This window comes from Equus caballus, chromosome 3, assembly GCF_041296265.1.
Source record: "Equus caballus isolate H_3958 breed thoroughbred chromosome 3, TB-T2T, whole genome shotgun sequence".
NCBI classification, from domain to species: Eukaryota; Metazoa; Chordata; class Mammalia; order Perissodactyla; family Equidae; genus Equus; species Equus caballus.
Genome location: NC_091686.1, coordinates 45,419,133 through 45,491,221, shown reverse-complemented (window position 1 = coordinate 45,491,221; position 72,089 = coordinate 45,419,133). Strand labels below are relative to the sequence as shown.

General features: G+C 38.3%; 2 protein-coding genes across 22 annotated transcripts in view; one reads left to right on the top strand and one right to left on the bottom strand.

The window, feature by feature from the left end:
- Window positions 1-17,282, bottom strand: part of TRMT10A (tRNA methyltransferase 10A) — a 19,544-nt gene extending 2,262 nt beyond the window's left edge. Inside the window, exons 1-8 of one of the 21 annotated variants that reach the window (XM_023637662.2) lie at window positions 16,096-16,904; window positions 13,394-13,474; window positions 7,789-7,993; window positions 6,735-6,897; window positions 5,936-6,007; window positions 4,808-4,882; window positions 2,767-2,916; window positions 933-1,038 (exon numbers count right to left, since the gene is read on the bottom strand). In XM_023637662.2, the coding sequence (XP_023493430.1) occupies window positions 933-1,038; window positions 2,767-2,916; window positions 4,808-4,882; window positions 5,936-6,007; window positions 6,735-6,897; window positions 7,789-7,993; window positions 13,394-13,472 (850 nt within the window). In that variant the 5' untranslated portion in view covers window positions 13,473-13,474; window positions 16,096-16,904. Of the gene's footprint in view, window positions 1-932; window positions 1,039-2,766; window positions 2,917-4,807; window positions 4,883-5,935; window positions 6,008-6,734; window positions 6,898-7,706; window positions 7,994-13,393; window positions 13,475-14,821; window positions 14,929-15,678; window positions 16,931-17,118 lie in introns of those variants that run through there. The other 20 variants (XM_070263380.1, XM_070263377.1, XM_070263379.1 and 17 more) reach the window with 20 other exon arrangements.
- Window positions 17,283-26,051: 8,769 nt separating this feature from the next.
- On the top strand, window positions 26,052-71,888 carry MTTP (microsomal triglyceride transfer protein). The gene is made up of 18 exons (XM_001498490.5): window positions 26,052-26,252; window positions 31,801-31,988; window positions 33,275-33,418; window positions 39,098-39,205; window positions 40,404-40,520; window positions 40,820-40,959; window positions 42,711-42,861; window positions 44,986-45,143; window positions 48,052-48,220; window positions 49,288-49,395; window positions 54,552-54,764; window positions 56,267-56,478; window positions 58,559-58,656; window positions 58,751-58,872; window positions 60,558-60,785; window positions 66,498-66,622; window positions 68,613-68,783; window positions 70,545-71,888. The coding sequence occupies exons 1-18, from the start codon at window positions 26,192-26,194 to the stop codon at window positions 70,714-70,716; spliced, it is 2,685 nt and encodes an 894-aa protein (XP_001498540.1). The 5' UTR covers window positions 26,052-26,191; the 3' UTR covers window positions 70,717-71,888.
- Window positions 71,889-72,089: the final 201 nt, after the last annotated feature.

Here is a 72,089-nt window from a genome sequence, read left to right as displayed (position 1 = left end):
CTTTATCCTTTATGTGCTAATAACAACCAGAAAAAAAAAGTTGACATTAATCTAAATTTCTTCTGTCTTTCCTATAGAGCCACTCACTCCGAGGAGCGTCTGGCCTGCCTTTTTTCTATATTAGAGGTAAAGAATATTAATGCTGTCTCCAAGGTACTCTCACTTTAATACACTGCTCAAGGGTTAATCAGGATTACTTTACGGAAAAGTAATTTCCACTGTCTATCCAAAGTCTTAGAAGTAGTTCATTCTCTGAATCAACAAGTTCATTTCTATAACTCCCTAGATGCTGCTATAGAGAATGTGCTTAGCACATAAAAAGAGTCCACTAAATAGTTGTGTACTAACAAAAATCTGTACTAAAACTGTTTTAAAAAGCAAAACTCCAGGCAAAGACTTAGGTCCAAGGATGTCTATTAAAATGTTATTTACAGTAGTAAAAAGAAAAAAAAAATCAACAGAAGAACAGTTAAATTATTTTATATATATATATATATATATATATATATTCAGATGGTGGAATATTACATAGTCATTAACAATGATTCAATGACATGGAAAAATATAATTATAAATGGGGGAAAAAACACCCCAGATTTTTAACATCTTATGCAATACAGTAAAAATCCAATTATGTAATAAACAGTATCTATGCATAGGAAAAAACTGGTAGGAAACACATCAAAAAGTTAATACCAAGTATCTCTGGATAGTGAAATTATAGCTTATTTTCCTTTATACTTTACTACATTTTCAAAATTTTCTAAAACATGCCTGTGTTATTTCTATATTCAAACAAATTACACATGATTATACTTTAAAATTTTGTCTCCAGCAAGGTACATATTTTGTACTTGTCCAAATGTAAATGTAATATTCTTCTTCAAAATGTTCACTCAGGTATATTTTCAGTTTATCCCCTCAGAGCTTACCATGATTAACTGCCAAAACTTTTCTACTATTCATCTTCACGAAATTTCCAAGGGGAAGCTGCGCATGATCAATTCCATGCTCTGATGCTTGTTTATATGTGAGTCCCTAAAACAAAGACACTATAACTTGGACTAGAACATTAAATTATTTTAACTTAAAGTCTATGACAGAATAAATAATTTCTAGAAAATACTTTAGTTCAGAGAATGTAATCTGAAGAAGTGTGTGTGTGTGTGTCTGTGCGTGTTTAACTGCTAATTTGGAAACACTCTCCTGACAGTAGCAGTTTGTTTAGGGCAGTAAGTAGAATGTTTAGGGCATTTGCTTAACCAGTTTACAAGGAGGAAACCAGAGACATGTCCCCTCCCCTGTCACAAAGCCCCCAGTGGCGGACCCACAGGAGAAGCCTGGCTCATGCCTCCTGGCTCAAATATCTTTTCACCACTCCACTCTGCCTTTTCTCTCACTTTAAAATACTCAAACTGAATTCCTAGAGCAGCACCATTACTCTTCCCACACATGTAAAAGATATAAAGACAAAACTATGTTTCATTACATAAGACTAGAGGCACAAAGGACAAATTAAATGAAAATCTGAATTTAGAAATTTTAAAAATTGCCTATAAAATTTTATTTTTCTCTTTCTGTCAATTAAAAGAATGTTGAATATGAATTTTCTCCCTTCTCAAAATTAAAATCCTTAAAGCCTGGGTCTAACCAGAACTGAAACAGCCAAAAGACAAGAGCAGAGGAGAAAGAAGAGCGAAATTTCTCAACTAGTAGTTTGCCTATTTTAGGGACAAATACTTACTAACAGATTGAGGTAAGTGCTTTTGAAAACAAAATTGTTTTAGTTCAGAGAAACAGTCAACATGAGAGGAAAAACTTTGGTTCCACATAAGTAAAAGAGAATTTTTCCACTGAGAAAAAAGTAAAAAGGCCACAGATCATTCTGCTAAAATTCCCTATGATGCTAGAGAGCTGCCCTGTCCAACTGCAGCCACAGTGACCACTCCAATTTAACAGTTTACACAAAGTCAGCTTCTCAATCACTCTGTGCACATGTCACGTGCTCAGCAGCCATGTAGCTACCGTGCTGGACAGGAGGACAAACGTTTCCAGCATTGCGGGAAGCTCTTCTGCACAGTGTGCTCTACAAGAACAATGAATTCCTTCCTGTTACTCTCCTAACAATACTTCCTCAGACACTTAGGAAGCATGGTTTTCTTTAGTTCGGTTAATTTGGCCTGCCACAAAGTAGCTGGCAAAGTACAAAATGATGTTTTCTTTTAGAAAGTGTATTTATGTAATTTTTCATTAGAATGAGGGTGAGTAGGTGGGAATAGACAAAAGTATGAATATGAAAGAACAGAAAACACATCCCATGAAAATCACATATTTAAAACTTATAAATTTACCAGTTTTGGTATAAGTTGATATAAATTTTACCAATGCCTAGACAGTGATTAGCAACATCATCTTCTATCAATATAGTGTATCACTTAAGTATGTGGGCTCTGGAACAATCCGCCTGGTTTCAAATATCTGCTTTACCACCTATTACTATTGGTTCTAGACTTATTTCTCTGTGCCTCCGGTTCCTCATCTGTAAAAGGTAGATGATAACAGCACTGACTGCACTGGGCTGTAGTGAGGATTAAGCAAACTAACGTACGTGAAATGCTGTGCCTAGCTAGAAAGGTGACTGAAATTTGCTAGGCACTCAATAAAGATCAGCATTACTGTTACTATCAAGAAGTATTTTTACTATCAGGAAAATTGATGTATCAATTTTAAGTATGAGCAAAAGCAAAAATGAAACCTTAACAGTACCTTGTGATGGTTGTGATCCACTAACCCTCCGATCACATAGGCCTTGGATTCATCTAATTCCTTCAGGACATTAGGTGAATCTGACGTAAGATAAATCAGGTCTTCTTTCTTTATGAATTCACTATAGTGATCTGGTTTGATGTAGATATCCTTTAAGACACAGGGCAAAGATGTTATTAATTAATAAGATTTTGTGAAGACTGGCTAAAAATGATTATGTTCTGTTCCGTAGACAAACCCACCCAAAAACACACAATAGGAAGTTTGAAAGAATATCGTTACGATGTATCATTTAGAGCCTACTACCTCAACTCCTTATCACCCTCACATGTCAATGATTTAAGTAGCCCCCTAATGTTACTTCCCTGTCTCTAGCCTCAGATCCCTCCAATTTACCTCCACATGCTGATGGAGGACTCATTTTCTAAAACACTATTTTCAGTGTTTTATCATTATCTGTAGGATAAAATTCAAACTCCTTAATTTAGTAACTCTTTCCTGAATATGGCACTGACCTACCTTTCTAACTTTATCTCTGTTCCAAAAAAACAAATGCATTTTTGTCACATATTTGCTCACACTGTTCTCCAGCCAAAGAATGCCTTCTTCAATTACTTCTTCTACATCCACATGAATCAGCAAAAGAAACTGGCTGATAGATTTAATAAATTCCATGCATCTGTTTTTACAAAGATACACATTTGAAATCACCTTCACCAAAATTGTCAGGTTAGAAGTCCAAGACTGAACAACAGCTGGCAGGCAGAATTTTGAAAACTACATTGACAGAATAAAAGAGGATGTGACACCAGGCCCAGATGGCATTTACCCAATAATTTTTAAGGAAATCAAAAGTGAAGCAGGAAACCTCTCACCTAAAATGTACAACCTACTGATTAATAAACCGCCACTTTTCTGGAAAATGGTATATTAAAAATTTGACCCCTATGCTTAAATAAAGGCCCTAAGAAGGACCTGAGTAAATACAGACCAGTGAACTCATGTCTTTCTGGAAAGCTGGTGGTATAAATAATAAATTTACAAGGCACAAAATAACTGAAGGTATGCCTATTTCAACTTATTACATTATGCCTCAGGAAAACAGGCATGAACATAAAACTTGGTAAATATCTGTACTTTAAAACTTAAAAAAGTCTTTGACAATGTTTCACCCTATAAGCTATTAATAAAATAAATGTAGTCATTACAGGACTAGTGAGTGTGAGAGGGAAAGTTAGTCACAGAGAGAACTGGCTTTGAGAAAGAAAAGCATAGGAATAACCCAATACAGACCAGGGTTCCTCAGCAATGGTACCAAAGCCGAGCTATTAGTCATCTTTGCAAATGACTGAGAGTGCTTTAGCCCAACATAAAAAAAAATGTGAGCCACATATGTAATTTTAAATCTTCTAGTAAAAGTAAAAAGAAATAGGTGAGATTAATTATAATAATACATTGCAGTCAACACAACATAGACAAAATGTTATCATTTCAACATATAATAGTTTTTAAAATTCCACGGAGATATTTTACATTCTCTCTTTTTTTGGTTACTAAATCTTTGAAATCCAATGTATAGTTCACATTTACAGCACATCTCAATTCAGACTAGTCACACTTCAAGAGTTCAACAGCCACGTGTGGAATGTGGATGCCATATGGGACAGTGGAGATTTAGAAGAAACAGAATGCATTCACATTTCCAAATTTTAGAGTGACTTCACTCTTATAAATAATGGATAGACAGTTCACTAGGCAGAGATTGTATAAAGATCTTTAAAAGTCTTCCTTTTTCAAAATATGTTTTAGGTTGGTGGTAAAATGGCAAGGGAGGTTTAACGAGAGTGAGGACAAACTAATAGAAATCTCAGTCTCTCTAGCTTCTCCCAGTCTTGTAACCTTAGACTTAGGTACAGTGATACACTGGGTTTGGGTTGCTGACTCCTATATTTATTGGCAGTACATAGAATATAGGTAAAAAATGTAGACTTTTAAGCATAAATATATTGGAATTATGTTAGAGTTACTCTATTCTAATTACCTTCCAGTTGACCCATCCTTTGTCATTTTCATCCATGTTCTTTTTCAACTGGCCTCCATGGCTTGTCAAGTAAAACTGTAAAGAGATTGGTAGGCATAGAAAGAAAGAGCAAATGACTATGAAAGTCCAATATTTTATTTCCCTCATTCACCCATCTGATCATCAAGGAAACACAAAATATTTTCATTCTAGAAAAAAATAAATTTGTGACATGCTTTAAACACACAAGAACAAACTTGTGGAAAAATGACATTTTGTTTCTCTCATAACCCACCAACTCCCATATTCCATCTACATTTTCACCCCATTTTTCAAGCAGCTATCATTTGCCTCGCCCTTAACGACCACTCTTCTACAAAGTCCCTGCTTCCATGTCGAGTTCCCATTCCCTTTCTTTTGCCACCGCTGTTACTTTTCACCAGTCCAAAGTCTTTGTAATTTGCCTTTGATTCTAAACCCTGATACCTATTTCAAGTCTAATCAAGGGTGAGAGAAATATAAAATTATTATCACTTGACAAAAAGAATATAGCTAACCAAAAAATATCAAGAGTTTCTGGTTCTTAACATCAGTGAGCCAGTGTTAATTTGTAGGTCATCTAGAACTCAAGTAAATTCAGAGAGAAAAAAGACCCTCCTCTTAAGAGTAGCCAACTAGTCTCACAAATCACTTCCTCACTCTAGCTAAGGAAGTATCCTTCAAAATTATCAGTGACTCAAAATCCTTTAAGTAGAAAAAATCTATCCAACAGGTACCACAGCACACAAGAGGCAGGGGAGTTCCCCCACTCCCCAGAAGGGAAGGAATTGAGAGCTGAGAAACTGGTATGAAAATATGTGTATATCCCTTAATGCAGACATTTAACTACACAGAAATGAGCAGCAGGTCCATGTGCACAAGACTGACGGTGACTCCGCAGAGCGTGCCTGAGAATGACATACATGAAAAAACGTTTAAAACATTTTCCTTTATTTTTGCAGAAAAATGAAATATTTTTCAAATAGGCATTTTGTTCTCTAAGGAAGATTATCTGTAAGACTCTTGTAAAGGCAATTAGGATCATCTATGCCTTTTTCTGAGGCAGACATAAAAGGAAACTGGAGTCTGTTTTAAATTCCTCAAACAAACCTGCACAGGATGCAGTGCTCGTCGATTTTCTGCATAACATCGTTGAATCTGCTTATGAAGTTTCTTAATGTCCTATAAAAGAGTGCAGTTTTTAAAGGAGCATTTTCAAAATCATCTATGACCATTCCATAATCTCAGTGGAACAGAATAAGCAGAAGCCATGACTAGATAGATGCATTTTTTCTTTTGAAATACAAGTCTTTTCTGATAATTTCCATTCAATTTCCTCACATATTAACAAAATAATTACCATAAGTAAAGTCAATACTCTGTAAGTGAACCAATATTTCATATTTTGCATCCACTTAAAATACTAGTTCATCAAACATGTACTTTTCTTAAGAGACAACAACAACAGAAAAAACTCTCTTAGAGCCATACTATTACTATTTTCATAACTAACCCATGGTTTGGAAAGTAATTAAACCATGTTCTCTTCACTAGCATTGCTCAAACAATCAGGTTTCTCAAACTATTAAATATAAATAATTCTATTAAGCAAATCATATTTCTTATTTTCTTCTTTTTGATTAGGACAAATAAAAACACACAGATCCTTATGACTAATATGCCGTTATTGACTTTTATAATATAATCATGGTGTCTGTCTCTCTCCCTCTGTCTATACATATACACATGAGCAATTTATTAGTTTAATTTAGGGGGCACAGATTTTTAAAAACTTGATTTAAGATACATTTTAGCACACAAATTTATATCAAAGTGGTATCACATATTAAAGCAAGAATGATTCACCCTACTTTACCTACAGGATTTTTCTTACAGTGATTCATGATACCTTTAACACCATCAAGCTGTCAAAACTGCAGTCAATGACAAGGCGGAGTGTACTATGAACAACATCTCTTCGAATACGTTTTCTGTCATTTCCATCTGAGTTTGAGTCCTGTTGACAATGTCGCTCTAACTGCTTTCTCTTGCGTTTTTCCTTTCGCTTTTGTCTAAAATTAGTAATTAAAATAACTTTTTGTTATTTGTATATCCAGATATTTACAAGCCTCTTCTAAATAGACAAAGAAACAATTACTTTTTTAAATCAGCAGACTTGAACTAACGTATGAAATTGCCACTTCTGTGGATCAAAAATGATCAAATATCAGCAATTTTATATAGTCAATCTAAAAACTTTTGATAAGAAGGAAATGAGTTTGAAAAACAATATAATGCTTTCCTTACAAACTTAAACTACACTACTAATAATTTCATGTATTATCGGCATCACACTATACCAAGAAAACTTTATAAATACTGAATTTGAGAGTTATGATGAATTTTTCTTTTATTCTTCCCCTACATGATCTTCAAGCAACATTTATGTGCTATCGGAAAAAAATAAAGTAAAATTACTTGTAAAAAGCACTCATAGACTTCTTCTTTGATCTACATTAACTATAGTTTATTTCCTCCCAGTAAATTCTGACATTAGACAATATTAGCTTCAGCCTTACTGCTCTCACCAAAACCTGCAACAGTTCTAGCAAAATCAACATTAGGCCCAAATTTGATCTTTCTGAGGTAGTTATTTTTGTTCCACATCTAGCACATGGATACTAACTATATCCCTTATCTAAGTCAGTTGTTTCAGAAACTGTGCGGCTTACTCACAATAGGTTCTGGGTGAGAAAAAGTGTATAGTGTAAATTCATTAACATTGCTAAAAGAAAATAATCGAAACACACACAGTTTTAACAGCCAACTGACAATGTCAGCTAACAATATGTGTAGCCCCAATTTCAATTAACACAATTACTTTGAATGTGAGAAAGGGCTACGCGAGGTCCAACATTCCATACGTCTGAATGGAGCCAGAACATAGGCACTTTGAAACATACTTGCGGAGTTCTCGTTGTTCTTCCCACTGTTTCTGCTTTATTAGCTTCTTCATTTGTCGTTTAGATATTGGTTCCAACCCTTCACCTGATCTTGGCTTCTGGCTCTCCTCTTGATCCTCACTTAAGTCTTGCGTTCTTTCAACATTAGAAGTCTCAACAAATGCTGGCAACGTTTCAGATGACATTATTTGATGCTTCTGAAAAACTGAAAAGCAACTTTTGACATGAACGTGATTCACAAACACACAAAAAGTAAAAAAACAAATAACCAAGAGATGAGGTTAAAATTAAACCATATCAGTAATGAATAAAAATGCAAACCAAGACAATTAAATGTCATTTACTGGCAAAGAGCATTTGATGAAATGGGGTGTTTTCATATACTACAGGTGGTCATGGCATAATTTTTCCAGAAGGCTACACAGATCTATGTTTTAAGAGCTTTAAAATGTTAACACCCTTTGACCCAGTAATTTATTTCCTTAAAATAAATTCCTGTAAATGAATCAAAAGTACAAAATTAATGCAAAAGAGAAACATTACTTTCATTATCTAGGTATACACTTACAATTGGTTTTTGACCAAAAATATGCTACAGATTTGTACATTTTGAACAGCGTAAAAAACAAATTTTGTTGCCCCCCCACTATTTTTCACTGTAAATATATAATTGTAAATATTCCACTTTAGTAAAGTCTGAAAACCAAAATATGGAAGTTGATTCTGTAATCAGTTGTGGAATACTTAGGGCCATCTCAAACATTTTGATTTAACTAGCCACATTTTTATATACTGCCTAGAACTGAACTTGCCTTCAGAATAGAGAAAGAGCTAGAAATACTGAGAGTTCTTTTCTTGTTAATAGATTACTAACACCAGAGCTTAAAAATGTATTTTGCTATTTATCCCTATCAAAGACTAAGCATGAAGCTTGCAAATACTTCATTGGCCTTAAAGAAAATTCTATGATTCTTCCTTCTTACAGAGATAGCTAACAACTCAGTGCAGAGAAGCTACTATCTAAAACAAAAAGAAAAAAAACCCACAATTCAGATAATGGAAGGATGAAATCTTAACAGCACATAACAGAAGCAGTAGTTTTATTATATGGTTCTTGCTTTCTTTAAAAGTGCAATGTCGTTTAAAAAACAAGACCCAACAATATGCTGCCTCCAGGAAACACACCTCACCCCAAAGACAAACACAGACTCAGAGCGAAGGGGTGGAAGATGATACTCCAAGCTAAGAGCGAACAAAAGAAAGCAGGTGTTAGCATACTTATATCAGACAAAGTAGACTTCAAGACAAAACAGGTAAAGAGAGACAAATAGGGGCAATATATAATGATAAAAGGGACACTCCACCAAGAAGACATAACACTTATAAATATATATGCACCAAACACAAGAGCACCAAAGTACATAAAGAAAATATTAACAAAACTAAAAGGAGATGTCACCAACAATACAATAATAGTAGGGGACCTCAACACCCTACTAACACCAATGAATAGATCATCCAGAGAGAAAGTCAACAAAGAAACTGTAGAACTAAGTGAAAAACTAGACCAGCTGGACTTAATAGATACATATAGAACACTCTATCCAAAAACAGCAGATTACACATTCTTCTCAAGTGCACATGGAACATTCTCAAGGATAGATCATATGTGGGGAAACAAAGGAAGCCTCAACAATTCTAAGAGGACTGAAATGCTATCAAGCATCTTTTCCAACCATAATGCTATGAAACTAAAAATCAATTACAAGAAAAAACCTGGGGAAGGGGCAAAGATGTGGAGATTAAACAACATGCTACTGAATGACCAATGGATCACTGAAGAAATCAAAGGAGAAATCAAACACTAGCTGGTGACAAATGAAAATGAAAACACACCATAGCAACTCATTTGGGATGCAGCAAAAGCAGTCCTAAGAGGGAAATTCATTGCAATATAGGTTCACCTGAACAAACAAGAAAAATCTCAAATAAGCAATCTCAAACTACACTTAACAGAATTAGAAAAAGAAGAACAAACAAAGCCCAAAGTCAGTAGAAGGAGGGACATAATAAAAATTAGAGCAGAAATAAATTAAATTGAAACAAAAAAGACAGTAGAAAGGATCAATGAAACAAAGAGCTGGTTCTTTCAGAAAATAAACAAAATTGATAAACCTTTAGCCAGGCTCAGAAAAAAAGAGAGAAGACTCAAATAAATAAAATTAGAAATGAAAGAGGAGAAACTACAATGGATACCACAGAAATACAAAAGATTATATGAGACTGCAATGAAAAATTATATGCCAACAAATTGGACAACCTAGAAGAAATGGATAAATTCTTAGATTCTTACAACCTCCCAAAACTGAATCAAGAAGAAATAGAGAATCTCAATAGACCAATCACAAGTAAAGAGATTGAAACAGTAATCAAAAACTTCCCCAAAAATAAAAGTCCAGGACTAGCTGGCTTCTCTGGAGAATTCCACCAAACATTCAAAGAAGATTTAATACCTATCCTCAAACTATTCCAGAAAATTTAGGAAAATGGAGCACTTTCTAACACATTCTACAAGGCCAACATCACCCTGATACCAAAGCCAGACAAGGACAACACAAAGAAGGAAAATTACAGGCCAAAATCGCTGATGAACACAGATGCAAAAACCCTCAACAAAATATTGGCAAATCGAATACAGCAATACATTAAAAGATCATCATGATCAAGTGGGATTTATACCAAGGACACAGAGATGGTTCAACATCTGCAAGGCAATCAATGTGATATACCACATTAACAAAATGAGGACCAGAAACCACATAATCATCTTAATAGACACAGAGAAAGCATTCAACAAGATCCAACATCCATTTATGATAAAAATGTTCAATAAAATGGTTAGAGAAGGAAAGTACCTCAACATAATAAAGGCTATATATGACAAACCCACAGCCAACATCATACTCAATGGGGAAAAACTGAAAGCCATCCCTCTGAGAACAGGAACAAGATGAGGGTGCCCACTCTCACCACTCTTATTCAATATGGTTCTGGAGGTTTTGGCCAGACCAATTAGGCAAGAAAAAGAAATAAAAGGAATCCAAATAGGCAATGAAGAAGTGAAGCTCTCGCTATTTGCAGACGACATGATTTTATATATAGAAAACCCTAAAAAAATCCACTGGAAAGCTATTAGAAATAATCAACAATTACAGAAAAGTTGCAGGGCACAAAATCAACTTACATAAATCAGTTGCATTTCTATACTCTAATAATGAACCAACAGAAAGAGAACTCAAGAACACAATCCCATACACAATCACAACAAAAAGAATAAAATATCTTAGAATACATTTAACCAAGGAAGTGAAACACCTATACACTGAAAACTACAAGACTTTCCTGAAACAAACTGATGACAACATAATGAGATGGAAAGACATTCCATGTACATGAGTTGGAAGAATAAACATAGTTAAAATGTCCATACTACCTAAAGCAATCTACAGATTCAATGCAATCCCAACCAGAATCCCAATGACATTCTTGACAGAAAGAGAACAAAGAATCCTAAAATTCATATGGGGCAACAAAAGACCCCAAATACCTACAGCAATCCTGAGAAAAAAGAAGAAAGCTGGAGGCATCACATTCCCTGACTTCAAAATACTCTACAAAGCTATAGTAATCAAAACAGCATGTACTGGTACAAAAATAGGCACAAAGATCAATGGAACAGAATTGAAAGCCCAGAAATAAAACCACACATCTATGGACAGCTAATCTTCGACAAAGAAGCTAAGAACATACAATAGAGACAGGAAAGTCTCTTCAATAAACGGTGCTGGGAAAACTGGACAGCCACATGTAAAAGTATGAAGGTAGACCATTCTCCTACACCATTCACAAAAATAAACTCAAAATAGATCAAAGACTTAAAGGTAAGACCTGAAGCCACAAAACTTCTGGAAGAAAATATAGGCAGTACACTCTTTGACATCAGTCTTAAAAGGATCTTTTCAGACACCAGGCCTTCTCAGACAAGGGAAACAAGAGAAAGAATAAACAAGTGGGACTTCATCAGATTAAAGAGGTTCTACAAGGCAAAGGAAAACAGGATTGAAATGAAAAGACAACCACTAACTGGGAAAAAATATTTGCAAGTCATATATCTGACAAAGGGTTAATCTCCATAATATATAAAGAACTCACACAACTCAACAACAAAAAATCAAACAACCCAATCAAAGAGTGGGCAGGAGATTTGAACAGACATTTCTCCAAAGAAGATATACAGATGGCCAATAGGCACATGAAAAGATGCTCATCATCACTGAGCATTAGAGAAATGCAAATCAAAACTATACTAAGATATCACCTTACACCCATTAGAATGGCTATAATCAGGCAAGACAAAAAATAACAAGTATTGGAGAGGTTGTGGAGAAAAAGGAACCCTCATACAGTGCTGGTGGGAATGCAAACTGGTACAGCCACCATAGAAAACAGTATGGAGATTTCTGAAAAAATTAAAAATATAAATACCATACAACCCAGCCATCCCACTACTGGGTATCTATCCAAAGAAACTGAAATCAGTAATTCAGAGAGACTTATGCACCCCTATGTTCATTGCAGCATTATTCACAATAGCCAAGACATGGAAGCAACCTAAGTGCCCATCGACTCATGACTGGATAAAGAAGGAATGGTATATATACACAATGGAATACTACTCAGCCATAAAAAAATGACAAAATAGTCCCATTCATAACAACATGGATGGACCTTGAGGGTATTATGTTAAGTGAAATAAGCCAGATAGAGAAAGACAAACGCTGTATGATTCCACTCATATGTGGAAGATAAACAAACAAATGGACAAATGGAAGAGCTTAGTGGTTACCAAGGAAAAGGGGGTGGGTGGGTGGGCACAAAGGGTGAAGGAGTGCACCTATCAGATGAATGACAAATAACAACATACAACTGAAATTTCACAATGTTGTAAACTATCATAACCTCAATAAAAAAAAAGAAGAAAAAAGTGCAACGTTGTAAAAGAACATATGGAGATAACTTAGTAAGCAAACTTAGCAAGTTTACCAAATTTTGACTGAAACACAAGAAGTTTTAATATGTGTGCTTTCTAGGCTACAGCAAAAGCCCTGGCATTTTACCAGGTCACAAAACTACTAAGAGAGAGAAAGAATCATCCAGTAATCCAAGTAAGAGTTCACAAGTTTTCCTTATACTATTAACCAAATAGCATCCTTAGTTTGAGGGAACACCTAGAAATAACTCAAATTTGATTCTACACTGGAAGCTCCACATGAGCAGGGATGATGTCCACTTTTGCCTAACATTAGATTGTCAGTACTAACACAAGGACTGGCACTTAACAGATGCTTATTATATAGTGGTGGAATAAATAAATGAGTGAATATGATATTACAAAAGACTTTAAAATGCAATGAAAATAGTAAAGTCGTGAGTCACTTAATGACAGGAGTATATTCTGAGAAATACGTCATCAGGCGACTCGGTCATTGTGCGAACATCACAGAGTGTACTTACACAAACTTAGTTGATACAGCCTACTACACACCTGGGCTAAATGGCACTAATCCTATAGGACCACCGTCACATATGCAATCCATCATTGGCCAAAACGTTATGTGGCGCATGTCTGTAATAGCAAACATTTATTAATTTTTACTGTGCTTAATAAAAAACTTAATATCTAATTTAATCCTTAAAATAACCCTATGAGGTAGACGATATTATGCCTACTTTACAGAGAAGGCAGGCACAGTGAGGTTAAATAACTTGCCCTAAATTACAAAGCTACTAAATATTTCCTAAGAAGCAAGGCACCTAGACCAAACCTAGCACTAAGTAGGTCCTCAAAATACTTGTTGAACGAATAGACAAAGCGATGGAGCTAAGATTCAAACCCAGATCTAACTCTACTATCTCCAAAAATCCAAAACCGTATTTAGAAAATAAGAGTTTCCAAAGAATGTAAAAGAGCTGCGTTGCTTCAACCCTGCTGTTGGAGGCCTCTGAGAAGACTTGTGTCACTGTAAGATACAGGGAAAAACAGCTGCAGTCCTATTCCTACGCCACAGAATAAGGAAGTTGGAAGAGACTTCCTGGAGATGGTTGCCAAGAGTTCATGTTTTGAAGCACCTTGCCTCCCAGTCTTGAAATACATGACAACAGGAGATAAAATATAAAAAGGGGAAACAAAAAAAGGTATAGCCTCTCTCAAAACCAAAACCAAGAACTAGAATAGGTACTGACCCTGCTGGTCTGCTGTGCAAAGGCAGCTGGGAGACCTCCTAGTTGTAAAGTAAGGAGAATAACAACAACACAAGACAGAGGATGGGGGAGACAGGAGACAGTTTAAGACGAACCCTTAAACTAGTATTTACAGTGGGGCTCTCCCTTCCATGAAAAAAAACTGAAAACAGGTAAAATGAGACTAAGGCTTATACAGAGTACTTGGGGGAAACCTGAAGGAAGCAGACACAGCCTCGTAGCGACAACCTGGGCCAAGCCGTGAGGGGACATACGAACTTTAACACTACATGGTAAGAATTCTGAAGCACCCATATACGCTTTGCTGTGGCCTGAAGCACTGAACAGGACTATGGGTGGGACCAACCACAAAATCAGTACTAGACAGACAGGTGGTTTGGAGAAGGGAAGTGATAATTCCACTCAACATGAGCCTGCAAAGTGAAATTACAAAAAGACAGAAACGATGGGGAAAAAGCCAAAATCAACACTTGAGATAAATCCACTCGACACAAATTGAAAATAATAGGGCAATGTGAAAATGACTTTAAAATAAGTTTGACTGGAATCTTTCAGACATCATAAGGAGTAAGGACCATAAAAACAAAACAGGAAATTGGGACACAAACATAGACACAAAAAAGTAGAATTAGAATACTTGAAAAAGAACCAATTTGGAAACCAGGAAATGAAGATATAAAGATTTCAGAATATGAGACAAACTCCAGATTACCTGGTGTCCAAGAAGTAACTGATGAATTAGAAGACATCCTCACAATCTGACTCAGAATTCAGACAGAGAAGAGAACGAAAAAATAATACGTTGGAGCAGTTAAAAGCCTGAATAATAGGATGAGAGAAATACAGGCAAAAAGGCCTCAATTGGAGACAAATGTATAACATTGAGGGCATTTACTAATTTTTTTTTTTAAAGCTAGAAGATAAGGTAAGCACTCAACTTAGCAAATGGGAGGCAGGAGAAACTCAACTACCCCTGAAAAGATTAGAAGGAAGAAAATTTTAAAATACATATTGCGATCCCCAGGATCACTTTCATTTTACTTCTTTCGCATAGACAGTACATTAAATAGAAGTCAGCCATGAGTGTATCTAAAACAACATAGGGTGAAAAAAACATATGCTGAACCTGTCTATTAGGCTAAATGTGCAAACTTAAAAGCACAATTAAAATTCACAGGAAACAAATTGCTCTCGTCACAAAACAATGATTAAGATTCTAAGAAAGAACATTTCCGATCATCACTGGCATCGTGTTTTGCCAGTTCCCTATTAAGTTTAAAACTGCAAGTGTTTATTCGCTCTATAATGTGAAAACTTTAAAAAGCAATGTATAGCCATGTTTTACAGCTCATGTACACCAGGGGGAGCGTTTGCCTTTCCTATCCAAGCAGCCTAAGTTAAATTTAACCTGGCCTATCATTGCATACTAATATTTTTAAACAGCCTATCAAATACTAGGAAAGATCATGAGTTGGTCAACATCATCATTATTATTTTTAAAGCCATTCCCAATTAAGAAAACGCACTGTAGTAAGTGAATTTTTTTTAAGTTTTGAATAAGCTACATACAATGAGGCATGGAATATAACAAAAATGATGCTGGCTTGAGCTCCTATAAATTATTGCTCACAACACTCTATGTACAAAGATATGTACCAACTCCCCCTGCTGTACCACCCAATAGCGTTTCACTATGTGCTAGCTTGTTCGGATCGCCTGTTCAGCAAAATACGGCGCTTCACTAGGTACACTTGCTTCTTATTTTAGTTTTGGCCGGTTTATAAGCTCCACGGCAGAGGGTTTTGCACTCCTTTCTCACACACAGTGATGCTCAGTGTACGTTTTCATTCATTCGACCACGTCCAACCAACATTTAAGAACGGTATTTTGTAGCAGTTACAGAAATATTTGCGTGAAATTTTACTTTAGCATAGGGAAAAAATTTGGTTCATTGAGTCACAGACATCGATTATCAGGTGGTCTTACAAGAACGGGAAAACGATGACTAAGGCCATCTGCTGTGGGACTAATGCGTAAAAACTGATGCCAATCCTCCTTGTATTTCCACCTCTTCGCACAGCTTCCGGCAGGGAGGACACATCATCCATCAGTGAGCGTCCAAAAGAAATGTTAAAGAACAAAATAACTTTTATGGATTTTATTCACTGGGCTGAAATAGAGTCTTCATTTGTGACAGCCTCCCTTCCAGAAAGATCCAAACCAACGCCGGAACAACTGCAGAACGCAATTACAGAGCGACAGCGACGGAGCAGGAGCAGCCCGGGGAAGGGGCGGGCCGAGGCCGCGCGGCGTCAGTTCTTCGGCGGGCAGGCCCGGGGCGGGGCTGGGGAGAGCGGCAGGATTTAAACAAACAAAAACCGGAAGAGCCGCTGTCGCTACCCTCCCTGCAGCTCTAGAAAACGTGCCGAATTGTAACGCTGAAAGTATTTCGCTGAAAGCAGGAACACTGGGTCTCGCGGGCGCTGGACCGGCCTTGGCGCTCCACGTCCCAAGGCGCTCGCTGCGTACCCCCAGGGGGACACGGGGAAGGCGCCTTGCCCACGCTCTCCAGCCACCCAGGGACAGGACGAGAGCTCGTTTTCCGGCCCTTCAGAGCGCAGACTTCCCTCTCCCCTCATTCTTTAGAAACTCACTCTTCACATACTAGGGCCCGGCCGACCCCACACACACGTCGACGACAGGAGGGCCACTGGGGAGTGGCAGAACCTCGCCCCACCCTCCCTCTAGGCCACCCCCAGCGAATGCACTCGAGAGGCGGGATTAAGCAGCAGCCAGCGAATCAGGAAGCCGCTTGGCGCACGACGGGGACGCGCGGTAGCTGACGTCACTTCCTTCGGAAACTGGGTTGAGGCTGCCCCTTCCACAGCCCAACTCCCCTCTTCCCCCGGAAGCCCTTGTTAGTCGAGAGCGGCTCTGGCACGCACTGTTTTTGCGGCCGGAAAATACCAAAGGGTAGGAGAGCGCCAGCCTCAGTGCCAGGAGACTTACCTAGCTAAGGAGTGGTTGGGGAACCTGAGAGCTCAAGCAGAAAGCCTTTCTGGAGTGGTCTTGGTCCCGCACCCGAGTCCTTTCGGAAACTTCAACTCCCAGAGGCAGAGACGGTAGCCACACGTAGGCGGCTACGCCGGCTACGCCTTACGTCATCTAACTGCGCCAACGCCGGACCTGCAGTGGGAGAAAGGGGAGGGAGGTTTTGTGGGGCGGAGTCTGGAGTGGGAGGTAGTTACAGTGATGCCTGTTTTTCCGCTTCAAGGCCAGTGCGTACCTACGGGCGTGTATTCATTCATATATTCCTGCGGGCATGGGGGAGGGGGGATCTTAAGACATTCCTACTCTTCAAAATTAAAAATGCGACACTGACAAAGGGCTCTTAATCTGTGTTGGAAATGAAAGGAAATGATTTATACAGAAGGTTGTCAGTATCACATGATTCTACACAACTCAAATGGAAAATCAAATTTAAAAAGCGAGTCAAATTCCTAATAAGGTGCATTTCAATCTAGAATGCGTAAGCCTTTTTTCCTGCTTACAGCTGTAAGTCTTACTCCCATTCATTCCTTGAGCTATTTTTCTCTATCCTGTTTTGCAAAACATCAGGTGACATTTCATTGTTTATAATACTTGACCTTATATAATCTTTTTGCTATATATAGACCAAGTCAACTGAGGGAGAACTGAAACATAATCTCATAGACTGTCGTTTTCTATTTAGTTTTTGATTTGATCCTACTTCTAATAGTATCACAGAATTGGAACATAAGAATGAGATTTGAATCAATGAGTAGAAGACTACCATTTCAGCGTGGAAAGAATTTGGAAATATATTATTCTTGATATTTGAAAACATTTAAACGTTTAAATGTTTCAATGAGTAGGAATTTAAATTCAGAATTTGAGTTTTCTAAAAGTATTGAAATTTCTCTAGTCACAAAATTAAAGTCACTCTTGCTTTAAACCCTCAAATTTTACTTGAAAAATCATGTCAGCTGGAACACTGTCGTGGCTTACTCTGTTTCTTCCTCATCTCAAATCTAAAAGATCTCTTAACTGGGCATTGGCAACGAAGTCTGGATCCATTTCTGATCTGTTAGTAGGGCATCTTTTTTCAGCTGCCTCCATATCAGGGCAAAGGGTAGCTGAGGGAGGATTAGTAATTGGATATGTAGCCCTTCACATGTAGGTCATTAAACTCAGGCTGGCATAGTGATGTGCCAAATCTTTGAACAGCTGTTCACTTGCCCCTTAGGGATCTGTTTAGTGAATAATTATATATTTTTTCAGAGTTAATGCCTGGCATCCTTAGATTCGCATATTGGAAACAAAAATTTTAAGTTACTTTAAAAGCCCTCATCTTTGAATAGTGGAGTTTGTAAGTTTTATTTTGACATAGCCATTTAACTTTATAGTCATATGGTACAAAATTTAAAATGATTCCAGTGTCAATCCAAAGCAAGCACCAAAAAAGTACCGTCAAAAAAGGGCACTTTAACAGAAGATTGAAGCATATAGAAAGTATAGGAAGATAAAATCATGATATGGAATAATCTTACTTTCATTGATTTGTAAAATTCATGGGTTTATTTGACACATTTATTGACTTCCATGTTTTTTGTCTTAGTACTGTTGATACAAAGATAACTAAATCATGATCTGTACCCATAAGGAATCCCTAGTCTAGAGGGAAAGCCAACAGTAAATAAATGCCATACACTATATAATGTACTTGAGATGCCTTTACTTGGAAAGGAGCAAACTAAATGCTCCTGGAGGCAGGGGATGTAGTTTCAGAAACTGATTAATTTAGTTCTGTCTTGGAAAGTAAGTAGGAGTTTTCCAAATGTCAAGAAGGGAAAGGTATTTAAAATATTGGGAACAGTGAAAGCAAAGATATGTCATAGTTTGGCACATGACTGAAAAGCTGTGGGTAGGATGAGGAAGAAGGAGGAAAGAATAACCCTAAGGGTTTTTCTAGTTTGGACAACTGTGGGACTGTAATTCTGTTAACTGGGTCTTTTAGAGAATAGTGGAAGAAAATTAGGTTTTGAAAAAAATGGTTTGATTTTGAATATGTGGGTTCTGGGGAGAGTCTACAGGACATCTAAGTAGAAACAGATTTAGAAATCATTAGCATGTATTTGGTAGTTTAAGCCAACATAAGAGATTGAAATCAAAGAGATGCTAGTCCATGGGTTACAAACTTGTAATGTCTATGAGGACTAGAAGGTAACAAATGAGAGAAGCTATCTGGGAGAAAAGTGTCACAGACTGAGCAAATTCTATGTTTAATCAGGGTACAAATTCCAAGTAGGAATGTGGGCCTAATGACAGAGATGTCAATTTTTTAAGAGCAGATGGAAATCTGGATTTTTATGTAAAATCTGGTTTTTTAAGTGTTAGCAACTATTTTGTTTGTTTTTAAATACTGAGCAGGCAAAACAAAACGTGTCTGTGGACCACATTCAGACAATTGGCAGCCAGTTTGTTAAATTGGACTGTAGATTGTAGAGTGAAAGGTGGCTACAGATAGAACCAGAATTTCAGGACACAAAAACATGGTAATAAATACAATTATGAGCTCCTCCAAATGTTTTGCCTGAAAATATCAGGCAGTCATTATAAATTCCAGTATTTTAAGCCTACTTCTGATATTTTGTTAATTCTGAGAGTATTCTTAGCAAGTTGAGAATGAGGAAGTATGCAAATAGAGTAGCACTTGTGAGTATCTTAATTTCAGGCTAAGAAAGATAAAAAGAAACTAATTTTTTTAAATGACTTGAAAGGTATCTAAAAGGCAGAATCAACATATCATCCATAAACATTTCTCTTGCATTTTGTTTGACTTTAAAAATATAGTAAAAGTTTAAAGTGTTCTTTTAAAAGTACTTTATTCCCCTCCCAGTAATATATGAATATTGAAGACTCTAGGAAGATGATTATGGAGGGAGGATAGTCTGAATCTCCTCATAAAAACAGGCGGAGTGTCTAGAATAACAAAACAACGATAATAACAACAAACCCAGATCATGGCTACAGCATAACTCAGTGAAAAAGAATCCTTATAACATTCATAATATGAGCAAGCAGGAACAAACCACCAACTTAGTTTCATCATCTGTGTAAGAGGAAATAGTGGGAAGACAACAGAGCATCTGAAGGCCATGAAAATGGGAAGACCCCCAAACTGCCAACAGGTGTCCACTGAAAAACAGGGGAAACCAATATAAGATCAGCAGCAAAACTGGCAGAACTGTTATTCAGGATGAGTACAAAGGGAAGAGCAGGAAGCTCTGAAAGTGCTGGAGGGATGTGAAGTCTCCGAAGTCTCGAAACTTAGTAAGCTTGAGCTTCCTTCTTGGACAAAGCCCAACACCAAGGAGAAGCTTCTGGGAGTAGAATCCACATTGAACATGACAGGGACAATAGAGGCAAAGGAAAAAGCGGGTCCAGATAAAAGTGGGAGAGAAGAAGAGGAGACACAGCTCAGAAATGGCAAGGATACATGTGTGTCGTTTTATGAACAGATCAGGAAAGGAAGCTCTAGAACCATGAGGCTAGGAAAGCTATTTAACCCACTCCTCCCTCTTAAATCTACAGAATAACTTATGTAGCCTACAAATATACCACATAAAATGATCGCGGTTGAGTCCTATTTAACATTATTATAATAAAAAAGAGAATATGAAGCAGGAAAAAAGCAAATGAAAACTATAACCCAATATTTCAAAACAAGTTAAAAGAATTTTTTTAAATGATGGAAGGTAAAACAACAGAAAGCAGAAAAACTCAGGAGTGACAGAACGCAGAAAAGAATATGAAATATAAAAAGTACACATATATATTCAACATCATGTTGGAAGTCCTAGCTAGTGCAATGAGGCAATAAAAGGAAATAAAAGGAAGTAAAACATTTCAGATGACATCATTGTCCATGTAAAAAATCCCCCAAAATCAGCAAAAAGAATCTTCATGAAACTAATAAGTGATGATAGCAAGGTCACAGGATGAAAAATTAACATACAAAAGTCAATTGATTTCCTATCTACCAGCAATGAACAACTGAAACTTGAAATTAAAAAAGTAATAGCACTGAAAAAGGAGAAATACTTAGGTATAAATCTAACAAAATATGTATAGGATCTATATGAGGGAAACTACAAAACTCTGATGAAAGAAATAAAGATCTAAATAAATGTAGAGATCTTCTGTGTTCGTGAATTGAAAGACTCAATAATGTAGAAATGAGCACACTTTGTGTCCAGATCTTGGTTTCTAATACCATTCTTCAATAAAAGGAACCAGAGCTCCTTGGGGAAATGACTGATTCTAGAATTGGGGTCAAAAAGTACAAGATGATCCTGGAGCATCTTGTAGTGCCCGAAATTAAGGAAATACTTACACACACACACACACACACAAGGATGGGGTATGTCAAAGGAACACAGGAGCCAACTGAAAGAGCTCCCAATGGCTAAATCTGGAACAACTGTAGAAACAAATTAAATAAAGGAGTATTGGATTATACCACAAAATATAAAATAAATATTCATAAGTCCATACTGATATAAATGATAAATAAATGGAGGAGAAGAGATAACTCTCCCATATAGAGGAATTCCAAATAATTTATGGAGGTACTCTAACCTTAAGGAGGAGGAACATAACTCCTTACTCCTTAAGTATGAGCTGCACATAATATTTCCTTCCAAAGAGTGCAGTATGGAAAGGAAGGTGAAAAAAGAGTAACTTTTACAATGTAGAAACCTGACAATACTACTCAGCCAGGTGGTCAAGGTCAACATCGACGGTGATAAATCATGTTGATAGCATGTCCCTTTGATGTAATAAAAATGGCACCTCTGTGGTCTTCCTCCCCCAACCCTATAAGCCTGGTCAAATCATGAGAAAAACATCCAACAAATTCCAATAGAGGAGTATCCTACGAAACTCCTAACCTGATGCTACAAAACACTTCAAAGCTGTCAAGATCACCAAAAATAAGGAAAATCAGAGAAATTGTCCTCACCAAGAGATTGTTTATGATGTGACAACTAAAAGTAGTGTATCCTGGGTGGGATCTTGGGACACAAAAAAAACGTTAGATAAAAACTGAGGAAATCTGTGAGCCAGCCCCATGGCCAAGTGGTTAAAGTTCCGCACACTCCCCGTTCGTGGCCTGGGTTTGCAGGTTTGCATCCTGGGTGCAGACCTACTCCACTCATCAGCCATGTTGTAGAGGCATCTCACATACAAAAGATAGAGAAAGATTGGCACAGATGTTAGCTCAGGGTGAATCTTCCTCACCAAAAAGCCAAACAAACAAACCAAAAAAACTAATGAAATCTAAATAAAGTATGAATTTTAGTTAATAATAATATATCAATATTGGTTTATTAATATTAACAAATCTACCACACTGATGTAAGATACTAATAATAGGGGCAACTGGGTACAGGCTATATAGGAAATTTCTGGGCAATCTTAATAAGTGAAATTATTTTGATCAAAATTTAAATTTTGTTTTCTTTGCATTAGTCTACTGAAAGAAAGCCATCGATTCTCTCCTTTAAATGCTAGAAATTCAGTTTTGTGTGATGAAAGGTAATGTAAGGTTAGACTGCTCTTGGGGTGACTGTCGTTGACCCATGAAGACTTTTTGGTTGTTGTCAAATATGAGTGCTTGGGGGCGATGAGAGCTAGGGGTAAAGTTTGGTTAATAACTCCATTTCGGAAAAATGACTATTTTTCTTGGAGGGTCTTAGATTCCAGATGTTTCAAACCTGATTTTCAAGTTTACTTTTGTTAAGGAAAGGCATTTAGTGGGTTATTATTTTCTCAAAGGGAAATCTTAATGCCCTTTGAAATAGTATATGTACTTTCTTATAATTTTGCCTTGGTAAGAGATCATCGCATCATAAGAATAATCTTAACCTAAGAAAAATCTTTTTTGCGAGATTCCTTGGAAATGCTAACTTTCTCACTGAATTGAGAATATTAGTAGATTTTATTATGACCACTTAGGGATAACTTGAAGTGCCTCTCTAAAAAATTTTTTTCATTAATGTCATTCTCCTAAGAACAGAGTAAAGTGTTCTGATGTTATAAAGTCTTTTTTTTTCTCTATAGCTGTCATACATCCTGACTTATCATATCTCTATCTGATAGGGTAATACATTTCCTTCCAACCTTTAGTGGGGTGAAGTTCATCTGTCTTCCAAGCTAGGAAAATGAGTTAACTCCCGACAACTTCTAATACTCAACAGAAGCACAACTGTATTTTGTACATTTCATAGTCTCTTATTTATCACTAAAATAGTAGTATAGCAAATATTCCATGGTGTCATGTACTATCAATGGAATTTCATTGCAATAGGATTGTTTTAAAATCTACTATTTGATTTTGACTTGGCTAGCACAGGTCAGTTTTTTCCCCTGTATGTTTAGCCTGGAACATCTAACCATAACAAGCAAGTGCTCTGTTAGCCTCCATAAAAAATTATGATGGACTTATTAAAGGACAGTCCCAATAATTCTATGTCACCCATAAGAAATATTTTCCACTTCCTATCTCTAATAATTTTTAAGTAAAGAAGAATATTGGGTCTAGGTTTCAAAGTTTGTTTTCCTATTTTGCTTAAATCATTTTACTAAATTAATCTGAACTTCATTTTTCTAATATGTAAAATCTTTATTTTTAGGATATACTATAAAAAATGTAAAGTGCTTAGCATAGTGTATTGTACATAGTAATCATTCCACAGATGGTAGCTCTTGTTATTTTCATACTGTGCTGTGCACCTGTCCTGCTTCACATGCCGTGCAAAAAAGCCGATGAGTTTTGGGAGGTATCTCCCACGTATGTTGTACAGTATGATATTTGTTCTGCTTCATCAACAGAGCAATAAAGGAGAATGCCTGTTCTTTAGTACACAGAATTCACTGAATATGGAAAGAGTTTGGCATTTTTATTTCATCTCTGGTAAAACAATCTTAATATGTCTTTCAAATGACATAAGAAAAAGCAAAAAAAGTTTTTGTAAAAAGAAAAAGTTATAAGCAAAATATAAAAGGGTGATATTATTTATTGCCAACAGAAGCAGCCTTATTTGAACATCCTATGTTGAAATGACTGCTTAATACAGTGACTCGTAGGAGCTTTCTAGTGGAGAGCCAATGCTGAAATGAAACAGCATTTATTTTGTTAGGCAATAGTGATATGCCTTTTATTGGTTGGACTCTAGGAAACACCTGACCACAAATGGTACTTTACCCTAAGAGACACGTATCACATACCACATATTCTAAATGCAAACATTAAAGGTCCATATAACTGTGAACCTCAAGTGAAAATACAAAAGACAATTCTCATAGAGTCATGTAGTATTCAAAATAGTCTTTAATTTAAGTAAATAAGGATGTGAAGTTTAAGTGACTACGATGGCTTCATGTATGTATTGCAGGAATTGTGGGAATACATAGAAATCTATTCAAATGCAAAGCAATAAAGCACATTCACGTTACCTTATATTTATACCAACTATTCATAAAAAGTTATGTTTCTTCTACAAAGGTATTTTTCTAAGAATGGCCTTTTCTGTTTGCCCCAGGAAAACTTATTATTTATGACTTCAAGGTAATAGTCACAAATATTTTCTTTTTGTGTAGGTACTTTAGCCATGATCTGTATACAAAGCTCATGATAGCACATGAAGTTCTCAACTCAACAGACAATAAAGACAAACACTTTTCATCTTTCACTTCCTTACCTAAAAATATATTTCAAGGGGAAATGTGCTTAACTTTGGAGATTTTTAAATTTTGTATTTCATTTTGTGGCCCCGTCTGTCAAGCTGGCTATCTTTTACCTAGGTTGTCTAGAAGATTTAAGCTTAAGGTTAGGATTCTAGAAAAAGGTTTTGAGAGAGAAATGAGGGTAGATTTAGGAACTCAGTTTATCCTTAAACGTGGCTGTAAGTATTTTCAAGTTCATTCACACAGCCCTTCACCACCGCTTATTCCCTCCTTTGCCAAAACCTCCTCATGCGCCTCCCAGACATCTCATTTTAGTAGGTTTTGTTTGATCACGTCTTTCTTGAGGGAGTTTCCAAGGACAAGAGTGGGTTCAGTTAGCGTGGCCTTAGCCATACTAGGGTATTCACTTTAATTCTGGAGAAGCTTCCTAGGTAATTTTCTGAAGAAAAGTGCTAAGGCCTAGAATCCCTTCCAAGAATGGGATTCAGAAAGCACGGAGGACCCTCTCTAGCCAGTCTGGGGACTTAGACAAGTGTTTCTTCTCATAGACATGGCTAGGGGTCTACTAGGATATACTCAATCGGCCTGCTAGCATGTTAATGATAGACAATGCTGATTTGCTACAACTCCATACAGTTTCACACATAAGGAGAATCATGTAGCTTTCAGAAATGAAAAGTTCTATCTACTCCAACGTGTTGAAAGGATTGGTAGTGGTACAACTTAAAAATTTAAAAGTCAAATCCTAAAATTCAGAGTGATTTTTTATAATAGCACACGCATAGCATAAGAAAATTCAAAGATGACCATACAAGACATAATACAATTCAAGTAAGTTTAGCTGAGTTTGAGAGTCCTCACCACCCTTCCACATAAAGTGGTAAAATGTGAAGACAGGCGTTTAATGTTATAGGCATGGTGATGATTACGTACTGAGCGGAAAAGTATCACCACCAGTTTTCCTCAAATGTCCCTCAGTATTTCTGAAGTTACAAGAAGGTAGACTGGTTTAGTTCAGCTCTCAAAAGTGAAGTTTTTAAAAATTTTTACTTGTTGAGTAAAATAAGTAGAAATAAAAAATAAGAAGAGCGAGAGACTGAAAACTACAGCCCACCTAAGTTTAATCATTAATAGGGAGCCCTTTGGTGAACTTAGGTCCTGATTTTGGAGTTTGGAATCTGACCTTTCCAGCGAGATAAACATTATTGATGCAGATTCTGAGGAGGGTCACTCCCCGGCTGCCTTCAAAGGAGTCCACTTCTCAGTGACTGCTCACTGGGAACCGGCTGTGTTAAGAGGGCAACCAGTCAATATGATTCTTCTTGCTGTGCTTTTTCTCTGCTTCATTTCCTCATATTCAGCTTCTGTTAAAGGTAAGTTTGTGTTGCCTTTTGCTAAATTTTAATTTAATCTTTGAGGGAAAAAATGTGTGTGCGTGTGTGTGAAAGGTGAAAGAGTTCCTAACTAAACCATCCTCAGAACCATGTAACTTTGGAGTGTTTGTGAAGACAGGACTGGGTTGGAATGAAAACCAAATCAAATTCCTACATACACTAAGAAAACAGGGGTTCCTTTTAGTTTCAGTCCCTCAGACTGGTGTGCTTTTTGCTTCGTTTTCTCATTCATGGTCTATTTTTTAAATGGAACAAAAAGATGCCAACTATTGTTACCTGCTGCTGTTGGTCACTCACTGAATGCAGCTCTTTCATTTGAATTGTAAAAGAGGCTTTTAAAAAACCAGTTCCTAAATTTCCCTCTAGTTGCTTAGCAATGTGACATCGAGAAGAATTAGAAGCAATGAAAAAGGCCTTCCATTTGCCAAAGAATTATGAATGAAATGGTAAAGAGTGTATTTAATTCCATTACCATTCAAAAGTGATAGAATTATCTTGGTGAGTTAACAGAAAATAAAACTACGTGATATAGATTTAAGAAAGAAGACATTATCTTTGGAAAAATAGTGTTGCTGGTTATAGCTTCTACTTTAAGTTGAAATTTATTTAAAAAAACACGTATGAATTGATACCTTTAACAGAAAACAAATTTTTTATGAGTAATGGTTTCAAAATCTGTATGAAATGTATTAATATGGAATCTTGTTTTAAATCAGCTCGTTTATACACTCTTTTGGTTTCTAAATGTTGCACCTGTAAAATTTTCGCTTTTTATAGTCTCTTAAGAGGCTGCAATGTCAAAACCAATTGATCTAACACTTAGCACAATAGGGTCCAATTTTAATAACTGTGTACTCAAAGTAATTGATATAAAATAATTCACTTGTAAACTTCTAAAACCCTTTTGGGATAACTGTGGCTTTTGATCATAAAAATGAAGTTTGTCTTAAGATTCTTTCTGAGGAAGATTAGCCCTGAGCTAACATCTGCCACCAATCCTCCTCTTTTTGCTGAGGAAGACTGGCCCTGAGCTAACATCCATGCCCATCTCCCTCTATTTTGCATGTGGGACGCCTGCCACAGCATGGCTTGATAAGCAGTGTGTAGGTCTGCGCCCAGGATCTGAACCAGTGAACTCCAGGCCGCCAAAGCGGAGTGCGTGAACTTAACCACTATGCCACTGGGCCAGCCCTGTCTTAAGATTTTTTGTGTAGAAAATTTCCACGTGGAACAATAAATGGAGAGCTAAATAGAGATTGTTTCATCTAAGCAAATCACACTTTAGGTTCTTGAACTAAAGATAATATTTTTCTCTAGTTTCTAAAATGTTTAGCATTTAAAGATACAGTCCTTACTTGGATGAAAAAAGTTTTAATGAGAAAAAAGTAAAGGTTTCTAAATTATATCTGACTGAGAATTTTTATAGACAGCTTACTATTTTATCTGTCAAATAAACTGTTGAGTATTTGAAATATGAGCAATTTATATACCATTAATATCAAACCTAATGTCATGATTATTTTGAGACAAATACTTGAGATATAGTAGTTATTGTGGTGTTTTTTCCCCCGGTCTATAAATGAGAAACTTGAATAACTTGATATTTTCAAATACATGCACTTATAAAGATTTAAAAATACACACACATACATACACACACATATAACAATGACATACAGAGAAATATGATTTAGAACATGATAGATAGCTGCAGTTTGTTGTGTGCAAGCTCAGTGGCAAATTGAAATTTTTAGACCCTGAAGCTTATGCCGTTAGGGATCATCTTTGAGAAAAGATTACAAAAATATCTTACTTTTGCAAATGTGACTGAAAAAATGATATGGCATATGTACACATTCCTAGAGTCCCCTCCAAGGTCTTGGAAGGAGCCTGGGGAAGTGAGGGCCCCAAAGCCTCAGTGCCATTAGCCTCATAGCACCAGCTGCTTCTACCAAATATCGCAAATACAAGGTACAGGACTCGGCAGGTCTCTCTCTACTTGGATGCGATAATCTCTTGTATTGCAGTACAGTGATTTAATTGTAGGTTCCTTTCCCTCTGTAATGATTGACATTTAATATGCAAACAACTTGTGAAGAGATTACTTTAAAATCAGGCCATTATAAATTTTGGGATCCTATGCATCACCTCAAAACTCATCTCAAATTTAATTATCAGTGTAACTGGCAAATCCCCGGATCTGGGTGGATGTTGAGTGCAGCTGGGCTGTGAAGAGAATGGAGGAGGGGTTAGGATTTCTATGGAAGGGGTCTATTTAGAAGAGATATGCTGAGTGTGAACATTCTAAAGATTCAGGTTTTCCCTACTTTTTCTGAATCGTATTTTGTAATGATGGGTCTATTTTCAATGCCTTCTTCAGCTTTCCTTTTTGTACTTTACTTCCAATAATTCATACATAAGCTTTCCGTGTAATCCTGTCACCTCTACAGTCCTGAACCGCTCCTGCACTTCCTGTCTTTCTCTCAGCCCCTGGCCCTACCTGTACTTTTCAGTCCATTCTCGTTAATCATCGTCCAATTTGTTTTTCCTTATCTTTCATACTTCTCTTTTACTTCCAGCCTTATAGTTTTCTGTTGGAATCCTAAATCCCATTGCCTATCATCTTTATCACTATTGCATGTCTCTTCAAACCTCACCTTTAATTTATCTCTACTTTATTTTCTTGCTTAAGCAAATTAACTGTGCTGTTGTATGCATGTAAGTGTGATAAATGAGTATTTTAAGATATTTCTTAAAAGATTCAAAACTGGGGCTGGCCCAGTGGCATAGTGGTTAACTTCATGTGCTCTGCTTTGGCAGCCTGGGCTTTACCTGTTCAGATCCTGGGTGTGGACCTGGCACCACTTATCAACCCATGCTGTGGCAGGCATCCCACATATAAAATAGAGGAAGATGGGCACAGATGTTAGCTCAGGGCCAATCTTCTCCAGCAAAAAGGGGGAGATTGGCAGCAGCTGTTAGCTCAGGGCTAATCTTCCTCAAAAAAGAAGGTTCAAAACTAAGAATTTTGTTACTTTTAAGTCACTTAAAAATTCTAAATGCACTTGAAGAGGCACAGTGATGAGGTACCGACTCCTTTTTGGGCTAAAGTGAATTTCCCTTCTGGTTTTACCAACATCACTTCCACAAAATGCCATTCTAGAAATTAAGTCAACAATATGAATACTGCCCTGTGTTGCCAGATCTCTGAATAACCTAAAAAGAGAAATATTTATCAAGGAGGAGAGGATAAAAGGCCCACGCTACAGCACAATCCACTTATTTGAACCCCTTTAGGCTTTATCTCCTGTTGAAAGAGGTAGGAACAAGTTCTAGGTGAGCAAGGCCCAGTCTTTCCTGTGCTTTATCACATGCAAGTCGTCATCAAGGACTGGTCTATGACATATTGTCCTTTTTCACATTCTTTTGACCAGTAAAGGAAAACTAAGAAAAAAATGATCAACATGAAAAGCTTTGGAATTTAAGAATTTAAGAAAGGCTACCTTCCTACAAACTTTTGTTACTTATTTTAATCAAAAGACACCTTCATGTAGTCCACAAAACTTGGATCTCAGTAAATTTAAACATCAAATTCTGCATGCTGTCTGCTATGTTGGGATGAATGCAGAGTCAGCTTTTCTCAGCTGTCGTATAACGCTTACCTTTCAGAATTGCTCTGAAGATTAGATAAGACAGCATGCATTTCCTTTATACTCTACATGGGATTTGGTGGGTGTCGTAAAAAGAAGGCCTCTCTGGCCAGAATATCTTTCCTGTCCAGGAAGCCAATGTTTGACCCTGCAACACTACCTCCAGCTAAGATGTAGAACAGTTGGAGGTTGGCGAGACTGGAGGGAGTCACAGACTTCATCTCTGAGGTTTTTCCTGACTTCCTGCCTTCCCATCTCACACCTGAGCTTCTGCCTGCCTTGGCGCTTGGCCACAGTCTGTTTTTGTGTGTATACGCCTGAATAACCACTCCCAGGCCTCCTTCTCCTGGCTTTTCTAGATTCCTATTTCTTGCCTCCTTATCCCCTTTCTTTGAAGGTTTGTCAGATCATGTGACTTCACCTCCAAAAACTCTCCAGTTTTTTCCCATCTCACTCAGAGTCACATTCTAAGCCTATGCAAACGTTCTCCCAGGTCTCCCTGCCACCCATAGGTACCCATCTGACCTCATCTTCCACTGCATCTTTCACTTACTCAGTTCCAGCCTCTTTGGCTTCCCTGCTGTTCTTCCATTACACCTGCATAAGCCCACCTCAAGGGCCTTTGCACTTGGTGTTCCCTCTGTGGGGGGCCGGAGTGGAGGGGGATGCTCTTCCTGCAGTTCTTCATGTGGCTGTTCTAAAGCCTTTGCCAAGAATATTACCTCCTCACAAAGGTCTTTTTCTCAGCATCCCCCTTCCCTTTCCTGTTTCATTTTCTTTCATTAGTACTTCTGACGTACTTATAATTTGCTTATATGCTTTTTTTTTATTGCCCATCTCCTCCTCATTTAAATGTAAACTCCACAAAGGTAGATATGTTCTCCGCTTATTAAATAGTATAACCCCAGTGCCTGGGAAAGTGGCCCCCACCCAGCAGGTGCTCAGCACATCCTTGTCGAGTGAATGAGTGAATGAATGAATTCCTAGATCACTCCCTAGGAGTGGAACAGAGTTCAGCCTAAAGCTTTAGATACGTGCAGTACAGGTAAGAGCATGGTCTCTGGAGCTGGCAGCCTGGGTTCAAATCCTGGCTCCACTGCTAGCTATCTGAGTAATCTCGGGTACAGTGTATAATCTCTGTGCCCCTCGATTTCCTCGTCTATAAAATGAGACTAACAATGGTACCTACCCCGTTAGGTTTTTGTGAAGATTAAATAAGTTAATGCACAAAAAACATTTACAACACTTTATTGCAGACAATGTGTCTTGGCCATTTTTTCCCTCTGGGCAGTAAGTGCTGTAGTAGGTGATAAAGACTGTAGATGGTAAAGACTTGCCAGAGGTTTTCTTAATTTTTTGGACTTGCAAAGTAGCTTTCCTTCCTTTCTCAGCTGCCTCACTTTAGTTCCGGTCATCTCAACCTCCTTTCCTGTCCCTCCCCCCATATGCATATTTCCTGAGGGAAAAGAAAGTTATGGTTGACTCTTATAGTTAACTAGGCAATGCAACCTGGTTAGCACCGTGGAAAAATGTGTACCGAAATGTTTTTTGACTATCTCCTGAAAGCCACAGACAGAAAATATACAAATAGAGTTTGTATGACCCTAAACTTCAAGTCTTCTCTGGGAAAGACTTGATCCTACTGCTTTGCATGTCTTTGGGTTAGATTAAACTGAACTGGAGAGTGTGTGAAGTCCTCTATATATGATTTTAGCAGATGGAGAAGTAGAACCACCTTTCATTCAGCAAATGTTTACTAAGCTTCCACTGGGCACCATTGTGCTAGATGAGGAATGCATTGATGACAAGATAGCACACACCCTGCCCAATGGGTGCCTTACAAGTAAGACTTAACTTGTGTCACTATCTTTGTGCAGGTCACACAACTGGTCTCTCATTAAATAATGACCGGCTATACAAACTCACGTACTCCACTGAAGTTTTTCTTGATCGGGACAAAGGAAGCCTCCAAGACAGTGTGGGCTACCGAATTTCATCCAGTGTGGACGTTGTCTTGCTGTGGAGGAATCCTGATGGTGATGATGACCAACTGATCCAAATCACGGTGGGCAGTTTGTACCAGAGAGACGCAAAGCTTAGATGTCAGCAGTCTTTAAGAAGTGTACCATTTGACAGTAGTTGTTCTGTGCGGTCGGTTTCATATCCGTTTAGTTTGTTATCTCTCACTAAAATGAGTTGACTACAGTTTTGAAGTTTTTCGAATCAAAGTGATCTGATCTTTCTAAATTGTTGAAGCAGGCAAAAGAAGGCATATACTGGGGAGTAACTAGAGTATGAAGTCCCGTTCTACATGTTGTGTTAATAGGCACATTAAACTAGAAGCCAATGGAAACGTTCTGAGAGTGAGCAGTCTAGAATCCATGTCATGGAAAAAAACAATTGAGACTGTGCTAACTGAAAGAGGAGATATATTGGGACATCCCAATTTTTCTGAGTTCCTTGATGTAACAGATGGAATTACCAGTGAGGGAGTAAACCTATTGTGTACTCATCCTGAGGAAAGAACCAAGTGCTCACCTGCATGGCAGTGTTTGGTCACTTACGATGGTTCAGGTTTATGTGTTGAGAAAGGAGGTCAGATTAGATGGCCTCTGAGGCATATTCCAGTTTTAATATATGGTGATTCCATATTTGCTTTTCAAGGACCTAAAGACAATAGATTTCTTTAGTAAAGTCGGTTGGTGTTGTCCATGTTAGTGTGAAACAGGTACACAGAACCAACATTTGCTTGCTTGTAACTAAGCAGCTGCTGGTATACTTTATAATGAAGTGTCATTGCGATACATCTAACAAGGAATCTTTGCTTCTTTGTATGTCTAATAGCTGTTGTGTTTTCTAAGTTGGATCAAAACTTCGTCAGCCACCTCTCTGAGCCATTTCTCAATAAAACAGCAAAGTACTCTGTAGAAAACATTACATACCTCCTTGTTTAGTAGTCAGACTATCTTTAATTTTGTGTATACAGATAAAGTGCAGCGAGGCATGATTCCTTTTAAACAAAAAGTGCAGAAAGTGAAGAGATCAGACAGACAGCAACACTTCAAAACGAATGAGGAGAGTGACAGTGGCATAAAAGAGCCATCTTCCAGTCACAATTATTGTAAACCTGAAGTCACAGATTTCTTTGAGTATCAGTATTTTTACCTAATTTTTGAATACCTTCTCCATTCTGTTGAAGTTAATGGCTAGGTCCTGTGAATCATAAATTGAGAAACAACTGACGAAATTATGGCCAGCTCTGTTTATTGCTTTACCATTTTATTTTCTAAAAGACTCTGATGGAAACAGGCATAGGAAGTTTTTCTAAGAGGTTTCTTTCCATTATTCCAGATGAAGGACGTAAATGTTGAAAGTGTAAATCAGCAGCGAGGAGAGCAGAGCATTTTCAAAGGAAAAAGTCCACCCAAAATCACAGGAAAGGAAAACTTGGAAGCTTTACAAAGACCTGTGCTCCTTCATCTAATCCATGGAAAGGTGAAAGTGACTGGGGGCTCCACATCTTTTTTCTCCAAATTCCTGTGTTTCTTCCCTTCAGTAGAGATTACTTTGAGGTGATCATGGTGTCACTACATGTATGGTAAATGGAATTTTTTCAAGAACTGATGAATAGAAGTTGCAAATGAAATGTTTCAGAAGTAAATCAAGGCATTAAACTCACATTTTCTAGCCCTTTATGTTCTCTATTTTTATGAAAATCTTTATAGTAGAATCAAGTATTTGTTTATTGATGAGAGGTGTTACTAAAAGGTGCATTTCTTATTAAATTATGAAGGATTAGAAAGATATTGTAACACAGCAGGTCGTCACAGCTGATTGGATAAATTTAGGAAAGTAGACAAATTATGAGAATGAAGTGATCTAATTTAGATAAGTGATATTAACTTGTTATGAGAATATCAATATCTGGCTAAAGTATAAAATTGAAGCTTTTGAAAGGGCATAGCATTTCTAAGGTAGAGTTGATTTTTAACACAGCGTTTAGAGGTTAGTTTAACACTATGACTTTGAAAAGCATTTTATGTATAAAGTAATTAATGAATACTATAATATTCATTTGGAAATTTGCTCAGAAAATTCTGTAAGTGTGCATTACTTATGATTTGATTCTAGTCTGTTAAAATGGTCTTAATATCTTTGAAATTGAGAAGCAATTGTGATCAGCGAATTATTAGGCATTATATTTGTGGGTTTATGAAGAGTATAGATATTATATTGACATGCATAAAAATGTATCAGTAAAGATGAAAGCTCAATTTTAGTAACTAAAGCAGAAAAACAGAAAGAGATCATTAGTTAAAAGTTTACAATTTCTAAAATTTCTCTAGACTCAAAATAAAAATGAAAAAGAACCTTTAAATATAAATTTCAGACAATATATCGCTAATCACAATGCACATTTTTATCTAAAGTACTAACAAAGGACTCACAAGAAGCATTCTTGTGTTGTCACCTCTCCTACAACCAAATATGAATCACCACCTCAATAACGCTTCTCTTCCTTCTCTACTTGTCAATATACCACGCTTCAGCTTTGCTCACAGGCCTTTTTTTCATAAAGTTCACACCCCTCCAGCCATCAGGAAATAGCCATCCCTCTTTAGAACCGTCTTAACGTTTTGCAGCTCACTCAAGGCCCTTATTACTTTCATTTTGGCCATGTGTGTTCATGTTAGGTTATGGGTAGAGAAAAATTCCTGTTCCTCTTTGTATTCCAGGCGCTTCCCCTCACCTTCATGCCCTTCCACTCCCTTCTTCCCTAAATCCCCAAGAACCGTGCACTGACTGACCTGATGTTCGAGGAAGCTTCCTAACATTCTCCCAAACCTATACTCCCCTGGGTTTATTACAGTGTATTGTAACCCTCTCTTTATCTGCACACCATCCACATTGAGTAAGCTTCTCTTGGGCAGCAATTGTGCCTTTATTTCTGTATGTTACTGCCTTGCTCATAGTGGGAACTCAATAAATGTTTGTAAACTAAAGGAATGAACAAATAAGGTTATATGGGGCTCAAATGAGTTGAACTTTGAGAAAGCCTTTGCTTATTGTTTGCTTAATGATAGCTAAAATGTACTGAGCACTTTCTGTGCCCCAGAGGCTGACTGAAGGCATTACAGGAGTTGGCTCTTTCATCTTCATGACAGCCCTAGGAAGAAGGTGCCGCTTCATCATCCTCTTGTACTAGATGAGAAAACCCAAGTTAAGAGAAGTAAAGAAACTCGCCTAGGGTCACACAACTGTCAGGTGGTGGCGCTGGGAAGGTATAATTTCAGAGTCTAGGCTGGAAACCTTCCATGTATACTCTCTTCTAGCTGGAAAGTATTTGGGGAAATACCGCCTCTTTGGTTGACTTGTAGTATTCCTGTTTCAATCTTCACTGTATCTGTTAACTCACTTGATTTTCATATGGCACAACTTTGTTAACAACATGAAATACTATTATTTTCTTCTCTGGCCTTCCAATGTGCTAAGACACTTAAACCCATGAGATATTAATTGCATTTACAATCTTAGTGACAACCAATCATTTTCTAGCTCCTTGGGCAGCAGTTGAGTACAAAGTCTTTTGTTACACACACAAAAGGACTCAGTACCCTCACTGTTCAAAGGCTGGCAGGGAGCTGCCACATCACTATTTTAGTGACTCCAACGTGCCAATTCTGGAGGAGCTATGACTTATGATGGTTTACTGTAGCCACAGGTTAAAGTGCAGTATGGTATCTTTTAATTATACAATAAAGTACTTGTGGGAAAAGACATGACCCTGGAGGCTAACAAGCCACGTGGAATTTTCAGCCACATCACTATTAGAAAGATCATTATTGAACTATCACTTCAGCTTACTATGAGAAAAATTATGAAAGGAAAGACTGAACTGCTGATCGGCAATTTTCTTAAAGAGTATTTTCTATCCCAGGCTCAAATTAAGTTTTACTTTCTGGAATTTCTGTGATTTCAAGGATGCTCATCAGCATGTATTTTTTTGTCCTTCCAGAGCCCCTTTTTTATGCTCCTATATTTACATTATAAAGGAGAGCCCATTAAAACACTTAGATGCGTATTTATTGCACGTCTTTTTTTTCCCATGCCCACTCATCTCCCATATGTAAGTGTTTGGGTGTGACTCTAGTTTTGTCTACAAACCATAATTGAAATTGGGAATATGACATTTTCTGGTTAAGTTGATTAACACCAACAAGCAAAAGATGCCTCAAGTTACTGCATGGATCCTTTTTGACCTGAAACGCTAATCCAGTTAACTGGATAATTACCTGCTTTCCATTTCTAGTTTTCCCGGTCAGTATCCATTAAATTCATCACTTTGCTGCTGAGCCGGCCCTTTATTTTGTGTCATATCTAAGCATTGGTTTGCTATCTGAACCTGGCAGTGTGGCTCCTGTATGCACACTGAACCTCAAAAAGAAATGTGACACCTTGAAAGCCTTCTAATTCTCCACGTATTTCTTCCCTTCTTGGTTTCCAGTGTGCCATTTCCTACTGTGCTCTGTCTTAGACACATGTCAAAGATACATTTAGAGACGTGGCTCCCGCTAAGTAGACCAAATCAAATGACCAATCTCTGTTTGCTGGGATTCTTTTTGTTTATTTTTGCTTTTGGCCACTTAATGGAATTTTGCTTTACCTTATCCTTAAAGGATGTAAATTTAAGGGAATTTATAGAAGCATTTTTTTCCTAAGGGAAAAGTACTAATAATCCCTACTGATTCCAAAGGGAAATTTGGCCCTCGGAATTTGGCTGGAAGAGGCACCGCATCTCCTTCCCCACAGCCCACCCGTCTCCATCTGCGCTCAGTTCCTCTGGGTTAAAGGCCGAGTCTGTAACTGGGTTGAGCCGCTGCTGCTCCCGGGGCGCTCTGGGGACTGTGGACGTAGATAAGAGTCCTGTGCTCTGAAATGTTCAAAGCTCATTTCAGAGCTGAATGAAGTAATCGGCTTTACAGCCTGAACGTGGTAAAACGTACTCAGCTCCTATTGAGAGAGAATGAATTTAAATTATTGCTGTGACAGCCACGTGAATTGAACTGCAAAGTTCTGACTTATTATTAATTTTTTGATTATCTAAAGCCAGCCCAATTCTAACAGTTTTGACATTTCGCTAATATGGATACCAGTGCTGTCTTCATTTTGGATCTCATTGGTCTGCAGTAAAGGAACAGAATTTTAGGCCCCAAAGTGAGCAGTCATACAAAGGAAAAGAGACTTGTCCACCTTTCTAGGGAAACAATGAAAACTAACAGAAGGAATGAAAAAAACATTCTCTTTCTGTCTCGCAGTTTACATTGTTCAGACTGCCAGGAACAAAAAAGGATCTAACACCATTTTCTTAGGGACCTAGCGGTCAAGATCAAAACTTGATCCATAGAAGTGGGCCCCTAATAGAGGAGCGCTTAACCTTATGCACGGTCCAAAGGTGAAATCTGAAATTCTAGGTTTCCTGAAATTTTAGGTAAAACTTTATGAGTAGTTCAGCTACATTTTGTAGCCTGGAAGGAAATTGAGGATACTGATGATAGTACAAGTATTTTTCCCGCTTAATGGCTCCTCTTGCTTTCTGAGGTATTTAAGACAGGCCAGAAGAGTCGCAGGCCATAGGCATGTGTATATTGCCACTGAGTGAGCCCTTCTGACTGTATCTGGGCTCAAGGGATCTGGTTATGAACCTCTAATAGTCATGATATCTGGAGATATCATACTCCCAAATATTTGAAAAGGAAATTACACTGTAATTTTTCAAAGGAAAGACCCAGTTTGCAAAACAGAACATCAAAAACTCAGCCTTGGATCTGAGAAATTGCCAGTGATTTGTTTGAGAATATGATAGCATGGATTTTCAGACGCTGAGGTCACTATTCCAGTTCCTTTTTAACCTGGACAAACACAATTCCAACATTTATAGGTTTGTCCAGTGAAACAACTAAAATTGATTGCCGAATAAAGTACCTAGTAAATCTGTCACTAGGCAGAGTATATGTAGAAAATAGAAATAGAGATTCGGGCACTTGTTTGGATAATTCAAATAAAATATTCTCTTCTTCTAAGGTATGAGAGAGTTTTCATGTAGGCTGAATTGTTCAGATTGATATTAATGGAGTTCATTGCATAATTACTGAGCTTTCTGTTTTGCTTGAGAAGTCATGGTTGATTTTAAAGATAAATAGGAAGGCATTCAGGATATTTCTGTTAGAAAAGCTCAGCTAAAATTATCATAGACTTTGGGAATTTTTATAGGGAAGCTATATCCGTCCTCTATTTCTGAATTGTGTGAAGTGTTTGGAGTTAATACAGGGTGAAAAATGACAGACTGCTTTCCAGAAAATTTTCTTTGTATTTTTGTCCTTGTTTCTTAAACATTATCAAAATTGTATGAGACATTGTTATCACCCTTGTGCCCATAAATATCAAGGACGAAGCAAAGCTAAGATAAGCCATTTATTATTGCAGCCAAATCACAGTCACTCTCCTCTTTTCAACTTCCTTTTCCTTCTTTCTTAAAGGGAACTCAAGCAGGCCAGACAGTAATAGCATTCTCAGCCTCAAATCTTCCAACTCTGAATCTCCTTATACCCAAGGCCAACACGAACGCTCTGGAGGGCCAAAGAAAGTCACCCCTGTGGAATTTTGTCCATGGACTTTATGGCCACATCTGGCCCTTATCACATAGAGGCTGTGCCATCTCAGGAGTCTCAAGAGTGGTGATAGCTGTTCTCTTCCAAGAACCTCTGTCTCTGCTGTTGTTGTAAACCTTGGGGTTTTTTTGTTTCAAGCAGGGTTACAGGTAGAGAACATGTCGACATGTTCAAGGAGAATGCTCTTGATTTCTCTTCCTTGAGCAATCTTGTTTTCACAGAAATCCCAGCCTACATCAATGTTCTCTTCTCTTCCCTGTGCTGTGTCCATCACGTTAAGAGCCTTCCTTATCAGTCTCCTGAAATTCCATATTCTGATGGTCTAGCTTCTTAGAATGTAAATAGCTTCTTTTCACAGAAAAAGAAACCCCGGCTTTGGAGTAACAAACTTCTTTCTCCCAGAATTGATAGGAGTGAGAATCTGACCCTTCCTGCCACTTATTTAACCAAATCTTATAAATGATGCATTTTTGCCTCATTTGTGCTTGTCCTTTTTCTCCCTTAGGTCAAAGAGTTCTACTCATATCAAAATGAGCCAGTGGCCATAGAAAATCTCAAGAGAGGCCTGGCTAGCCTATTTCAGATGCAGTTAAGCTCTGGAACCACCAATGAGGTACTTACTAGTATTGAGGATCCAGAATCTTATTTGTCAATGGAGTTGCCAAAATTGTTTATATGGATTTTTCTTTGTAAAAATTCAGTAAAAAAGTTACTACTGTGGTAATGCTCAGAAAAGTTGAGTTAGGTAGTCATCTCATTTACGTATGAAACAAATTGCCATTTACCCCAACATTTTATTACTCAAATATAGGGTAAAGGAAAATAGAATTGGTTATACTAAGGAGGCCTATCGAATGACTAAATGTTAGAGATGCAGAAAACTTTGGGGAGCATTTCAGTGACGTGACTGTGCATGTCTGTCCTACAGGCAGCTTCATAAAAATGTAGATTCTCTGGATGCCCTGCACAGATTCTGATTCAACAGATGACGGAGGACCTGAGCATCTGTATCTTAACAGTTTTCTCACACAGTTTGTATGTGTTGTCAGTTTGGGGAACCACTGGTCTAAACCAACCCCTTTCATTTTACAGACAAAGAAATTAAGGTTAAACTAGGGAAGTTGAGTGGCTCTCCCGGCATCACACCTGGAGTCAAAGGTAGAGCTGAGTCCAAGTTTCCTAGTCTGAATTCAGCCACCCATGAGTGGGTGAGAAAATCTGATGGTAGGGCTAGGCCAAGGAAATTGTTGGTTAGTTTGCTAGAACAGAGGCTGAAGTGGTGCTGGCAGATGCCCAAAGGGGAGGCTCAGAGAAGCTAAGCAGAGTCTGTATTGGGATAGATTTGCCTGCACTCAAGTTGTTGATGTCATTTATAATGAGTTGAATTAATCCCACAGGATTTTAAGAATTTCTCATTATATTCAGCTGGTCAAAATATGTGCGCACACACACACACACACACACATTCACACACATAGCCTAGAAGCAGCATTAAAAGTCAACTCCCAGAGGTTTTGGTTATGACCAAGCCGTTTGTCCAGTTCTTATTAGATATTAAAGAGAAGTAGGAAATCCTTTATTATTATTCTTGGGGCAATTAGAAGGCACCAGAAAGACTCAACCAAAGAGAATAGAAAAGAGTCTATAGGCTGCAGGAAACACTGAGTTCTCCTGTCTTCCTATCTTGTCAGCCTGGACAAAAGGGAGTTCCCAACAGTGTATTAGGGACCCCAATTTCCAGGCCACTTCCCACTAAGATTCAAATGGTCTATGCGAGAATCCCAACATTGTATTTTTACTTTTCTTCTTAGGTAGATATCTCTGGGGATTGTAAAGTGACTTACCAGGCTCATCAAGACAAAGTGACAAAAATTAAGGCCTTGGATTCGTGCAAAATAGAGAGGTCTGGATTTACAACCCCAAATCAGGTATGATAGATATCACTTTCTTTGAGGGATTCAAATAACCACATTTTGTAGAGATTAAATTTAAAATAATAGAAAAATAAGGTAAGGGTATAGTTTTGGAATATTTAAAATGTTTAGTTTGGGGTGTAGTTTCATACATATCAAATGAATAGATTTGATATAATATGAGTTTGGGTATGGGGGGAGGGTGTGAAGGGGCAGCTCTTTTGAAGATTAAAAGAGAGTTTGTTATTTGACTTGATTCAAAGATAAAAAGCAGATTACTTGTGACTTCTATAAATATTTATTTATTTATTTAGGTCTTGGGTGTCACTTCAAAAGCTACGTCTGTCACTACCTATAAGATAGAAGACAGCTTTGTTGTAGCTATGCTTGCAGAAGAGACACATGCTTTTGGGCTGAACAGTCTACAAACCATTGCAGGGAAAATAGTATCAAAGTGAGAGAATTTTTATTTTCTTTTCTATTATTTAATATACCATTGTACTTGGCTTTTAAACAAGTGTATATATACATATTTGTGTGTGTGTATGTGTCTGTGTATTGTGCTCCCTCGTTTTGACTATGAGCTCCTTGAAAACAGTGATTTCATCTTGCTCATCTTTATTTTTCACATCATCTACAATAATATGGCATGTGATAAAACTTCTATTTTTCAATAGAATTTCATTAAAAATCAGTTGTTTATTGAATAGAATTTAAATTTTAAAAAGACAAACTATTTGATTCATTGTCGTTCATTTTCTAATTTCTCTGTCAAATGATCTTCATGTTCAGGTTAAAAAGTAGTGGCATTCGCACGTTTTCCCCTCAAGAGTTTTTTTGTTATTGTTGTTAAGCAACACGTAAAACTTCCATAGTAAAGCAATGTGACAGAATTTTTGGTGGGATTTATAACACAAATATTCAAGCCTGTTTCTTCAATTGGAGGAAATTTCTCTGGTCAGAATAAATCTCACAGGATTAAGAACTGGAATTTTAAATCTAAGAGTAGGTGATATTTTTAGATTTTAATTCAGAAACGAATATTTTCTAGCATTAAATGTAATAGGCCTTATGCCACTGCTTCGCACATGTTTCTTCCGAAGCAGCCCTAACGTCAGAGGTGAATGGATGCAAAATCTTTGGAAAAGTGCCTCAAACTATAAATGCTTTGAAATTTTATTGAAGCCTCATCTGGAGTAGAATTTTGCATTTTATTTTGTACTATATATATATACTGTTTTCATACAAACTAAATATTTTTAATTGCTTATCGGGTCCATCAGATTTCTGTTGGTGTATAACAAACCACCCCAGATTTAGCGGTATAAAAAGGAACAATCATTTTCTTTTTCTCTCTCATAATTCTGGGGCCTGCCTTGGCCCAGCTGGGCGTGACCTGCTTGGCATCTGTTATGCAGTAGCAAACGGTCACTGCCTAGAGCTGCACTCGTTCAAAGGTTGCTGCCTCACCTATCTGGTGCCTGGGCTGGGAAGACTCAGCTACTGCGGGTCCTCATGCGTCTCTTTATCTCCACATGCCTCTCAACACGGCAGCTTCAGGTAGCCAGACCTCTTACATGGCAGCTCAAGTCTCCACAGGTACTTGTGCTACTAGCACGCCATCTGAGAGCTGAGTTCCTATGTATGACTTAGCCTTAGAGGTCACATAGTGTCACTTCCACCGTCCTCTATTAGTCGGGGCAGTCACAGAGTTCTGCCCAGTTTCAAGAAAAGGGATGCACACTCTACCTCCTGATGAGAGACAGGCAAAGTTCTAAAAGAGCATATCAGAGAAAAATATTATTGAGGCTATTTTTGGAAAATAAGATTTCCTAGTTGTCTTAGTTAATAAGTGACACATGGTCGTATTGAAGATATCATTTTCAGAAAGCCGGGCTAAATTTGAAAGAGGTGACATCGCATATCTTGTTCAGCATCCAGGCAAATTTTTTCCCCTGTATTACCTTGTCATAATATTTTGAAAATTCAGACTTACATTTTCAAATTTTTGAATAAAATTATTGCTCTAGAAAGATTTCATAATTATCTTGAGGTTTGTTACCACTGGAGATACCGCAGTTTGAAAGACATGGACTTACACAATTTGAATATATTAGTATCCTATTTGCCAAAAGAATGGCAATCTGTAGCTTGTTCACTTAAAAGAAGGCTGCTAATGTGATATTTCTCTTCCTCTATATGCAGGCAGAAATTAGAGCTAAGGACAACTGAAGAAGGCCCAAGACTGATGCCTGGAAAGCAGGTTGCAGCCATAATTAAAGCAGTTGATTCCAAGTATGTGGCCCTTCCCATTGTGGGACAGGTCTTCCAGAGTAAATGCAAAGGATGCCTTTCTGTAAGTGTGAAGAACTGCATTGTGTGGCCAAATATGGGAATAATCATGCCTTAAAATTTTATTTTCCTGTTGTCTCCACTGGAAGCTTCAGTTAATTCTATGAAGAAAATTGATAAAGAACCACCAGCCGTTACTGAGTTAGAATGGCAGTAGCTTAACAATATGCGCCTGCAATGATGAATAATAATATAACAATAACTAAAAATAACTACCATCCACTCATCTCGAATCAAGAATGTTATGATGTAAGGGCAGCTTTTTAAAAGTGGCACCTAGAATGCAGGAGGAATAAGGGCCCAATGAAGTCAGGGGGAAGCGTATGGTGTCAAGAGCGCGCACAGGGATCCGAATCCAGAAAGTTCTACCACTTAGTAGTGATGTGTCCACAGGTGAAATGTTTTACTGAGCTCAGTGTTCTGAGTATTGCTGTGAGGACTAAAAAAGGATACAAGCTCTCTGCCTAAGTTAGGGAAGACTTCTCTACCATACCCCAAACTGCCCTACAGTTACAGCCAGAAATGAGATAGCATGTCCCCAAGTCAAAGTACAAATTGTCTTACAACACTTTTAATACAACAAAGAGAAATTTCATTTATTGCATGAGTCAGTTGTGATGTATGGCCACAGAAATGACTTTCGGGTCCATTATTTCATAATACTTAACCTCTTGTCAAGAGAGCAAACACTTGGCTTCGTGCTCTGTTCTTAGCTACGAGAAGATGTTCTTCCCGTGGGTCTTATTGGTGTTCAGGGAAGTAGAATGATCAAGAACTAATACCATAATTTGCTTAAAGTACAAGGCACTAATTCCTTACTAGTTTCTCAAATTTATCAAAATTGAATTAAGGGAAAACCAAAATGAAACAGAAAATCATCATTCTCAAACTTCATTTTATTTTTTACCTGTTTTTTTCTTCCATATATCATTTAATGTTCCAGTGTAATTTTCTAATGTCATGTGAGATGGAAATTGTTTAGGAAGGTGACTAATAAAACCAATGATCTTTTTCATTCTGTGAACTATTACTTTCTCCCCCCATAGTTATTAAGCATCATGAGCCATCCAAGATTTTTGATAATTATTTCATCATTATTGTAGGAAAGGTTTATGTCTCTGAGAAATTTGCTTTTCCAACTTCAGTATAATGTCACAATTGCAATGCTTTAGAGAAAAAAAATCTAAATTCACACTGATATGCTCTCTGCCCTTAGAAATGACTCAGGAAATCTTTAGCTAAGTACATCTGGAATTTTGCTTTGGAATATCCTCCTAAGATTAGATAACCAAAAGGATGTGAAAAAGAGCAAAATATGTGTATATCGCTTATTAGAAGGAGTTAATAAATTAAAAACTGGTATCATGCTGATTACCACAGAGTTGGAGAGTTGGAGGTCACTAATGGGATTTATTGCATTCTTTACAACTAGGGGAAATGTGGTCAACTACAAAAAATAGGTTCTTTAGCTTATTTCAAAGCCAAAAGATGTCATTATTTAGAACTATTTACTATTCTTAAAACCACAGTAGAATAGCAATAGAGTGTATGAGAATTACCTTTATCTAAATACTACTCTGACATATGAGTAACGAACAGTTCAGACCTCAGTAATAGTTAAACATTGCTTTCATACAAACAATAAAGTGAAGAGATAGAATAGGGAGCTCAAATTAATACAAAGATGGATTTTCAGTGAGACCCCAGTAAACAAGAAACCTGACACCTTTCTTCAGCAATTCTGATTCTTTCCCCCTCCAATATCATTGTTCTCCTCCAATACCATTAATTAATATTCTGTGCAATTTCACTATGGTAGTCAAAGCCTGGCCTCCGATATAATTCCCTTGGTGTAACCATGGAATGACGTATATGCCCGAAGCCCAAGGTCCTTTGAGCTAAATACTAATAGACAAAAACGATCCTTCTACAGAGGAACCGTCCCCAGGGTGGGTAGGCCTCTATATGTGCCTCTGAGCAGGGCAATCAGGTATAATGAGGTAAGATGTAAAAAGCTTCTTTTGCTTGTCAGATCTGAGGAAAAATTTTTTTCTGGGGAGAACATCCCTTGTAAATGTGGATGTTCAGAATTCTGAATGGGGTATGAGCCTGCCGCCATGTTTTGCAGCTCTCAGAGCATTGGCATTTCACCAGAAAACACCTGCAGCCTGACAACCTCTCCAAAGCTGAGGCTGTCAGAAGCTTCCTGGCCTTCATTCAGCGCCTCAGGACTGCGAAGAAAGAAGAGATCCTACAAATCCTAAAGGCTGAAAACAAGGAAGTACTGTAAGTTCACTGAACATCGTGTGGGGTCATCTGTTGGGAAGCATTTCTGGGTTATTGGTTTTTTGTTAAGCAAGAAAGACCCCTTTTTAACCAACTGCCTGCCCCACCTCCAAATCAATTATTTCATTGTTTTGCATTTTCATCCAACAGTTATGCCACAATGCTGTAATTTAACAGTTACTTGGCCAGAAATGCAGTAACAAGTTTTTAGCAGTGACTCAGGATGAACATTTTTTGAGTATTTATGAGTTTAAATCAGGTCTAGCTTGGTACATAGATAGAGGAGGGCAGGCTCCATCTTGACACCATGGTGCATGTGCGGTCTCATGGTTTTTGAAATTGTGTTCCCAGAACTATTAATTTACACTTGAAAAGATTTCAGAGTTGATTATAAGAACAAAAAAAGAGTATGACTTTTTCAATTGAAAAATATGATTTCATTAAAGATTCAATGATCATCCCATTGAGGCAATGTTTTATGTAGAAAATTGAGAACTGAGGTAAATAGCCAAAAGAATCTAGAAAAAGAAATCTGTGCATTATTTGAATATTTGGTGAAAGTGTGATTCATTGTACATGCACAGTAAAGACAGTTGACTTAATTCTCAAATTTACTTTGCAAGAGTTTTTTGTCTGTAATGTAGAATTTCTAAGTGCAAATTCAGCTGTGTGCTACCTGTTATCCTCGTGATATAGAATATGGCTCCGATTCATTTGACAAACACTCGAAACGGGCCATTAACGTGATCAAAAGTGGTAATTGGCCAAGTTGCACGGACACATGGCAGCAGTAGTCACTGAGTTCAAAGGACTCAGATTTTCAAGAAAAGAATTTAGGTTTTTTTCTGAGAAGTCTATTTATTCTTGATTGTATTTGTCATTTACTTGCCTTGAGGATATTAAAAAAAATTGATAGGAATTCCATATGACTAACTATACTTGGTTGCTTTCTCACAAACTCATAAATTCTCAGACCCTGTTTTAATCCTAGAACTTTAAGATGTGTTCGTAGGGTGATTTGTCTTTATATCAAACACAAAAATACTGACAAGAAAGAGCAAAAATTAGCTATTGATTTAGAATAGATATAAAACTAGACCTTAACCTTATTTGTATCCTAAAAATCTTAAGGTGGCAATGATCTGGATGACTTCATGTATTTGATGTATTTTCTAAATCAGATTATTTTGAAAATATTGTATCATATTTGACACACGTAGCATAGTGTAGTAGAAAGGATACTAGGATGAACTAAAATCAGAAGACGTAGTTTTAAATTCTTACTTCCAATGGCGTATAACCTTTAATCAAGTCATTTACATTAAGCCTCTCTGAGCCTCACTTGCAACATCTGTAAAGTTCAGAGAATAATTTGCTCTATTTACTGTAGGATGGTGAAAGGCAGGGTGGTGGAATGTAACCTTTCCCAAAGTGTCTATTGTGTGTATCCTGTAATTCGCAGAATATTAACAAGTATGCCAAAACAAAAGGATTCTGTAGGCCACTGAGTTTGAAAAACACTGCATAAAACTAAGTCAAATAGTTCTCTTTGCTGCAGAAATTTTCAGCATCTTTAATCAGATAATATTATAGATGTTTTCATAAACATTTTCTAAACTTACATGACCTTGAGAATCCCTTTTCTTAAAGCATTTTGTAGTACTAGAGTTGCATGGAAAACACTTTGGGAAACACTGATGTGATTAAAAGATCACGGAGTCCTGAGTTAGAAAAACCTGAGTTCAAATCCCAGCTGTACACTTACCAGTTACAGGATGCAAACAAATGACTCAATCTCCCTGAGTCTGTTTCCTCATATGTAAGGGGGAAAATTAGTATTAAACTGGCAGAGGTGTTCAGTGGATTAAATGAGGTGATTGTGTTAATAATAGCACATATTTATTGACCGCTTAACATGTGCCAAGAACTATTCTAAGTGTTTTACAAAGATTACGTAGTTTAATCCTTCCAACAATCATAAGGTAACTGCTATTTTTAGCCCCATTTTATAAATGAAGAAATTAAAGCAAAAGAGACGTTGTCCACCTAAACTGTCGAATGCAGTGCTTACATAATAGGCACTTAATAAGTATTATCTCTCAGTTTTTGCTTTATTCCCTAGATTTTTGTTAGGATCAAAATGATATCATGCAAGTCTATCATTTTTGTAAAGTGTAAAGGACTAACCACATATATGGTGTGCTTATATGGATATAGAATATAATATTTGCATACATAATGTGTTTATTAGTATGACAACTAGTTTCAGAAATTTTACCATCCCAGACTCAACCAACCAAAGATTCCATTAGACTAGAATATGCAATTAGAACTTTCCTATGGGATTTCCTGTCTGCCCATGCATAATTATTGTAGTTGAACTATACCATGGTCCTTTTTTAAAAAAAAAATGGCGAAACTTCTCCGTTGGGTACAAATTAAACTTAAAAGAATTTTCTATCTTTCTATTAAATAATCCTACCTGAGTTAAATTAGGCATTTGGGAAGTGTGTATATTTGCAAAACTGATTAGAGAAAGAGAACCAATTTTGGGGACTATGGCTTTTATGTATTACCCATGTAGAAAAGAATTTGAGCCTAATTTATAATTTGTTTATATAAGTTTTGTTTACAGTTCTCCAAATTACATTTGGCTTAGGCTAATATAGTAAAATTAGTTTGTGTACTCTGAGTATACACTGAATTAGGGAGAGAGGAGGTAAGGGAGAGGATTAAAATAAAATGTAGAGGTATTTTTAAGAAAGTCATTCATTTTTCTTTTGTTCAAGTAAAAAAATTTCACTTCCTTAGGAAACTCAAATCAATGGAAAGTCTGTGAATGGTAGAGATTTTAAGTAATTTCTTAAGCACCCTAAACATTGATATCCATCACTGTGCCTTTTTGTAGACCTCAGCTGGTGGATGCCGTCACCTCTGCTCAGACTCCAGACTCATTAGATGCCATTTTGGACTTTTTGGATTTCAAAAGTGACAGTAGCATTATCCTCCAGGAGAGATTTCTCTATGCCTGTGGATTTGCCTCCCATCCCAGTGAAGAACTCCTGAGAACCCTCATTGTGAGTCAGTGAACACTGGGAAAATAAACGCTCTCAGCAGCTGAAAACCTCCTAAGAATCTAAGCAGTAAAGGGAAGTTGCTAGATCAGAGTGAGGGCTGAAACTAGAGCCTTCCGTTTATTTATATTCAAATTCTATTGGACTCTCTTTTCATCCATTAATCGTTAACTGTATAGTAAATTATTTCACATAATGTCCTCTTCGCAATTCTTCTAAATAACATAAACTATATGGAAATTTAAAGATTGTGTTTACCTATTGTGTAATGTGACGGGACAAAATTTTGGATGGAAGTCTTGGTTATGCTTCAAAAGTTGATTTTAAAAGATTTATTTTGATTTCAAAAATCTTCATTGTATTTAATACACAGTACACTGAACAGATACAATTCTTCTGATATTTAAAAATTTGGGGGCTAGCTCTGGTGGCCTAGTGGAGTTCGGTGTGCTCGGCTTCGGTGGCCCGGGTTTGGTTCCTGGGTGTGGACCTATGCCACTCGTCTCTCAGTGGCCATGCTGTAGCAGTGGCTCACATACAGAAAGAGGAAGATTGGCAGTAGGTGTTAGATGAGGGCAAATCTTCCTGAGCAAAAAAAAAAAAAAAAAAAAAAAATTATTTGAAACAAAAGCTAGACTTCTTTTGGGTCCAAAATTTAAAAATAAAAAGTGCACTTATCCCCTTATGATCTAGTGGAATAGTTTATCATCTTTTTGGAAAATGGGCTCATTTGAGAATCTGATAAAAGCAATGAAACCCCTTTTCACCCATACATAAAATTTTACATACCGTTTTCTTGGTTCGCTGATCCAGTGAACTCAATCCATAAACCTCTAGGGAGTTCACAGACCGATGTTAAGAATGTCTGGACAGGGGATATTCTATTCACTCTTCAATTCAAAGCGAGACAATGAATGTCTAAGTGTCCTCAAAGCAAAATTCTGAGTTTGCAATCTAGGAACATAAAAACATTTTCTTCAGGCATTGGTTACTTTGTCTCTTAACTAAAAGTGTCCCATGGAAATGTTTAAATGTTTTGGTAAGTCATTTTATCCCTGTTTGGCTAACAGAGTAAGTTCAAAGGTTCCTTTGGGAGCAATGACATCAGAGAAACTGTCATGATCGTCATTGGGGCCCTCGTCAGGAAGCTGTGTCAGAATGAAGACTGCAAACTCAAAGTAAGTGTGAATCCAATCTCAGGTGTTATATGCACAGTCACAGACCATTCTACGTCCTACTCACCGTGCTGCCCACCACTGGTGCCCCTAATCCCCTTACGGTTCTTTATTTTCCCTGTTTACATAGCAATTATCGCCATGTAACATACTTTATAATTCAGTTATTATGTTTATTATTTCTGTCTTTCACTGAAATGTAAGCTCCTTGAAGAAATGGATCTTTGTTCAACACCAATTGCTTAAAATGGTGCCTGGTACATGGAAAATGTTCAATAAGTACTTGCTAAAAAGCACATAGTCCGTTAACCCCCATCAATATCTATTGCCTGCCCACTATGTATCAGCTTTGAATGGTGTGTATGGTATAGTTCTTGTTTTTAGAAAAATAGCAGCCTCTAGGGCTACCTCCTAGAACAGGACTTTATCTATCATAAGTGTGGTTCGCAGCTTTGAGTTTTAATGGTGGGAATTTACTTACTTCTAATTACTTAGAACTTTATATTTTATTTCATTTGCTCAAAACTTCCCCACTTGCCTGAATGGACTATCAGTTTTAACATCTTTCTCACTAAAATAAAACAAAGCCCTCCATAAGCATAACTAAATGTGGAAAATCCAGATGGATTAATATCCAACACAGTCCATCTTTCTATAATGAAAATAGATTAAAGATGGTGAATATGTAAAAACATAGTCTTTTTTCTGTCCACATTTATTATACAACCAGCTTCCTGTCAGTATTTTTCTTCTATTTCCAAAAGACATCACTATATTATTTTGCTGAGTGCTTGCTATTAAAAACAAGAGAGAGAACATTCTTGAAACCAAATAATTCCCAAAGAGGGAACTCATAACTAGAACATAAACTATGAAAAAGATCACTAAGAATAATGGCATTGAAAATGCTTGAGTATCAGCTTATTAAGTTCTGGCAGAAATCAAATTTGCATAATTTTTATGACATCAAAGAGTTATGACTTCTTATGTTTTTCAATTTCCACAATTGTTGAGTAGCTGGTTTACTTCAGCAATCAGATATCAAACCTCTTGGCTAAAGAGAAAACTCACATATAGAAACATCCATCCAGCAGTATTTAATGAACGTTTAGACTGTCCTAGGCGTGATGCTAATCCCGTAATGAAAAGATGCACAAAATATTCTGCCATCCTCAGAGAACTCCTAGTTTATCAACTGCAAACAGATAAATAATAATATTGAAATATAAACAGAATGCTCTGAGAATGCAGAGATGTAGCAAACTATTCTGTTTGGGGGGAAGTTTTCGCGAACGCAGTAATATTTGAGTTTAGTCTAGAAGAGCTTCTTAGGTGAAGAGATAGAAGTATGGAATGGAGGACATTCTAGGAGAAATACAACAATGTGCGAAAAAGCCCAAAGTCAAAATGGGCCTAGTATGCTTGGGAACAGTAAGAAATTCTGTGGGGCTGGAGCACAAAATACGTATGTTTGTAAGGCGGATAAGTGAGAGGGGCGATGCAGAAAAGGGGAAGAGAGAAGAAAGTAGGCTGAATCTTTATTAGTAAAAAGCTAAGGAGTCTGGCCTTCAGTACACAGAGAGAAGGGAGAACAATGTGGTTTTTAGGCAGGTGGATGACGCGCTCAGATTTTCTATTTAGAAAGAAGCAAAATGGTATATGGCCTGGGTGTTGGCTGGGTTACAGCCAGTGAGGTCTGATTGGAAACGTTAGCAACAACCTGGGCACGAATTATTAAAGCTCTGGATTAATGTAGGGTCAGTAGGGTGAAGGAGGAGACTGATTTAAGAGCCATTTAAGAAATAGAGTTAATAGTATTTAGTCAGTGAAAGGATGTGGGGAATGAGAAAGAAGTAAGAGTCTAGCTGACTTGAAGCTTCCAGGTTAGGATACTAGATGTATGGTGATGTCAACCGCTTAAGCAAAGTTCATAGAACCTGGTTTGGGGGTGGGAAGAGGGTAGAATTGTTAATTTATTTTGGCCGTGTTAAGTTTGAAATCCTTTGGGCCACCAAGTTGAGTTGTCCAATAGGCAGATGGCCACACCTATCTGCAGCCCAGAATCGGAGTCAGGGTCAGAAATAGAGAGTGGATGGAGCCTTGGGAGAGAAAAGAACGTGCATGAGAAGGAAACTTAAAGTTCTACTGATAATGGAACAACCTAGTTCTCATCACATCTTTAAAGTTACCTTGTAGGTAGCTGTAAACTATCCATTATCACCGTCATTCAATTTTGTTAATGTGTTTGAGCAACTTTTAAAAGATGCATCTTTGAAGATAATTAGACTTGGCCACTAGATGGATTGTAGTAAATGCACATTTTCTTTTCAACTTTCTGCTATATATTCTATCTTTTGCCCAAATCAAAGACATATGAATAGAAAGAAAAAGATGTAGGGGCTGGCCCAGTAACATAGTGGTTAAGTTCACACACTCCACTTCAGTGGCCTGGGGTTCACGGATTTAGATCTGGGGTGCAGACTTACGGCTCATCAAGCCATGCTATGGCAGCATCCCACATACAAAGTGGAGAATGATTGGCACAGATGTTAGCTCAGGGACAATCTTCCTCAAGCAAAAAGAGGAAGATTGGCACAGATGTTAGGTCAAGGCCAATCTGCCTCACCAAAAAAAAAAAGAAAGATAGAAAGAAAAAGATGTATTCTAAGTACAAATTTAAGTTGTCTATTGGGACAATACTTATACTACCCCAAAGGTACCTGCCATCCTATTGAGTGCTATAGCTTTTCAGCAATTACTAGCATGAAAGCTACTGCCCTGTGACAGTCTGAATGGCAACTAGACAAGTTCACAGAGTGCTAAGCCCCTACTTCTTTTTTCTATTTGTTTTCTACTTAAATTTTGTCCTCCCTGCATCCTAATTTCTTTTTTCCTCAAATTCATATTTGAAAAAATTCAAACCTACAGAAAAGTTGTAAGAATAGTACAATTCCATGAACATTTGTATACCCTTCATCTATATTTGCCAATTGTTTACATGTTGCCATATTTCCATGAACTAATTCTGTTTTCTTTCATTTTATTTTATTTTGGTTGAGCCACTTGACAGTGAGTTGCAGACATCTGACATCCAATGTTTTACTTGTAAATGCTTTTACTTCTCATTACTTGAGTGCCGTTGCATCTAGGCTCTAACCATGGACAAACGCATATTTTTGTATTTATTATATGATGAGTTCATAGTGCTGCCTTTACTTCCAATCCGATATGACAAGGTTCTTCCTCTCCTTTCCCCACTCCATAGTTACATCTTCCTTCTCCCACAGAGAAAACACTGGTTTTCAAGAACATCAATATATTGATTCATTTGCTCAGTCCTAGAACACACACAACATAGTTTTGGAATTGGTACACCAACATCACTTCAAAAGATAAACTGACTAAATAAAGGTCAAGACTTCGTCACAGTTCCTTTTTTCCTTAGAATATATCTCAGGAAATGTGTGCGGAGTTCTATGTTCGAAAGTCTCTTGGATTCTTTTTCTTTTCTGTTTAGTTATGTTATCAGTTTGATATATGCTTAAGTTCATTCATTTCTGTTTGAATTCAATTTTAGCAATCTTCCATCCTTGATTTTAATTTTATTTCTTGAATATATGAACTATTAACATGGTTCAAAAGTCAAAATGTCATTCTGAGAACATTCTCGAAGAGGTCTCCTTCCCTTCCCGGCCCCTTCCACCCATTCGCACCTACCTCCTCTCTGGAAGCAGTGTCGTTGGTGTTTGATTTCTCTGTTCTGTGTTTCTTTTTGCACAGTGAGCAGATGTACACACATATTCTTACTTCTTTTTTCTTGCACAAGCCATAACATTCTATATAGACTCTCTTGTATCTTATTTTTTCCACTTAACACTATGCCCTGGAAATCCCCCCATCCTGGTTCACAGAGATCTTCCTCATTCCTTCTCACAACTGCCTAGGCTCCATCTGTCTGTGTACCACAATTCATTCACATCTCCTCTGTATGATCATAAGGTGGTGTCCACTATTTTGCTATTACAAACAATGCTGAAATAAATAATCTTAGGTACATTTTTTCTTATGGTTGGAGATGTAACTTCAGAGCTAGGGTTGCTGGATCAAAATTCAGATTTTTTAGCTTTTGCCATATTATCTTCCACAGAAATTATACAGTTTTATGCTTCCACCAGCAACGGATGAGAACACCTATTTCCCACAGCCTCCATAACAAATCATGTTATCAAACTTTTGAATTTTTGTATCATTCTGATAGCTGAGAAATGGCATTTCTGTAATTACACATGAAGTTTAGCATCTTTCTGTCTGTTTTGGGGCCTTGTATATCTCCCCACATTCCTCAACTCTCTCTCTCTCCCCCACGTGTGTGTGTTTGTATGTGTGTGTATTTGCAGCCTAATTTCAGAGTTTGACAAATTCAGTAGATGAATTAGATCTTAGGAATCTTTATTTTAAAGATGAAACTGAAGCCCCTAAAACACATGTAGTGGCAAGGACCAGAACCCAGACACCCTATTTCTAATTTGCTTTTCCATTAAATTGTTAACTTGTACTCAATTCCATTTTTTCTAGGCCCGGAAAAAGGCCTTTTCTGATTAAAGAACATATTTGAAAAGTAGCTAGCAAAATACGCGCCACAGTCAAGAAATATTTTTTGAACCGTGTGGCAGCATTAAGCAAATTTGGAGTCAGATGGAAACAAGCGCTTTTTAAACATTTAGGATGAGGCCTTGTGGTGGATTTCTAAGCAGTTTCACCAAATTGTTACTTAAGAGAAAGCATGTGGCACCACGTAGGTGCCATCTAATTGTTGCTTTAGAAATTCAATGAATGGGCAGTTTCACGAACAATCAATTACAAGGGAATTTTAAAAGTGACTTTATACATTCAGAATGTCTTCAAAAGTAAATATGTCCATTATTAATTATACTCATCACTTCTTAAGACTATTTTAATGCATGTATTTTTTAAAAACACACCACACCCTTACCAAGCTTTACTTGTTCATTTTCATCGCGTGCCTCAGCCAGGCAAGCAATGCAAAGCTTTCTAAAGCTTGAGGTTGTTTTCTTGGACGCAGAAGTGAAGCCAGTCTTGCTCAAGCCTTGTGTAATGAACGGTTGGGCATATGTCTGAGGAAGTCTGTGATTTTTTAGGCTGTGGTAGAAGCCAAGAAGTTAATCCTGAGAGGACTTGAAAAAGCAGAGAAAAAAGAAGACACCATGATGTACCTGCTGGCGCTGAAGAACGCCCTGCTCCCAGAAGGCATCCCTCTCCTTCTGAAGTACGCCGAGGCGGGGGAAGGCCCTGTCAGCCACCTTGCTACCAGCACTCTCCAGAGATTCGATGTCCCTTTCATAACTGCTGAGGTAAACTCCCCGAGAATGTTCCCAACCTTCACAAAAGGAAGAAAATATGCCTAAACATGAGTCAAATGCTGTCAGCCTGTTTTTTCCAATACTAACAATCTCTTTCTTGTTTAAGAATAACTCTTAAATTGAGTTGAAGGCTATTCTGAAGTAGCCTCACATTTTGAATAGATGATGTTCTGTACCCTGAGGCATAAATATTGAGGCACGTTCTCTTATTGTAAGAAACAAATCTTGTCAGAAATATCTTTACTTCTGTAAGTTTTAAGATGCTGTGAAACTTTTCGACGTTGTGAAATATCTGGGGTTAAGTCTTACTGTGTTGGTTCCTACAGCTACATTTTCAGGAAGCTGGCTAAATTAACTTTTTGTTAGGGCAGAGAATGTTTGTAAACCTCAAGATCAACCGTCTGCTGAGAATGGTGTTTCCGGTTTGCAGCTAGGCGCTTTGTCACCAGTTTTGTGTCAAAGTTGGTAGGCTGCAGTGTGACGGGCTTTTGAGACAGACAGACCCCTGCATGAATTCTGGCTCTGTCCCTTCCTAGCTGTTTGTGCTCAGGAGAGTTGTTTAGCTCCCATAGACCTGAGAACAAGGCCAACATTTAGGGAGATAGCAAACGGCAGAGGGAAGGAGAAATGAAAGAAATATTTATAAGTGCTTGGTACAGAACCCCACACACCACATTATTGCTAAGCAATGCCAGTGACCAACAAAATTATTTGTCACCACAAAACGCAATTATTTTTGCAAATTTTCTTTGGTGTTACTGTTTTTTTAAAGAAAAAAAAAAGCCCCCTAATGTAACCTATGAACTTTGGGTGATAATGATGTGTCAATATAGGTTCATCAGATATAAGGAATGTAGCACTGTGGTGCCGGCTGTTGACAGAGGGGGAGTTGTGTGTGTGTGTTGGAGGAGGGGAGATGGGCACAGAGAGTACACAACAGCTCTCTATACTTTCAGCTCGATTTTTCTGTGAACTTAAAATAGCTCTAAAAAATGAAGTCTATTCATCAAAAAAGAAAAAAGAAGGGAAGATTCTGAGGTACTTCATTGTAAGGAAATGTCGGTTCGTATAGCTCTCTCTCCCCAGAGCCCCACTGCACGTAGCAGTAGTATCTTTAAAAATCTAAATTAGTTTGGTAACACCTAAAAATTTGCTACAATAGCAAATGTGCCTCCAAATCTCAGCTTATCAAAAGTTTATTTCTCATTTGTGCTCTACCTGCTGTAAGTAAGGGGAAATGTGGCCCTAAGTTCACCACAGGAGTAGAAGAGAGGGAGAAGGCACGCCAGCTCCCAACTGCCTCAGCCCAGAAGTTACCACAGCGATTCTGCTCACGGTCCATCAGCCAGAATTATGGCCCCGCCCTAACTGCAAAAAAACCTGAGAAATGTAGGGATGCATGTGCCTTTTTAAGAGCACTAACTATTCCTGCCACAGTATCAATTTTAAAAATCTAGATGTGCACCAGCTAAGCTTGAACATCTTCTGAACAGGTGAAGAAGGCTTTAAACAGGATATACCACCAGAATCGTAAAGTTCATGAGAAGACCGTGCGCACTGCGGCAGCTGCTGTCATTTTAAATAGCAATCCATCCTACATGGAAGTGAAAAACATCCTGCTGTCTATTGGGGAGCTTCCCAAAGAAATGAATAAATACATGCTCTCCATTGTTCAAGACATCCTACGTTTTGAAATGCCTGCAAGGTATGATACTGTGCCCCTGTCTCTGCTTATTCAAGCTTATTTGTATATTGGGGTGGTACATGTGTGGCTGTTAATAATGGTTGTGGTCATTATGCTGGACTATGTTGCATAAAACCAAAGAGTTTGCCGAATTTCCCACATGAGAACTATTCGGTGGGCCAGATAAAAGAACTTCGCTTTGGCACTATGATTTGGAACTCTGGGTGTGATTTTTACTCTAAGTCTCCCGTTCAGTCTCGTGAATATATATTGCCAAATGTTTGTAATGTTTTCAAATTCAACTACATTTTTAATAGGACTATTTTTACAAATAGCACAACAAAATGATGTAAGTTCTCACCAAACAGTCTTTGACCTTGACTTTCCAAATGTTAGGGATCTTTGATACCTCATTTATCACAGACCAAAATTAATTCACCGTTTAAGTTTAAAACCTTAGACATGGCCCATGTTTCAGGACTAGCAAGGTGTGAGGCGTGGGAGCAGCAGACTGCGTTGCGCGCTTACTGGATTCATCTTCCTTCCCGTTTCCACATCTCTTCTCCTGAATTCACGGACGCCTCTCTTCACAGCGGCCCCCCGAGCTCTCTACACCCCTCACTGAAATCAGAGAGCCATAGAGGGAATGTCTAGTTCCCCTGCTGAGTACGTGCGGAGCACCATCCCCAGGAAAGATCCAATTTGAGCATTCCCAGCTGAAAAGGAAAACAGACATTGGCGAGGGTGGAAAATAGATAAAGGACATTTTTTTAAAAATCAGTAAAATATTGAAGGAAAGAAAATAAGGAGTAAGAAGACTGAAGGAACAAGAAACAGGAGGGAGTGAGTGGAAGGGAAAGCAGGACAATAAGGAAGAAGGATGGAGCAGATGAGTGAGGGAGAAAGAAGCCAGGGACTCCTGGGGGACAGAGTGGACTTCTGCGTCTTGGTCTGCTTTTAAGGCACTCTGTGGAGGAGACCCTGGGTGTGTTTGGTGCCCTTGTCTGGTGAATTTAGTGATTTAGGGACAATGAAGGGGAGGCAGTGGGGTAGAGAGCAGCCTGGGAAAGGTGAGGAAGCATCGCAAACACTGCAGGTCAGATTCTTAGAACAAAGATGCTAGAGTTGGAGGGACGTGAAAGGCCAGCTTGCTTGGTGTGTCTCTCCAGTGTGCGGGTCTAGTCTCCTGGCAAGTGGAATCCAGACTCTGCTTGTACCTCTCCAGAGGCAGGAGGCTCACCTCCTCTGAGGAACTTGGGTCATTTTTCAGAAACTCGCACCGTTGCTTCTTTGTATAACTGAAATCTTCCCCTTGGCCCTGGTTTTATCCCTGGAGTAAAGCAGAGCAGGTCTAATCATTCATCCACATGCAGGCCCTTTGAATAGTTGAGGACAACTATCTTGACCTTTCTCATCTTTTCTTCTCCAGGCTAAAATCTTGTAAACTAGTAGTATTATGGGGAAAACCTGTAAGGTTACCATTCCCTCCTCTCAATCATTTTCTACCTCAGTTCTAGATCCAGATGTCTATAGCTGATTATTTTAATGCTTTTTGCTGTGTTGTCACAATTTTATTCTTACTGATATGATTAGTGTTAAGTAGTCTGGACTGGAAAGATCACAACACTATTTAGATAGATAGACAAGACAGAACATGGGGTAAGGCCTAAGGCTTCCTTTAGAGGAGACAGTGGTTACTGACATGTCTTTTTAATTGGAAACTACTGAAATAGAAGAAATTCTTGGAAACTTGACTGTTATATATCATTATACTATTGAACAGTAGAACCATGGTGATTCAAAGATCGTGCGTCGTCCACTCCTGAAGTACGTCCATCAGTCATTTTAAGCCATCTCATAGCCAGGCATCAACACCTTGCTGTCATTTTGATACCAAACTGAATTTTACGTATGTGAGTAATGGACAGGAAAGCCCTAATCCCAAAGCTGGGGCTTCAGCTGGCACCTCTCCAGTCTTGGAGCGGCAGGAGGAAAATTTGGCCACCTCTTTTTTCCACTGAGGGTTTGATTTCGTTCCAAATCTGACTTGGGAAATAGCCATTACAATGAATGTGCAGCTTCTTCCTTTTACGTGTTGCAGCAAAATGGTCCATCGAGTTCTGAAGGACATGGTTGTTCATAATTATGACCGTTTCTCCAAAACTGGATCTTCTTCTGCCTATACTGGCTACATGGAACGTACGTAACCCAAAAAGGGGTTCTCCCTCCATGCCCTTCCCCAGCTTGGGTGATGCTGGAACTGTTATTAAATTGCGGGGTTTTTTGTCATTAGGTAGTCCCCATTCGGCATCTACTTACAGCCTTGACATCCTTTACTCTGGTTCTGGCATTCTAAGGAGAAGTAACCTGAATATCTTTCAGTACACTGGGAAGGCTCATCTTCACAGCAGCCAGGTAACTCCTTTTCCATTAATTTTGCTTAATAAAGTACGTAAGAAATTAGTCTGAGGTAGAATAAAATATGCACTGATGGTAACACTGTAGAATGCAGAACTGAGCGGTGGCTTCTGCCATAAGTTGCTCGTGACTCCGTCATCTGCAGGAGGCGGTATGGTTCATAATCCCAGAGAGAGTTTCAAACACGAACTTGAAACCTAAGTATTTTGGTTCACTGGACTTGCCAAACCTCCATTTGCCATTTCAAAGGTATACATATTCACAAAATTGAAATCATGCCAGTATTTCTCACAAAAGTTTTAAAAAATATTTTATTTTTATTCACAGATATATTTCTTATAGTCATATATTAGTTCTGGAATATATTTTCCTTTCTCTGGATGTTTCTATGAAGAGATTGATTCCCCATAATAAAAACTTTCATAATAGAACATGGCTTTCTAAAGAGTCGTTCTATATTTTTCAATACTGATAGGAGAGAAAAGAATAAAGTGTCAGCTTTTGACAACTGGCTGATTTCCATCCCTTTGGTTTTATCTAAAATTTGGTGACAATCTATAAAGGTTTCCTAATTATGAAACATACTTTCCTTTTAGTTTTCATGCCTATCAAATTATGACCTTCTAAATAAGTTCATTTAAGCTTTAAAAATGATCCAGTGCTATATACGTGAGTTTGTATCAATATTATATTACCACACCCCATGAGAGGACTCTGCTGAGAATACTGTGCCCTTCTGTCCTGAGGAATCACCATCTGTCTTCTGATATGCACTGTGAAATGCCAAGCACCCAGTGGTCAAGGGGCTGGGTATGGAGGACAGAGAATGTGTAGGATTCCTATGTATGGTAGAGCTCAGGGTATTAGCCCTCTTCATGGCGATCAACAGCTTTCTTTTAGCTCGAGAGAAAAATTTGGTATGGAAAGGTGTGAGTCATGGCGTAGAGAGTTCCACACCCTCTCACAGCAGAAGCCTTAGGTCGACTGTCCCAACACCTCTCCCTCTCCTTTTAGGGGCTCTACAAGATAGCCAATCCATTATGTATGACAGTCCTGGAGAGACGGAGAGTCTTTCGGACAATATCATAAAGTCAAAAGCTCATGGCCTTTGTAGTCAGACAGAAGGGGTTTGAATCCTGCCTCTGCCATTTGAGCAGGGTTTTTTTTTGCCTTATCTGCAAAATGGATAAAGCTATATGTACCTCGAGGGTGGCTGTGAGGATTAAGTGAAGAAAACTAGCTCACCTTATATTCAGGCATAGAGTTGTTTTTCGTTTTTGTCTATTTATTTATTTATTACCTAGCTACTGCAGATATTTGAATTTTATTTCATTTATTTTTTTGTGAGGAAGATTGGCCCTGAGCTAACATCTGTTGCCAATCTTCCTCTTTTTGCTTAAGGAAGATTGTCGCTGAGCTAACATCTGCGCCAATCTTCCTCTGTTTTATGTGGGATGCTGCCACAGCGTGGCTTGACACGCAGTGCTACGTCCACAACAGGGATCTAAACCTGCGATCTTGAGCCGCTGAGGCGGAGCATGTGAACTTAACCACTGTGCCACAGGGCTGGCCCCTGAACTTTTGACCCCTAGCAAAATTCTACCCATAGCTCGGAAGGCTCACCATCACTTACATAAAGGCGGGGAGCTCGCATCATAACTGATGTATCCATTTTTCCTCAGGTAGTCATTGAAGCGCAAGGACTGGAGGCCTTAATTGCAGCCACTCCTGACGAGGGGGAGGAGAACCTTGACTCCTACGCCGGCATGTCAGCCATCCTCTTTGATGTCCAACTCAGACCTGTCACTTTTTTCAATGGATACAGTGATTTGATGTCCAAAATGCTGACAACATCCAGTGACCCTATCAGTGTGGTGAAAGGACTTATTCTGCTAATAGACCATTCCCAGGTAATTCATTCATTCTGCAAGGATTTGTTGGATCTCTAAAGTGTGCCAGGCACAGTTTCAATGTGCTCTATGCTTGGAGGATACAAGACAAAGTTCCACTCACCTTGGAGCTCACATTCTAAGCATTCGGTCCTCTTGCTATTGGTGCCCTTTCTCCTTTTCTCCTTTGCTGTAGGTAAGCAGGGTTTGTGTGTGTGTGATTGTGTGTGTGTGTGTGTGTGTGTGTGTGTTTGCCTTTATTAGCTGATTCAGACTTCTCACTGCCGAGGCGAAAGAGAAAATACTCAATATAATATAATATAATGTCAATTCAATAAAACTGAAAGAAAAAAAGAGAAAATACTTATGCTAACAGAAATGAGAACTTATGGAGAAAATAACCTCAGATACAACAGAGCAGAGGTGGCACTACCTCTTCATGTGGTTTTCCTGGGCACAAGGGCATAGATGATATTTATTGTGAAGGCAGGCACTGAACTGCATGGCTTCCTAAGTCACCAATGACATTTATCATGACAGCGATGATGAAGATCCAGAGAGTGCATCGTCTTGACCCTGCCAAGTTAGTAGAGCCACAAACAACCACTGACACCAACTACGTGTTTCATGGAGACTCTTTACTCAAAATTCTCGTGTTCACAGAATCTTACAAAGGTTCATTCATTATCAGAGAATAGGAGTACTTTCACTCACTTGAACTGCATTCTTCAGATCATCCTTACGATATTGAAAATACTCGAGGAGATTGGATTAAAATTTATAGACAACAGTATTTGCCTGGGAAGTTCGCTTTTGTGGTTTAATAACTTTATGAGCAATAGCCTAGGTCTGAGTTCTGCCCCCACTACTTACTTTCTATGTGCTCTTGGGCAGTTGCTTAATAGCTTTACACAGGATTTCTTACTAATACAGTATGCCCCCCTTATTTGTGGTTTGCTTTCCACAGTTTCAGTTACCCGTGGTCAACCGCAGTCCAGAAAATAAAACTAGGTCACAATGCCTGCATCATTCACCTCATTCCTCTCATCACGCAGGCACTGTGCCATCTCACACCATCACAGGAAGAAGGGTGAGCACAGTGCAAGGAGATATTTAGAGAGAGACCACATTCACGTAACTTTTATTACAGTATGTTGTTATAATTGTTCTATTTTGTTACTAGTTACTGTTGTTAATCTCTTACTGTGCCTAATTTACGAATTCAACTTTATCATAGGTATATGGTCATCATATATGTACAGGAAAAACAAAGTACATATTGGATTTGGTCCTATCCATGGTTTCAGGCGTCCACTAGGGGTCTTAGAAAATATTCCCCACGGATAAGGGAGGACTAGCATAAAGTGAGGCATTTAAAACAGATGAACCAAAGTTTTTACCGTCTTCGCTGTTTGCCGGATGATTTGAGGATTCTCATTTGTTGGATTCTGGTTGTGAAATCATAGATTTTAAGACCTGGGAGAGAGCTTAAATGTTAAATTTTGCTAAAACTCCTCCAAAACATTGTCAGTTAGAACTAACCGTCAATTCCCCATCTTTATTATCCCTCACATCAGTTCACAATGCCGTCTGTAACAAAAAGCCGATTTAGAGTGGCTTAACCAAATAGTTCAATTTTTACCATGCAACCAATATTTGGAAGTAGCTAGTCCAGGGTCGTTATGGAAACCCTAAGATATTATCAGGATCCAAGCTCTTCTTCCCTCAGCTCAGTCATCTTTACTTGTGGCTTGTCCCCCATGCTTGTCCCCTCGTGATTATCAGCTGATGGCTACACTGCCAGCACTATCGACTCATTCCAGGAAGGAGGAAGGGAAGGGGCAGCAGAGTCTGACTCTTTTTAAAGAACTGTCCTGGAATCTCTATCTGTTCCTGTAAAAGTTAAGCATCTACAAAAGGAAGCCCTTTTGTTATTGACCAAAACTGTGTCATATGATGTCTCTAGCTGCAGGGCAGGCTGGTAAATATGGTTTTTCAATGGATGCCTTGTCGCTCTGAATGAAACTGTGTTTTCGTTAATATGAACGAAGAGAAGAAGGGCAACCAACAGTGGCTCTCATGTCCCTCAATCCTCAAGGACACACGTGAGAAAAGTTCTCAGACCATATGAGAATTTTACACTGCACATTTCCATTGCAGTGTTGGCTCTGGGGAGATGCGTTGTTAGTGAACGAATCTCTAAAGAAGGCCTAAGAGTGCTGAGGGAGTGGTCCATATTCTAGGACACAGGAATAATAGCAGTTCAGCACCATCTGTCTGTGCTCAGCTACCCTTCAACAATGCCTGACGGTCTGAATCGGGTGTAAAGCTTGATGCAAACATAGGTAGTAACCTACATTAGGGTCAGCAAACTTTTTATGTAAAGAGTAGAAAGTAAATACCTTAGGCTTTGTGGGACACGTGGTCTCTGTTGCAACTATTCAACTGTGCCATTGTAGAGTGAAAACAGCTATCAGTAATACATTAACAAAGGAGGACGCCAGTGTTCCAACAACATTTTATTTGCAAAAGCAGCGAGGGGCCAGATTTGCCTGCAGACCATAATTTATCAGCTCCTGATCTAGATTATCTTGTAAGGTTTTTCTATTCATTGAACAAGGGCACCTAAGGAATATTCTAAGAAAAAGATGTCCTGTTGCTATTAAACATAACCCAGTGTCTGTATTTCAGAGTGGAGTATTTGGCAGATCTGGGCTTACTATACAGAGAAGCTGTGTGAGGCGCCCTGGCTCTGCAGAGCACTCCACTAATGCCACCCCAGCTTCAGAGGCACATACCACTCTAGGTCAAGTGCTGACTTTGAAGGAAATTTTGGCAGTGGGCAGCCTGTCACAGCCACCAGGGCAGATGGAATTACTTTGTGCTCACTCTCTCTCTTTTTTCGGCTAATTGGATTACTCTTCAGAGAAGGATGTCTGCTAAAGTCAGCTTATTAGGGGGATCCTTTTTATCTAGCAAAGAACATATTTCCCCGAATGGAAGCAATGGGATGAGTTGTCAAAGTATTGGTGTCTGAACTGTAAGAAACACCTTTGGGAGCAAAGGTCAAGGATCCAAGGAGCCACATTAGCTACAAATACAAAGCTCCAGGATCGTGTTCCTGTAGTTCAGAGTCAAAAGTTTAAACACACATGCACTCTGGGTCAAACAAGGACCAAGCCTAGGCTCTTTTTCGCAATATTTCTGAGAACAGGCTTCCTGCACACCAGGAGACAACAGAGAGCTCTGAGTTTGTGCTAGCCATGTCTGAGAGTAGAAAGGTCTCCACCCTAGAGACAGTCTGGGTGTTCATTCTGGCTCCATCCGTGGCCACCAAGCCTGATTTTTCTTGTCAATCTTCAGATATAATGCCTAGCATGGAAGATTAGTATAAGAATGAAATGAGACACCAAATGTAGACACAGTAGGGACACAGTGGGTGCTCAAAACTGTTAGTTCCGCTTATTTTATACCCTCACAAACAAGAACCACTGCACTATGTGCTTTAGTCCCTCTCACAAAGAAAGAATGGTTTGTCCTTCTACAGGGGTCAGTGGTTGGGCCTGTTATGGGGGTCCAAGCAAATTCCTCTGTGGTGGCATGTAAGAGTTCTTCCATGATCCCTTTGCACGGGAGAAATGGAATCTTCCCGGAAAGCCAAGGCACTCCTCAAATCCACACTGCAGTGGAAATGTTCTCTCTCCATAAGAGGCACGTTGTCTAACAGCCAGAAAATGTTCTTTTCCGTGGCACTTGGTGTGTTTTGACATCCATCTAATATATGGCCAGCAGGAAGGCCAAAGTCCACATCGCAGACCTTTTGTGGGTTGGATGAACTTAACAAGATGATAATTTTTGCATTGGGAAGAGAGGAGAAGACCCAAAGAAAGAAACACCTCTGAGGCAGGACACACAGCAGCGTTCATTTGGCAGCAATCACAGCTACACAGTGCACGTGCAGAACTCTGGTATCTTGGTTCTCCAGTTCATAGGCACAGCTTAAAATTTGGGCATGATTATTGTAGTTTTTTCAGGATAATTTGTATTACTTCATATTAGTTATGATACTTTAGACAACCCCTGCATCCTACCACATCCTATTTTGTTCTAGACTGAATGTAGCTGTGAGTATCCTTAGGGCTCTCTCCTATGTGTCCTGAGCTCTGTGTCGAGAGTCTCACGCTTTCAGCCAAGCGTCTTTGAGATTGAAAGTAGCTTCATGCCACAATCAGATTTCTCTAGAATGCCTGGTTGGAAAGCAAGTCCTTTGAATGAGATTTCCTGCCACAATTTTTAGGACGTGGAGAGAATTCAGGGAGATCAACGTGATCCTTTCTAGAAAGGGAGATCAAGGCATTTGAGTCAGTGAAAGCACAGCTTGTTTGGTCTGAGCAAGGCAGTTACAGAAAGAATTTAGTCATGCTGCCGCTTGCCATGAACCTAACATCGTGGAGAGAGATCAAAATTAATGATACTGAGCCTTTTTCCCAGAACCTTTATCATTTTCGACACTGTCCCCAGGCAATCTGATTGCAATCCAGCTGAAGATGTTTTCAGCCAACGTTACCCTCCCTAACATACATAGAAAATGCAAGACTTGAGGGCTAAAGGTGGGCAAACTGCACAAAATAATGGGTTTCAGACAACTACAAAATTTCTCAGGATGGACTGTGTTTACAAATGAGTGCCGTCCCTCTGGAACATGCTGTTGAGTTCATGCTGGACTTGTTTGTTAATTTGATATTCCAGTTGTCAAACAGCAGGTATTAAGGCTTAGTTAAATTGCCTTGCCTTCCTTTCCTAGCTTGATTAGGCGGTTCCTGGAACTTGCATAGGGCACCAGCAGTTTTTATCCTGCCTTTCAGTTGCCAGCAGGATGCAGTTGTCTATATTTGACACGGCACATAGCTAGAGAAGTGCTGAAGGACCTCAAGAGATCATCTAGCTCAACCCCTCACCCAACCCCAAAGCCATGGCTAGATTTCTGATGGAGATGCCCTCATTTTCCCCAGGCTGGTGGCTCTCAAATTTAGGTGCATCAGAAGCACATGAGGGCTTATTAAAACACAGATTGCTGGGGGCCAGCCCAGTGGCATAATGGTTAAGTTCACGTTTTCCACTTCCACAGCCTGGGGTTTGCTGGTTCATATCCCAGGTGTGGACCTACACACTGCTCATCAAGCTGTGCTGTAGCAGCATCCCACATACAAAATAGAGGAAGACTGGCACAGATGTTAGTTCAGCAACAATCTTCCTCAAGCAAAAAGAGGAAGATTGGCAACAGATGTTCGCTAAGGGCCAATCTTCCTCACCAAAAAAAAAAAAAAAAAAAAAAAATTCACCAGATTGCTGGGCCCTACCCTCAGAGTTTCTAATTCAGTAGGTATGGGACTTGCATTTCTACCAAGTTCCCAGTATGCTGATGTTGTTTCTCAGGGGACCACACTTTGAGAAACTTTGCCTCTACCAAAATGAGGGAATGATTGAAAGAAACACCCTTCTCAATTTGTGCTTCACTTCTCTAGTATTTTAGTTGACTAATCTAACAAACCAGCAGTCTACTTCTAGTGATCAAGATTAGAATAATGTGTTTCCAAGCCTAGGGAAATACTCCAACATTAACACAACTCAGATGGTATTATGTCCAGCAGGAGGTTGAATGCGCCTTTGGAAATGGGTTGGCTAAATTGTGCTTATTTTTATTATACTACTATTGTATATTTTCGTTTCTAGGAGCTTCAGTTGCAATCTGGACTTAAGGCCGATATGGAGGTCCAGGGTGGTCTCGCCATTGATATTTCAGGGGCAATGGAGTTTAGTCTGTGGTATCGTGAGTCTAAAACTCGGGTGAGCAATCGGTAAGCATACGTATAATATTCTATGCAAAGAACCACCGAGATATGGTTTTGGAATTGTTTAATTCTCTGACTTTTCAGAATCTATGCTTTCTATTTGTAACCATTAAATCACAGAGTAGGAAGTAACCATGGGAAGTCATTCTTTCCATAGCTGCTTGTGAGCAAGTCAGTACCTAAAATGACTCAGCCAAGAACCTTCTTGCTTTTGAAAACGCCCGTCGACAGCACGCCGCACGTTTGAGGAGTTCACTTCTCTTGGGCTCCACTTCAGTGTTGACAGTGCTGCCAGGAAATTTTACTTTGAAGTAAACTTTTTAGCTTATCCCTCTTGTTGGGATTTAAAATCTTTTCTTTTGCTGTCTTCAGTGGAGAAAGATAAAAAGCTGATCACTTTTGAGTAGAATCTAAATCTTAAGCATGAGGAGTCCCTGAGTTTTTTGTTAGCATCCATTTTTCTAAACAAAATGTTCTCAGCTCCTTTAGTTTTTTTCTAATCTACCTATCAGCTGAAAGTGAAGTATTTTACTTTGAACATAAAATAATATCTCTGAGCCAGTGTGTTCATCAAAAGAATTTTCCTTCTGTTTGTTATAGAATTGAAGAAAAAGAAATGGAAAATGCGATTAATTTTTGCCTTTTTTTGGTATTTAAAAATATGGTGGGGCAGAAGTGAGATAGAAGTGATAAAAGTAAATTTTTGATTTATTTTAAACTGTGGATGAAGGAATTGAGAACAATCAAAAGGTGGCACATTTAATGTGAGAGGTGACCCACAGTGGAACCAAAGGGTGAGAAATGGAATAGACCATCAGAGGGATCAGCAATATAATTTAAGGCTTCCCACTGAATAGGTCATCTTTCTCCTCTTTCTGGAGGATTTTCTAGATAGACCTTTCCCCAAATTAAACTGAATTGAATTCTTTGCAGGAAGAAATCAACAACAGCAAGAACAAAAAGAGTTTCGATTTTTGAAAAGGACACAGTATCCCTAAGAATCTACCAGTATCCACATTGTAGCCAATCTAACTTCACTTTTTCATTTGTTCAATTTAAAGACCATCTTGTAAGGCTTTGTTGAGTGTAAGATGTTGGAAGGTGTGTTCAGGGATTTGGGGGTTTAGATGATACCGCCTCTGACCTACTTTTCCACTGACAACAGCAGCAGCAGGGCCTCTAACGTTCACAACAAAAAGTAGTACCCCTACCAAAAATCGTGGGCATACAACTCTGATTTAACTGTGGGAGTATTTCCCACAAATTCACTTAAGGTCTGCAAATAAATGAGACTGGTCCTAGAGGTAAACCTTCTACTGGGATCGTTTTTCCTCTTCATTCATCCAAGCCACATTCCCTAGTCAATTCCATCTCTGTCCAGTCCTCTGGGGGATTATTGGAGAACCCACCATATCTATCCTTCCTGGACACCCATTTTACATGCCCCACTGTCGGAATGGTTCTTTGTGACACAGTATTTCTTCAAAGAGCTTGGCAACCATAGACTTATGTCTCTAGAGACCCTTTGGAGAAAGTAATGAAATGGAATTGAAATAGTTACATAAAAACCAAGAAAGAGCTAGTTACCAAGAAAATTATTATAAACGTCAGCTGTCTTCTTGGTGAATTTAGACTTTGTTTTAAGATAACTCAGGTATTTCTGACTTCCTAAGAGGACAACTTTCCAGGCATGTTTTCACCTTGGCCCTTGGTATGGCCATCGCAAACAGTAGTACCTGATAGACATTTTACTCGCACATCTAGGACTGAAGGCTAGGGGTGGGCTCAGGGCAAGGACAAACCTTCCCGCCCAATCCCAGGGACTACTCAGGCCCTGGCTCCCAACAGAACTCTAAGTACACACAGGTCACATATTGGTCCCTTAAGTGTTTCCTTATAGTCATCAGCATCACAAGTTCAGACCCTGTGAAACTATAGCTGTTAGTTGAGCTCAGTTAAATGTGACCTTAACAGATTTTTTTACCCAAATCCTTAGGGTGGCTCTGGTAATAACTGGTGACATCACCGTGGACTCTTCTTTTGTGAAAGCTGGCCTGGAAGTCAGTGCAGAAACAGAAGCAGCCATGGAGTTTATCTCCACAGTGCAGTTTTCTCAGTACCCATTCTTAGTTTGCATGCAGATGGACAAGGATGGAGCACCGTTCAGGTAAGAAGCTGTGCTCATGGAATGTTCCAGGGCCGTCCCCAGTTCACTAGGACCTTGCACTCAGTTTGAGCATTTGGTTTCAGAAATTAAAAGAAAATGGTAAAAACCCAGTGAAACATGAATTTTCTTTAAATGAGTAAAAGAATAATTGATAAGTCTGAAAAAAGAGTCAGTTTCTAGAATACCAAGAAACTGTAGTGACTAACCAGTTTATTTGATTCTGAAGATAATATCATGTTCTAATCCAGAAGTAATTTTTCAAGGAAACAAAAAGGATTTGATTTACTATAAGAGTTGCCATGTAGTTTCAGCAAAGTACTGGATGCATATATATATATAAATATATTTTTTTAAGGTTGGCACCTAAGCTATCGACTGTTGCCAATCTTTTTCTTTTTTCCTCTGCTTTTTATCCCCAAATCCCCCCAGTATATAGTTGTATATTTTGGTTGGGGTCCTTCTAGTTGCGGCATGTGGGACGTCGCCTCAGCGTGGCCTGACGAGCGGTGCCATGTCTGCACCCAGGATCCAAACCAGCGAAACCCTGGGCCGCTGAAGTGGAGCGCGCAAACTTAACCACTGGGCCACGGGGCCGGCCCCATGGATGCATATATATTATTGGCTATCTTCACAATTGTCTCCTGGACAGAAAGTTCAAAACAAAACACCTAGCAATCATTTACTGTGGCTTAAGAGCCCAAGTGAAGTCACAATTTTTAGGTAATCCATACAACAGCATTTTGACCTTGTTTAAGTTTTGGCTCAAGCTTGAGAGTGTGAGATTTTGAATTTAAAAAAAAAAAAAAAACGCTTTCAGAAGAACTTTTAGTGTCTTCAAAACCAAATATACATGTAATTGTCCATATAACTTTCTCGACACCTCTTCCGCTCTAGAGCTTCTCATTCACACTGTGTCCTTTGAATCTTGAGGCCATATTTGTAACAATGCTGTCACGTGGAAGTCACGTGCTTGGGTCTCCGTAGCGCTGACTCTTCTGTTGGTTGTGGAGGCCTCCTTGACACGTACCCCTAACCATGAAGCCATAGCCTACATCTCACTCTTCATAAGTAGGCCAGAGCTGAGCACCTTCTCTATTTGATTGACATTTCATGATCCAGCTAAGGAATGCAAAATGATGTAAGTACAAATATGTGTAGGTTATGTTTTTACAGAATAAAAGGTAGTGGATTATAATCAGAATATTAAGCAGTTGCTAGCTTGTAATAACTCGTGTCCAGAATAAACCTCCATGAATGCAATATAGAAAATCAAAATGCAGTGACCACCAACTGAAGCACATGGCTAACTGGTTCTACATTTCACTCGGGCCAGAGCTCTGGGAATGTTTCCCTGTCAGCATTCTCAGCTTAAGTCCAGTTGGACTTGCTACTTACTCAAAAGGGGAGTGCTCCCAAGGTGGGGCTCCTGGAATGTGGGGTGGGAGACATAGCAAGGCCTGCAAAGCTTAACAGCATCTCCAAAAGGCTGAAAGGAATTTAGTCCTTCATTGCAGAAAAATGTATGGCAGGATTCCCATTCCCAGCCATTTGAAGCATACAGTGAGTCTGTTGGTGTGAAAAGAAAGGGGAAGAAACAAATCGCCTGACTCACGGGAGTGAGAGCTGGGAGTCTGGCGCTCAGGCCCCTTCTCAGGTTGCTTTGAGAGGAAGCTTCAACGTACTCTCAGTCACTTGGCTCTGAGGGGTGTGAGGTGGCTTCAATGTGTGTGTGACTTTGTTCTTGTTGTTGTTGTTATGCAGGCAATTTGAGACAAAGTATGAAAGGCTGTCCACAGGCAGAGGTTATGTCTCTCGGCGAAGAAAAGAAAGGCTGGTGGCAGGATCTGAATTCCCGCTCCACCAAGAGAACTCTGAGATGTGCAAGGCGGTGTTTGCCCCTCAACCTGAGAGTAATTCCAACAGTTGGTTTTGAACTGATGGGTGCTGTTGGCTTGAACCTGTTTCCCCAGAAGGGATACAATGTGACATGCCGGAGTACTTGCTCTCTGAGAGCACAGTGTTTACATATTTACCTGTATTTAAGATTTTTGTAAAAAGCTGTAAAAAACCTCAAATAGTTAAATTTGGGCCTATTCAGTATACCCCCTACGGTGTCAATTTTGAGCCAACGTACGTGACACTTTTAGCAACGATCCTAGTTTTCGGGTACCTCTCTTGGATCCCATTTGATACAGTGAGAATCATTCTGCCCTAAGAAGAAACTATTGTTTATGAAAAAAACAAAGCAAAACACGCCATACTCACAAGAACCCAATTTTGTTTCAGCAATTTTCAATCAGTGTGTATGAAGCCCTTGATAGAACCTTAAATGTGGATTGTTTCTACCAAACATGTTGCCCAATCAGGAAAAAAAAGACCTTTTTTTCTTCTTTTTTGGGAGGGTAGGAGCAGGGGACAAGACTTTTTAAAGCCTTTTGTCAGCCAACTTCAAGAATTAATATTTATCTCTTCTATTGTTAGTTTTACTAAGCATTGAGATAGAAGGTACACAGAATTAGAACATACCATCGCATCTTTCTGCAGACCACAGAGTTAGATTGCTAAAAGAAAGCATTCAGTCCTCTGCCTTCTGCCCTACAAAAATAGTGAGCTTAGCACATAAGAATCAGAGACATTAATTTCAGAAGCTCCATTTGATTTTTTTTGTACTGTGTCTTTTTGACACTGCAATGTGGTACACTGTCCTTTATAAGGGATGACTTCATATATTCATCATTTTACCTTTCATTCTATTGTTTTGTGGTGGAAATTCTAGTCTGTTTGACTACAATCATACAAAAGCCAGAATAGCTGAGAGAATTTCAGCCAAAGAGAATGTTGCTTTGAGAAACTAATAGATTTGGACTTCTAAAATATGAAATCAAGGAAAGATTGTCTTTATTTGTATAAATTAAAAGAGCCATGTTAAACATTTTCAAATATTTATTAATCAAACAGATACATGTGTTTATAGTGTTAAACCCAAAACTGATAACAGGTGCTCATTTTTCCATTAAACACACACACACAGTGGAAGCTTAGCTAGCCTGCCATTGGTTGTCCATTTAGAATGATGTGTGATGAAATAAATATGTGTAAATCTTATCGAATTACTTTTGTCTTTCATTACTGCAAACACCGTATTTCTCTGTTCTTGCCACTTTCTGAGCCAAGACACATACACAAATAAATCTGGCTCTATAGTACGGGCTAGATTCTCTAATAGGAGGTCAGAGCCTTTTGAAAAATGGGCCACTGAAAATCGCCATCATTTTTAATACTCAGAACCACTTAAGGACCTGTCAA

What these genes read in the sequence shown, in the direction of transcription:
- MTTP (XM_001498490.5), top strand. Translation starts at nt 26,192, where the DNA reads ATGATTCTTCTTGCTGTGCTTTTTCTCTGCTTCATTTCCTCATATTCA. An exon ending in GCTCTGGAACCACCAATGAG is followed by an intron (nt 39,206 to 40,403) that starts GTACTTACTAGT and finishes TTTTCTTCTTAG; the next exon opens with GTAGATATCTCTGGGGATTG. An exon ending in AAGGATGGAGCACCGTTCAG is followed by an intron (nt 68,784 to 70,544) that starts GTAAGAAGCTGT and finishes GTTGTTATGCAG; the next exon opens with GCAATTTGAGACAAAGTATG.